At 46.8% G+C, this 72,089-nt stretch overlaps 1 long non-coding RNA gene across 2 annotated transcripts; it reads left to right on the forward strand.

Moving 5' to 3' along the window:
• Window positions 1-38,375: 38,375 nt before the first annotated feature.
• On the forward strand, window positions 38,376-59,522 carry LOC146789918 (uncharacterized). Of its 2 annotated transcripts, XR_014969495.1 has the most exons (5): window positions 38,376-38,466; window positions 38,556-38,628; window positions 38,718-38,787; window positions 51,141-51,351; window positions 56,170-59,522. It is a non-coding gene; the product is annotated as an uncharacterized LOC146789918 (long non-coding RNA). The 2 variants fall into 2 exon arrangements; XR_014969496.1 differs by lacking the exon at window positions 51,141-51,351.
• Window positions 59,523-72,089: the final 12,567 nt, after the last annotated feature.

Here is a 72,089-nt window from a genome sequence, read left to right on the forward strand (position 1 = left end):
TTAACAGAAAGAATACACATGGGAATGCATTTTGCATGGCTAAAATAATAAGTGTACTAAGCCTGTACGCATAGTGATATAATAAACGTTGCTTGAAGTGATGTTATTGTGATTTGTGCCTAAATAATCAAGTATTAATGGTTTTGGACGTTGCATATGGCTAGATAAATGCACACACATATGGGTTTTAGCAGGGAAAAACACTGTTATAATCATTTCAATGTATTAATTACGTTTTTGTGTTTTCTTTGCTTAAGTTGACCATTTGGGCCTGCCATAAAATGGCTGCCGACTGAAGCCTGACTAAATTTATGACATCATTACTGGAACAATGGAGAAAGGCGCCTGTACTGACTTCAGCAACCGTGTCCCCTGTGTGACCGGAGAGTCTGTGCCCATGAAGGCCACCTGGGCAAGGCGCCAATGCCCCTGAATGCGGAAGAAAAAGATACTTTTAAAACTTATTAATCCAAATGGATCATGAATGGACGATACTTTTCCAATATGGGAAAATATTCCGATGTTGCCTGATGAACTAAGATGCATTTGGATGAGCCAATCAGAACACCGTGAAATGTCAAATGTAACATTGTGTATGTAAAATTTAGTATAAATAATGGTAGACTAGAGAGGTGAAAGTTAGAGTTCGAGAGCATGACAGTTGAGCAGTTCTGATGAAGGTTCGTCGTGACGTCGTTGTTTCCAGTATCCTGATGTTATGCTGACGGAGAGGACGGTGACTTTAACGAATTAACTGAGGACCAGATTCTGACTTAGAAAACGACAAATAGCCAGAATAGGTAAATATGACAAAAGATTATATTGATTTATTAGGATTTAACCTGCTTTTGATTTAGATAAAAAGAAAAACATTAATTGAATTCATGTGTCGGGTTGTTATTTCATTGAAATGTTTTTTTTGAATATTTTAGAGTGTTAAGGTTTCACTAAACTCAATCCAACTCAAATGATTCATCGACCTTTATAGATGGAAGTGACATTAGGGTGATTTAGGGAAGTGGTACTTCCATCTGAAGGAAACAGTCTGGATCGGAGAAACCGGAAAATCTCCCTCTGGTTAGGTGCGGATAGTTTGATAGAATGAATGTTGGTATTATGGGCCCCACCAGCGTATGATGTGTGTGTGTGCGTGTGACTGAGAAATCATCCTGTCCGTAGAAGCATAGGGAGATTGAGTAACCCGATCTGGATCATAGGCATCAGAAGCACATATAGGGGATGGCATGGCTCCACATACCACATACCATACTGGAGACAAAAATGGGTCAAGTGACAGTAATGCATGAGAAAACTCACAAATAATGTCAGTGTGGCTGAGCAGATCTGCACAGTGAGCCCAAACAGTAACAAGACAGATCAGCAAAACTCAACCCAGACTTGGCAATCACACACTCTGCATACTCACAACTGGCAGCAACAACAAGTAGGTGTCCCCCAGAAGTGCAAGGACACAGCAACACACTGCAAAGTGCCCAACCTACAACTCCTACATGTGCCCACAATCTGAGGCACATGGCAGACAATTGAAACAAACAGGCACTCATTACCTGGAACATACATGTGTGCAGTTGGCATTGCAGGGGCACACACACATCAACACTACTGACAATGACAGCCCATTCACATTGTATGACCAATCAAGCTTACATATTCTAATGTACCCATGTGACTAGGAAGACAGGCCTACAAAAGATGACCACACATCAACACTGCTGTTCACACATCAAGAAATAACACACAGATATGATGGACCCTGGCCAACCCGCAATTAATCCTGTGGATAGAATTCACCTCTGTTGTGATATTGCATCCTAACATGACATGTGTACAATTTAGCAAACCTGAGCATAGAATGATTAGGATAAGAGTAGATCATCACAAGCAACCATCATTGCACCCTCTAGCCTCAGAGTCAAGAAGAACTAAAGTGCCTGTCACTTCTGGCAAACTCTGAAAAAGTAAAATAAGACATTGGCAATGTTAAAGTGGCATACAGAGCATGTGTCATATGAAACCATACCCATACATAAAACCCTTTATTTAGCAAGTCCATTGACAAAGCAGACAACAGGAGTAACTATCTTTATTACATAATACACAGATAGGCATCAAAAGTAGAAAGCAGCAAGGCCATTGGCCTGTACAAAATCAAAGTATGTACATGTGTGCATGAGAAACTGTACAGGGAATGGTCATCCAAAGTGGCAAACAGCAGAGCCATTGGCCAGTCCATAGTTCAAAGTATGTACATGTGTGCATGATAAACTGCACAGGGAATGAGCATCCAAAGTGACAAACAGCAAGGCCATTGGCCAGTCCATTGTTCAAAGTAAGTACATCTGTGCATGAGAAACTGCACAGGGAATGGGTAACACCATACACTGCCATGGGAATCACCACAGCTCTGGGGATACCAATGGGCAGTCCAGGCACCGCTGTGGGAGGGATGGGTTTGGGAGGGGGACTTTGTCTCAGACTTGGCTGTCAGCTGAACTGGGAGGTGGCTGATTGTCGGGGACAGTTGGAGGACTGGACCTGGGAGAGAGTGGACCAGCTGAGGTAGAGGCATCAGTGGCTGTGGGAGCCTGAGGGCTGCATAGACCGGGTGGCATGGTGGCACGGGGACGCAGAGACATGCTGCAATGAGACACAGTGTGTGAGGGTGAATGTGGACGGTGGTGTCTCCACTTCTTAGGGATTCGATAGGCAAGAATTGTCTTGGCAGGAGAGGGAAGTGGGGCGGGCACAACAGCCTCACTCTCCACTAAAGGTGCAGGTGGCTCTCCCTGTTGGGATTAGCTAGATCTGATGGTATGCTTGGGGTGGCCTTGCCTTTTCCCCTCTATCCCCTGCTGTCCAGGTGAACCCCCCAATTTGCTCTCCTGTCTCAGCTTCACAGGGTTGTGGGTGGGAGTTGACGTTGTGGGTGAATCTGCCTTAGAGAGCTGTTTGCGCTGACTCTTTACAGGCACCAGCTTCATGGCAGGCAGGGCAACTGTTTGTTTGTCTTTGAGAGCAGGTGTGGGGATGGGCGTGTCCTTGGATGGGGGTGATTTGCATACATGTGAGCTTGAGGCCTGCTTCTTGGCCTGATGCACATGAGTGCCACACGAAGGGCTTTTGCCTTTGCACTCCTGTGTTTCTTTTTTGTGTTGGGGATGGTGTCTGTGCTATGGGCCGCTTGGAGTGCTGCTGTTGTGTGCTGCGTGTGCAGTACTTGGCGCCTGAGGGCTATGGTGTGTGGTCACTCTATTCAGGTGGTGCCACTGGCAGGGTGGTTGCTGAAGGGACTGGAGCTGGACTTAGAGCCTGTGACAGCTGAATGTCTGCCATCAATGTGGAGGACCAAGACTGGACAGTTCTGTGTAGCCCACCCACGTCAGAATGAATGCCCTCCATGAAGGCAACTACCTGTGCCAGCTTCTTGTCGTGATCCTAGAACTCATTCAGGAGAGTAGTCTGACCCACACACAGCTGGCGCAAAAGGTCCACCGCCTCCACACTGAGGGCAGCAGGGGAGACAGGGGCAGGGGAAGGGGTAGCGGTGCCTGGGGGAAGGACACTCTACCCTTCCTAGGGCTGCGGGCATGGCCAGCACTAGTGGTAGTAGCCGGGAGGGTGGGCACTGGATGATGTGTGATGGAAGAAGAGGCAGTTTTCGCACTCCCTGTGCCCACCAACATCTAGGAGTCACCGCTGGAGTCAGATGATGTTGAGGTTGGTGTTTCTGGGCGTGATTCTTCAAGGGCACTCCTGTCCCTCTCCGAGGCGCTGGTCACATCAGTGTCAGTGAGCTCATGTGTAGCAGTTGTGCAAGAAGCTTCACCACTGGTGTCTGTCCCCTATCCTTCTGTGCCCTTGGTAGATGATGCAATAGACAGAGAAGTAGGTTTAATATAGTGCCATAGTCACACACATCATATGAAAGCAAAGTACAAAACTAGAATATGATACCCCCATGTTGCTCACCACCCTGTGCAGTCTGCATGTGCAACCTTAATGCAAAACTCAGAAGATTCAAGGAAACATGCATAGTTGACATTAACCCCTTCTGGGACCATGACGAGCTGGACTCGTCATGGAGCACAGTCGCACCGTGCCCATGACAAGTCCAGCTCGTCATGAGGCATTCCCTGGGGAATCCCTCTGGTGCGGGCACCAGAGGGATTCCCTTTCACTAAAAATAGCCTCGGGAGCTGGGGAAGAGCTTCCCAAGCTCCTGAGGACCCCCCTGCTTTCAGTGTAATGACGATCGGAGCGCACGTCGCGCCGACGTCATTACACTGAAACTGAAACTGAAATGAGCTAAGAGGCTCATTTCAGTTTCACTTTCTACGTGCTCAGGGGGCTATCTCAGCCCCCTGAGCACGTAGAAAGACGGGAGAGGTATCGTTGGAAAGGGGAGAATCTCCCCAGTGGATCCCTGCTTGGGGATCGCCACAGGAGAGCGATCCCCAAGCAGGGAACCACCCACTAGACACTAGGGAGGGGGGAGCTGCCCCTTGGGCAAGGGTCTTTGCTCCCCCCTAATTATTTTGGCACCATGGAGTCTTTTTGCCCCCCCGCGGGGGCAAAAAGCCCACTAGACACCAAGGAATTTGAAAAAAAATAAAAATAGGGGTGGGGACTGCCCATTCCCCCACCCCACCCCCCAATTATCCCAGTCTTTCTGCCCCCCCGGGGGGCAGATGGGGCATTGGCCCCTAATCTGCCCCTTCGGGGGGGGGGCAGAAAGCCCACTATACACCAGGGATTTGTTTTCAGTTTTTTTTTAGGGTGGGGGCTGCCCGAAACGAGCACGCCAATGGTCCCACTCACCCTCAATCTGCCCCCCCGGGAGGGCAAAAAGACCACTAGACACCAGGGAATGAAAAAAAAAAAATAGGGGTGGGTGCTGCCCAAAACGGGCAGGCCCATGCCCCCACCCCACCCGCCATCATTACAGCCTTTCTACCCCCCTGGGGGGCAGATGGGGCATTGGCCTCTAATCTGCCCCTTCGGGGGGTCACAAAGCCCACTTGACGCCAGGGATTCTTTTCGCGCAATTTTATTTAGGGTGATGGATTTTATTTAGGGTGGAGGCACCCTGAAACGGGCACGCCAATGCCCCCACCCCCACCACCATTACAGCCTTTCTGCCCCCTGGGGAGCAGATGGGGCAGTAGCCCCCAATCTGCCCCCCCCCAGAGAGGCAGAAAGCCCACTTTCCACCAGGGATTTTTTTTGCGCAATTGTTTTTAGGGTGTGGGCTGCCCGAAACGGGCACACCAATGCCCCCACCCTCCCCCCACAAAAATGACAGTCTTTCTACCCCCCAGGAGGCAGATGGGAGCTGTAGCCCCCAATCTGGCCCCCCCTGGGGGGCGCAGAATGCCCACTAGAAACCATGGATTTTTTTGTTTTATTAGTGTAGGGGTAGGGGCTCCCCAAAATGGGCATGACAATACCCTACCCCACCCCCAGAGAAATTCCAGTCTTTCTGCCCCCCCCCCGGGAGAGCAGATGGTGGCAGTGGCCCCTGATCTGCCCCCTGGGAGGGCAGAAATCCCACTAGGCGTCAGCAAGTACGCAGGCTTTTTTATGCGTGGGGGTGGGGGCTGCCCAAAATGGTCATACCAATGCCCCCACCCCCACAAAAAATAGCCACAGTCTTTCTGCCCCTTTAGGGGCATATCGGGATGAAACCCCCTTCCCCGATTCCCCCCCAGGGCGGCAGAAAGCCCAATAGGCTCCGAATTTTTTTTAGCAATGTGCATACCTGTGGATTTTGGGCCCTAGCGCAGGTGGCACGTAGGCAAACCTAGCAAACCTGTACATTTTTTTAAACTAGACACCGAGGGGAATCCAGGATGGGGTGACTTCACTGGCTCTCACCAGGTTCTGTTACCAAGAATCCATTGCAAACCTAAAAATGTGTCCAAAATAACACATTTTCCTCACATTTCTGTGGTGGAAAGTTCTGGAATCTGTGTGGGTCCACAAAATTCCACCCACCCTGCATTCCCCAAAGTCTTTAGAGAAAAATGGTACCTCACTTGCGGTGGCGGGTCCTTAGGCCTCCCACACGAGTGAGGCATCTTTTTTATCGGGAGACCCGGGGGAACGCTGGGTGGTAGGAAATTTGTGTCAGCCCGGTGATGCCACAACTTTCCCACACAAAAATGTGTGAAAAAGGTGATTTTTTTCAGCTAAATTTGAGGTTTGCAGGGCATTCTGGGTAAGGAAACGTTGGGGGATCCACGCAAGCCATACCTCCCTGGAATCCCCCGGGTGTCTAGATTTCAGAAATTTGTGGGTTTGGTAGGTTTCCCTAGGTGGCCGCCGAGCACTGGGCCAAAAACCCAAGTGACCCCCCTTGCAAAACCAGGTTGTTTTGAGATAGGCAAATTTCATGTCGCCTCACTACATTTTGGGCCCTTGCCTGTCACGGGTACTTGGGCCTCCCACATGAGTGAGGCACCGTTTTTATCGGGAGACCCGGGGGAACGCTGGGTGTTAGGAAATTTGTGTCAGCCCGGTGATGCCACAACTTTCCCCCACAAAAATGTGTGAAAAAGGTGATTTTTTCAGCTACATTTGAGGTTTGCAGGGCATTCTGGGTAAGGAAACTTTGGGGGATCCAAGCAAGCCATACCTCCCTGGAATCCCCCGGGTGTCTAGTTTTCAGTAATGTGTCGCTTTGGAAGGTTCCCCTAGGTGGCCACCAAGCACCGGGCCAAAAACCCAGGTGACCCCCCTTGCAAAACCAGGTCGTTATGAGGTAGGCAATTTTCATGTCGCCTCACTACGTTGTGGGCCCTTGCCTGTCGCGGGTACTTGGGCCTCCCACACAAGTGAGGCACCGTTTTTATCAGGAGACCCAGGGGAAGGCTGGGTGGTAGGAAATTTGTGTCAGCCCGGTGATGCCACAACTTTCCCACACGAAAATATGTGAAAAAGGTGATTTTTTAAGCTAAATTTGAGGTTTGCAGGGCATTCTGGGTAAGGAAACGTTGGGGGATCCACGCAAGCCAAACCTCCCTGGAATCCCCGGGTGATTAGCTTTCAGAAATGTGTGGGTTTGGTAGGTTTTCCTAGGTGGCCGCAGAGCACCGGGCCAAAAACCCATGTGACCCCCCTTGCAAAACGAGGTCGTTTTGAGGTAGGCAATATTCATGTCGCCTCACTACGTTGTGGGCCCTTGCCTGTCGCGGGTACTTGGGCCTCCCACACAAGTGAGGCACCGTTTTTATCAGGAGACCCGGGGGAAGGCTGGGTGGTAGGAAATTTGTGTCAGCCCGGTGATGCCACAACTTTCCCACACGAAAATGTGTGAAAAAGGTGATTTTTTCAGCTAAATTTGAGGTTTGCAGGGCATTCTGGGTAAGGAAACGTTGGGGGATCCATGCAAGCCATACCTCCCTGGAATCCCCCGGGTGTTTAGTTTTCAGAAATGTGTGGGTTTGGTTGGTTCCCCTAGGTGGCCGCCGAGCACCGGGCCAAAAACCCAGGTGACCCCCCCTTGCAAATCCAGGTCGTTTTGAGGTAGGCAATTTTCATGTTGCCTCACTACGTTGTGGGCCCTTGCCTGTCGCGGGTACTTGGGCCTCCCACACGAGTGAGGCACCATTTTTATCAGGAGACCCGGGGGAACGCTGGGTAGTAGCAAATTTGTGTCAGCCCGGTGATGCCACAACTTTCCCCCACAAAAATGTGTGAAAAAGGTGATTTTTTCAGCTAAATTTGAGGTTTGCAGGGAATTCTGGGTAAGGAAACGTTGGGGAATCCACGCAAGCCATACCTCCCTGGAATCCCCCGGGTGTCTAGTTTTCAGAAATGTGTGGGTTTGGTAGGTTTCACTAGGTGGCCGCCAAGCACCGGGCCAAAAATCCAAGTGATCCCCTTGCATAACCAGGTAGTTTTGAGATAGGCAATTTTTTATGTCGCCTCACTACGTTGTGGGCCCTTGCCTGTTGCGGGTACTTTGGCCTCCCACACGAGTGAGGCACCGTTTTTATCGGGAGACCCGGGGTAACGCTGGGTGGTAGGAAATTTGTGTCAGCCCAGTGATACCACAACTTTCCCACACAAAAATGAGCTAAATTTGAGGTTTGCAGGGCATTCTGGGTAAGGATACGTTGGGGGATCCACGCAAGCCATACCTCCCTGGAATCCCCCGGATGTCTAGTTTTCAGAAATGTGTGGCTGTGAAATTGAGGTGTGTCCACGTTACGTTTTGCGCCGCTTCCTGTCGCAGGCACTAGGCCGACCCACACAAGTGAGGTACCATTTTTCTCTGAAGACTTTGGGGAACGCGGGGTGGGTGGAAATTTGTGGATCCACGCAGATTCCAGAACTTTCCACCAGAGAAATGTGGGGAAAAAATGTTTTGTTTGGTAATTTGTTAGGTTTGCAAGGGATTCTGGGTAACAGAACCTGGTGGGAGGCAGTCAAGTCACCCCATCCTGGATTCCCCTGGGTGTCTAGTTTTCAAAAATGTATAGGTTTGCTAGGTTTCCCTAGGTGCCGGCAGAGCTATGGTTCAAAAACTACAGCTAGGCACTTTGCCAAAAAAGGGTAATTTTTCGCTACAAAATTGAGGTATGTCCACATTATGTGGTCAAAAAGTACAGGGGCCTCAGCGCGCACTACCCCAAATAGCCAAAAAAGGGCATGGCACAGGAGGGGGAAAAGGCCTGGCAGCGAAGGGGTTAATGACCCATGTGACGTTCAAACAGCTAAAAAGCTGGCCTGTGCCTCCTTGTAACCTAACATACTGATCTCTATAAGCATACCTACGTGCCTGTAGATGAGAAAGATATACATCTCAACATGTTGTCTCTGTCACATATGAAGTCACTTTAAGGGAACAACACAGATACTGACTCAAAAATGTCTCTTTATAATGGCGTTGAGTTACTGATGTCCGCCATGTTGTGCTTTGAAGCACAACAACTGTTGCTCATTGATGTCAGATGTGTAGTTCTCACAATTTCCAAGTCAGGCACTGCACACATCGACAAAAACACACTAAGATGATGCACACTGCTGTTCACTGCCCAGTGATGTCTGTGACACCCATAATGCAGCAGATGCTATTAGGCCACTTCTCATCTTGCAATGTCAAGGACCATTGTATTAAACACATGACCCTTGACCCTGCCTGCCTGGACTGCGCCCAGCGCCAGGACCCCTGGCCCCCGCAAGAGCCACGACACCCACCTCTGCTACGATCTCAGCGCCCAACGCCGGACGATCACACACCTGCTGCCTTCCCGCCCCTAAACGCACCGAAGGACCCTTCTCCTGCCGGGAATGCAGCTTCACCAGCATCCGGTCCGCCAAACCACCTACCAAAGAACCCAACCACCTCAGATGCATCCTGCTCAACACCCGCTCTGCCCGCAAAACATGCCGTGGAACTCTGGGACCTACTCGATACCGAGCCCCAGACGTTGCCTTCCTGACAGAGACCCGGCTGAAACCCTCCTGGGCACCCGACATCGCCATAGCTATCCCGGAAGGCTACAAGATCACCCGCAAGGACCGCACCAACGGAGTTGGAGGAGGAATTGCCATCATGCACAGGAACACTCTTAAGATCTCGACAAACACCGACAACACCCTCAGCACCGCCAAACACCTGCACTTCCAGATCTACACCGATCCCAACACCACCCTCAGAGGAACCCTCATTTACAGACCCCCGGACCCCGTCCACAGTTCAGCGACTCCATCACCGACTTCGTCAGCACACACGCCCTCGCCTCCATGGACTACATCCTCCTCGGGGACCTGAACTTCCACCTCGAGAACAACAACGATCCCAACTCTTCCACCCTGATCGACAACTTTGCCAACCTCGGACTCAGACAACTCGTCACAACACCCAACCACTCCACTGGCCACACGCTTGACCCCATCTTCTCAGCAAGCGCCCACGTCTCCTTCAACCACACCACCGAACTCCACTGGACCGATCACCGCTGCATCCACTTCACCTTCTGGAAACCCACCACGTACCACTGCCCCCAACAGATGCTGCACTGCTGCTGGAGCAAAGTCACCAAAGACCAGCTGTCCACCACCCTCGCCCGGAAACCACCCGCAGACCCGACCGACCCAGACACCGCTGCTCACAATCTCAGAAAGTGGATCAACGACTGCGCCAACAGCCTCGCCCCGCTCAAGAAGCCCTCCAACACCGGCACCAGCAAGAAAACCAGCTGGTTCACTGAAGACCTCCAGGCCTCCAAGTGAACCTGCCGATAAGTCGAAAAAAACTGGATCCGCGAACAAACACCGGAAAGCTACATAGCCCACAAGAACGCCACCCGCAGACACCACCACCTCATCAGATCCGCCAAAAAGACCTCCTTCAAAGACCGCCTAGTCAACAACGCACACAACAGCAAAGAGCTCTTCAGCATCGTGAAGGAACTCTCCAACCCCAGCTCCAACACCAACGACATCCCACCTTCACAAGACCTGTGCGACTCGCTGGCCACCTTCTTCCATCTCAAGATTGCAGACATCTATGACAGCTTCAACGCCGTGACCACCCCGGCAACCACTGAGACCCCTGCTCCCACAACCACCACCCACACCAACCGCCTTCTCTCCTGGACCAACATCAACGATGACGACAACATCAAAAATCATGAACACCGTCCACTCCGGATCCCCAACATACCCTTGCCCACACCACATCTTCAACAAAGCCAGCTGCACCATCGCACCCCATCTCCGGAAAACCATCAACATCTCCTTTGAGACAGCGACCTTCCCGGAGAGCTGGAAGCATGCAGAGATCAACGCCTTACTCAAGAAACCCAAGGCGGACCCCAAAGACCTCAAGAACGTTCGGCCCATCTCCCTGCTCCCATTCCCAGGGAAGGTCATCAAAAGACCGTCAACAAACAACTGACCTGCTTCTTCGAGGTGAACAGCATCCTGGACCCATCCTAGTCCAGGTTCCGCAGCAACTACAGCACGAAACTGCCCTCATTGCTGCCACCGACGACATCAGGACCCTACTAGACAACGGAGAAACCACCGCCCTCATCCTCCTGGACCTGTCAGCCGCCTTCGACACGGTCTGCCACCACACACTACGAACATGCCCCTATGACGCCGGAATCCAAAAGAGAGCCCTAGACTGGACATCCTCCTTCCTCTCTGGCAGAACACAGAGCGTTCGCCTCCCCCCTTCTGCTCCGAAGCCACCGAGATCATCTGCAGCATACCCCAAGGCTCATCCCTCAGCCCAACGCTGTTCAACGTCTACATGGCACCGCTCGCCCACGTCGCACAACAGCACGACCTCAACATCATCTCCTACGCCGATGACTCCCAGCGGATCCTCTCCCTTACCAAGGACCCCCAGACTGCCAAAACCAACCTCCACGAAGGAATGAAGGCCATCGCCGACTGGATGAGGAACAGCCGACTGAAGCAGAACTCGGACAAGACGGAGGTCCTCATCCTTGGATCCACCTCCTCGGCCTGGGACGACTCCTGGTGGCCGAGTGCACTAGCAACACCTCCAACACCCACCAACCACACACGCAACCTAGGAGTCATCCTCAACTCTACCCTCTCCATGATGAAGCAGGTCAACACAGTCTCCTCCTCCTGCTTCAACACCCTCCGCATGCACCGCAGGATCTTCAAGTGGTTCCCCACCAAAACAAGAAGGACGGTCACCCAGGCCCTTGTCAGCAGTAGACTGAACTACGGGAACGCCCTCTATGCAGGAGCCTAGGCCAAGCTCCTGAGATGGCTCCAACGCATCCAGAATGCCTCCGCGCGCCTGATCCTTGACATCCCTCACCGCAGCCACATCACACCCCACCTGAGAGACCTGCACTGGCTCCCTGTCCCTGGATAACCTTCAAACTCCTCACCCACGCACACAAGACACTCCACAACACCAGACCAGCATTCCTCAATAACCGACTCAGCCTCTACACCCCCACCCGCCAGCTCCACTCCGCAGACCATGCCCTCGCCACCGTCTCCCGCATCCAAAGAGTGACCGGCGGCAGCAAATCATTCTCCCACCTCGCCGGCAAGACATGGAACACCCTGCTCATCCGCCTACGGCAGACCGAAGACCTTCTGACCTTCAGAAAATTCTCAAGACCTGGCTCTTCAAACAGTAGCAGCTCCCCCCCACACCCAGTGCCTTGAGACCCTCACGGGTATGTAGTGTGCTTTACAAATGCTTTGATTGATTGATTGATTGATTGATTGATTGATACAATACATTGGAAATGATGTGTCGGGACAGACTTACTGTGTCCAAAACTGCACACTCCTCAATGTCCTTGGCCTGTGAATGACTCACTGTGGCATGGAGGTCACATTTTGGGACATGATCCTACATTTCACACTCTTCTCACAAGGTCTGTCTTGTGCAATCCTCAGGCCTAAGATAGCTGATTGAGAAATAGGGTGGCAGACAACACATATGTTTCACTCTGTCCATTTACGGATGGGTCCTTGTCAAATTGGGCAGTATCTGTGCAGGCCAGGGGGACTCACACTGATGTTAAATGTGGGCCATCAGAACATTCACATGCATGTACAATATGAGATGGCAAACAGTGCCTACACATGCGAGTCACAACACATACTGAAAACAATGGAAGGATGGCATTTCAGAAGTACATTAATGAGATGTGTCATAGGTGAATTTCCACCAAGAGTGTTACCCACAGACATTTCAATCTTGTGCATGATGCATACATATCCGTGGTGGCAATATGAAGATTGCACACACATCCTTCAGTACCCTCTGGACGAAACACATTTGTAATGTCACAAATGAGCATGTGAAAACCTCACGGACTGTGACATCCATTAGCACAGGCAATGTTTTTCAGACTTCCACTTTCCAAACCAGCAGTGTTACTGTATGGCTGCAAAAACACTGCATGTCCCTCCCATCCTTCAATGCAGCCATGGATCTGTGGAAATAAAGCTACACACCTCAGTTACCTGAAGTCAGCATGCTAGGTAGTGTATCACACAATTACATTACCCAGTCTCAGACCAATGTTTGTATTGTTATTGCTGAAGAAGAGCTGTAGAAATGTCCATGTTGCCATCCTCCCCAAAAACTCAAGTGCAGTAGCAGTATTTACTAGGCCATGTATGGAGCATGGTGTATCAAACATGAGGATGCATGCACATTAACTTTCACTCACAGGCACATACTACAGCAGAGCAACATCATGTGAGCACTCTTTGCACTCTCAAACTTTCACTCTGAAACACCATTACATCAGGAGCACTATATAGCCTCCCATACTGTGAAAGCACCTCGTCCACCAGGACCTCCAGCTCCTCTGTGGTGAAGGTACGGGTCCTGATGTTCTCAGTTCTCACCATCACTGGGTCCAGGAGACAGGAACAGCAGCAGTTGGGGATAAAGAATGGCAGGCAGCAGTGTCTGGATGCAGTGGAAATGTATGGCTCTCTCCCAGACATATATAGCCCCCTGGGGTTGTTTCAGTGGTACTCAGCACTGCAATTAGAGTTCCAGGTCAGCTACTTTCAAATGTAACCAATGATCAGAACCGCGGTGGCGGTGCACACCAACGTGATTTTCAAAAGTGTATTTCATTACTGCGATCGTGGTTCCCATTGACTGAAAGGGCATGGGCATTGATGGTGTCACACCGTGGGGCCCAGGCGGTCGGTACAGCAATCGTGCATTTTTCAATTGTATCCAATGACATGCCAAGCGGCAGCAGAGCACGCCTACTGCGATTTAAAATAGTGTATTTCACTACCGCGATTGCAGTTCCCATTGGCTGAAGGGACATGGGCATTGGCGGTTTCACACTGCGGGGCCCAGGCAGTCACTACCGCAATCGTGCATCTTTCAATTGTACCCAATGACTGGCCCAGCAGTAGCGGAGCACGCTACTGTGATTTTCAAATGTGTATTTCACTACCGCGATTGCGGTTCTAATTGGCTGAAGGGGCATGGGCATTGGCGGTGTCACACTGCGGGGGCCAGGCGGTCACTGCCATGAATTGGCATTTTTAATTTTGTGCCAATTACCATGATTGCGGTGGCGGAGCATGCCTACCATGATTTTTAAATGTGTATTTCACTATCGCGATTGCGGTTCCCATTGGTTGAAGGGACATGGGCATTGGCGGTGTCACACTGCGGGGGCCAGGCAGACGCTACTGCAAACAGGCATTTTTAAATTGGTGCCAATGACCGTGATTGCGGTGGCGGTGCACGCTTACGGCACCTATGGACACATCATGCTGTAGCAATGGCAATGGCCAGTTCTCAACATTAAACAGTAGACACTTACTATGAATCATGCCACCAGATAGTTAAATTCAATGCTAGTGTGACAGTTAACTCACTGATGACTATTGACTACATGTGCCATGTCAGTGCACTGGATTACATGCATTGGCATGTACTCCCTCACATGTCACTTATGATGTTGTTGTGCATGTATACAGATCTGTTGTGTGATGGACTCTCAATTATGTAAACATGTCAATGTGTGAGATGGCTAAGCAACCCACAGTAATGATGGACTGACTACATAATGTGTCTATTTCACTGTGTAGATTGATGAAATCATGTTAATACTTGGTCTTTATGCACACACTGTGCTCATTGTGTTGTTAATGTATGCCCTGTCTGACTCAGGCAAAAAGGTGTGGGAGGTACAGCAGCTACGTAGAAGTCAGCAGTGTTGCTGTTTCAGACATGTGCTGTGTCAACTACTCTCAGGGCTGGTGACACAAGATGTCGGAATGTACCATTTTATATTCACATAGTCTGAATCTCTTTTGTGGGTACTCACTATGTACATGCTGACCACGTGTACAACTACTTTAATTCAAGGTGTCTCTGCAGGTGACTTGTGCTGTAAGCTGTTGTTTCAGGCCAGTCATTGTTGGCACTGTGTCAGTCAAAACGTAACGTGTTGGACACATCTCATAGTGGAATTGAATTGACGTGTCCCCTTTTATCATATGTAAGAGATGACCAAATGTGCATCGTCCATTCACATTGCTGATGGACATGGAGGATGAGGACATCATACGTAAATTATGTTTGGATCGACCTACCCTTCAAGACCTATGTGCTCAGTTGAAGCCCCATCTGAGACCTCACAGAACATATCCGACTGCTTTGACACCAACATGTAAGGTGATGGCGGCCCTGCATTTTTTTGCTACCGGTTCGTTGCAGTACACGATAGCCAGTGCAGGTGGGATGTCTCAACCAATGATCAGCATGGTGCTACGTGATGTTCTGTTCGCAGTGATGACATACAAGGACCGCTACATCCATTTTCCCAGGAGACATGAATTGGCAGCTGTGAAGGGTGATTTTATGACAATGCCCACATCCCTAATGTTGTTGGCACCATTGACTGCACACCTGTTGGCCTGGTCCCACCACAGGCACGTGAGCACATATACAGGAACAGAAAGCATTTCCACTCCATTAATGTGCAAGTGGTATGCCAAGCGGATATGATAATCTCCTATGTCTGTGCCAGATTTCCTGGATCAGCACATGACTACTACATACTACGTAACAGCATCGTACCACAGCTGATGGCAAATCTGCATCCGCAGCGTGCGTGGATTGTGGTTGAGTACGCAGAGTCAAGTAGTGTGCTGTATGTGTTGCATGCTGTCCTCAGCTACAGTTATATTACAAAATTGGTCTGTGTATCTCACACCTAGGTGACTCTGCATATCCCATCCGGCCTTGGTTGCTGAGCCCACTGAGGAATCCCAGGACCCCGGGTGAAGTCCGCTACAATGATGCATATGGGAGGACACGTTGTGTGGTGGAGCGTACTTTTGGTCTTCTGAAGTCTAGATTCCGGTGACTGGACAAGAGCGGAGGTGCACTACTCTACTCTCCCCAAAAGGTGTGTCAGATCGTAGTTGCATGCTCCACAACCTGGCCTTGTGCAAATAGGTCTCCCTGCTCCTGGACGATGATGAGGAGCAGATGCCCCCCCTGCAAGCCCACACATATCCAGTGATGAGGATCCTGGAGAGGAGGAAGGTGTTGACCTGCGCCAACATCTCATCAACCGCTACTTCCCTTGAGTGTGAGTGACATTGTACAACAGTGCCATTGTGTGCTATCTTTGATGGTAGTGAAAAGGCCTAGAGGAGCTTTTTGACTGCTGCCTGTTGTTTGCTCTGTGCTGATAGCTGCTTTTGTGGCACAGTGTAGTCATGACCAGCTACATGATGTCTATGTTGATATTGTTTCTCATTGTAATGTGTGCTGGTTTGTGTACCTTGATGACTAGTGTTGTGTACTGGCTGTGATGCCCTCACATGACAAGTAATTGTCGTTCTCTTGTGTCTATCTTGGTCCCTTCAGCCTCATGGCTGGCTCTTTGACTTGCGTTTGGCTGGTGCTTTGCCACGTGATCCTCCCGTGGTGTTTCTCGGACGGCCCCTTGCGTTTTCCAGGGGGGGCCCTGCTGCAGGCTCAGCTGTGTCTGAGGAGTCATCCTGTTGCAGCTCACCCCTCTCTGTGGCCGCAGCTGAGGTGGTGGGAGTATCATCCTGCGGGCCACCGGGGGAGGTTGAGCTGTCCTTTGGCCTGTATGACTGTCCCTCAGAACACCCACAAGCTGGCCCATGAGGTCCACAATTTGGCCCATACGCGTGTCCATGGACCTCAGCAGGAGGCGGAGCTCACGTACTACTTCCAGAACCTGGCCCGTGTGTCCCTGGGTTTGTTCGTATGCCCCAAGGACTCTGGTGATGTTGGCCAGGGCTTACGTCCCAGTGTCCTCTCGATTTTGTCTCCCAGTTGCCCTCCAACCTGCCCTGCTGTCCCGGACCTGTGGCGTTGCCACTCGACGCACCCGCAGACTCTCCCTGCCCTCCTCTGATTGTGTGATGGTGTTGGTAACCACAGAGGCAGGGAGAGTGTTGCAGGCAGCACTGGTGCTGGTGGTGGTTGAGGCCGCACAGGTTGTTGCAGCAGGGGTCAGCACGGTTGTTCTTGCTGAGGTGATGGTGGTGGGGACAGTGGGGGCCTGGGACATGGTGCGCCCTGGCAGTCCGGACGGGCCAGGTTCAGGCTCCTCATCCGAGAAAATAGAGTCAGCATCCGAGAGTCCATGTTCCAAGGGTGGAGACTGACTCTGCAGGTCGGTGTTGTCTTCTGCAGCAGTCAATTGTTGCTCTCCTGTTGAAAAGAGGTGAAATGGTCATTGAAGTGCACCCCACAAGCTTGATGTTAGACGTTTGGATGTTGCATGTGATACACCACACAGTTTACATTGATCTCACTTTGTATGGATGCAAGGTATTGCGCATCATGACATGATGTGTAGGTACCTACATTACTTGTCCATGGTGTGACATGTAAATATATAACATGTTCCACATACAGATTGTGTGATTACAAGGACGTCATCAGCTAATGATTTGCAGCTCATCAACTTTATGTGATGCTTCTTTTTGGTTTGCTCTGCATGGAAAACGTTACATCTGAGCAAGAACTAGCCATTATAATCTTATGCATACCTTTGTCATATCATGTACTTTACTTTCTTTTACCAACTGACCATGAATGTTTTGTGTTCATATGGACCTTCATGCTCTGCCATCATGGCACTTACACATAGCATTAAGTGCTGTGCACGATTGTGCCCTGAATTTGTTCAACATGTGACTTTGAGGTTCTAACTTTAATTTCTGTGACAGTTACGTACGCTTAGCTGTCTGCACACTGGAAGTGGCTATTGGATCTATGCCAACTTGGGGACATGTGAGGGCTGGTGTGGTCATATGGCTGCATGCTTTTTTAGAGGAAATGCCAGAAACCGGTCCTAGGAAGCTTGTCTCCGGTCCAGGGAAGGCATGTCTTGGCAGTTCGGGCTGGACTGTTCCCATGAGGCACAGGGTCAGACTGATTTGCATATGGCCATGTCTGAACTGGGGTGGCAGAGTGGGCTAAAGAACGGTGATGGATCAAACCCAGATCTGTTGACTGGGTGTGAGTGTTTGATTGGTTCTGATGCTCCGTCCATCACCACCCCCTTTTGTACCGCTTTTTAGAGGAATGGCAGGGTGCATGCACTGTCTACCTACCTGTTCTGTGACATAGTTGAGGAGAATTGCTTCCACATGGTTCTTTGTTTTGGTTACTGTACCATCCTGCTGAGCTGTGGGACAAGGGGGACCGGTGGGAGTTGTACTATAGGCTTCCTACCCACAAACACCCCTCCCTGTTAAGATGGCTTTACCTGTTAGGTGAAGGTGAACAATGCAATGGCTGACACATGGTTGTGGGTGTGGGGTGGAGTGTTCCATCCTGCTGAGCTTTGGGACACGGGTGCCTGGTGGGAGTTGTAGTGCAGGCTTCCCAACCACTAACATTCCTTCCTGTTAAGATCGCTACATACCTTGTTAGGTGAAGGTGAACAATACAATGGCTGACACATGCTTCTGGCTGGGGGGGATTCCATCCTGCTTAGCTTTGGAACAAGGGGGCCTGGTGGGAGTTGGACTAAAGGCTTCCTACCCATAAACACCCCTCCCTGTTAAGATGGCTACCTACCTGTTAGATGAAGGTGAACAATGCAATGGCTGACACATGGTTGTGGGTGTGGGGTGGAGTGTTCCATCCTGCTGAGCTTTGGGACACGGGTGCCTGGTGGGAGTTGTAGTGCAGGCTTCCCAACCACTAATACTCCTCCCTGTTAAGATGGCTACATACCTGTTATGTGAAGGTGAACAATGCAATGGCTGACACATGCTTCTGGCTGGGGGGAGTGTTCCATCCTGCTCAGCTTTGGGGCAAGGGGGCCTGGTGAGAGTTGTAGTGCAGGCTTCCCACCCACAAACACCCCTCCCTGTTAAGATGGCTACCTACCTGTTAGGTGAAGGTGAACAATGCAATGGCTGACACATGGTTGTGGGTGTGGGGCGGAGTGTTCCATCCTGCTGAGCTTTGGGACACGGGTGCCTGGTGGGAGTTGTAGTGCAGGCTGCCCAACCACAGGCACCCCTCCCTGTTAAGATGGCTACCTACCTGTTAGGTGAAGGTGAGTAATGGAATGGCTGACACATGCTTCTGGCTGGGGGGTATTCCATCCTGCTCAGCTTTGGAACAAGGGTGCCTGGTGGGAGTTGTACTACAGGCTTCCTACCCACAAACACCCCTCCCTGTTAAGATGGCTACCTACCTGTTAGGTGAAGGTGAACAATGCAATGGCTGACACATGGTTGTGGGTGTGGGGCGGAGTGTTCCATCCTGCTGAGCTTTGGGACACGGGTGCCTGGTGGGAGTTTTAGTACAGGCTTCCCAACCACTAACACTCCTCCCTGTTAAGATGGCTACATACCTGTTAGGTGAAGGTGAACAATGCAATGGGTGACACATGCTTCTGGCTGGGGGGAGTGTTCCATCCTGCTGAGCTTTGGGACAAGGGGGCCTGGTGGGAGTTGTGGTGCTGGCTTCCCACCCATAAACACCCCTCCCTGTTACGATGGCTACCTTCCTGTAAGTTTGTGGAGAGCAATGCAATGGCTGACACATGGTTGTGGGTCTGGGGTGGAGTGTTACATCCTGCTCAGCTTTGGGACTAGGGTGCCTGGTGGGAGTTGTAGTGCTGGCTGCCTGTACACATGCCCCCATGGAAATATTGCTAGCTACCTTTGGGGTGAATCAGAGGGATTACATGTTGGATCTGTGAGCCATGTGTTTGGGAGAGTGTGGTGCACATGAGTGCATTTGGGCCTAGGAGGTGTCACTTTGTAGTTGTGCAAGACAGTACATAGCAGTGCAATGTATACATTTGTTGGTACTTACCAGCCCCCACTCCCCCGGGTATTCCTGTGAGACTCTCTGGATGCAGTATGGCAAGCGCCTTCTCCTCCCATTCGGTGAATGTTCGTAGTTGAATGGGAGGGCCACCGCCAGTCATCTGAGCCAGATTACGGTTCTTGTTGTCAATCTCTTTCACCTTGGTCTTGAGGTCATTCTACCTCTTCCTGATCTCCTTCTGGGAGTGCGGGATGGTCCCTACTGCATTGACCTTATTGACTATCCTTGCCCACATTTGATTTTTGGTGGCTAATGGTGTCTTTTGGACCAGGTTTCCAACCAAATGTGGGTCTACTCTGATTACCTCATCTGCCATCACTGACAACTCATTGTCAGTGAATTTGGGCATTTTCATCTATGACATGGTGTGTGATGTGCAAATGGGTTGAAGGTGCAGGTGTGAAGGTGGTGGTGGTGATGTGTGTGGGGTGTGTGTGGTTGCGATGGTGTGATCTGAGCAGATTTGCCTCTCCTTAGTGCCGTGAGGTTGGGCCCTTCAATTGTGGAGTAGTGCAAAGGATTCTGATCAGGGAAGGGGCTGGTTTTATACTCAGCTATGTGGGAGGGTCCAAATGGAGTTTTCCTGTCAGGTGTGTTGTGTGGTTTGACCTGGGATTTGTATTTTTTAGTTGCCATGGGGATGTTTCATTGGGGTGTGTTAGGTGTTTTTTGAGGCTGAGCCAGATTAATGGCCACACTTGGTAGCCTTGTTGTGTGTTTGCTTTCGACCGCCATTACTCTTCCGGAGCTACCGCGGCGGTCAGAATACAACAGCTCTTCTGCCAGAACTCCCATTCATCACTAGTTTCGATCGCAGTGGTCGAAAACAGCTGATCATTCTGCTGTCACCGCAATCGTATCCTAATTTCACGTGCGGTCAACCCGCTGGCCGTGCAGCGGCTTTGGGTCTTTCCGCATCAAATCCGACCGACGAGGATGAATTTTCACCTGCTCCGCATGCTGCCAGCGGACTTTCGTGGCATCCGCCCGCCGCGTTCGGATTAATCTGGTGGTTCATCCTAATCTGAACGCCTGTTGCCGCGGTACATGCGGACGGTTAATTTCCGCTACCACGGCGGTTGGAATGGTTTTCCGATCGCCATCCTAATCGACCCCATGGTTTGTGTTTGTTGTCGACATACTCACTACAGAAGTCAAACTAGGAATGTTGATGTATATTTAAAAAGGGAAAAGGAAAACAATGAAAAGTGCGAGCAATTTGGTGCTTATTTGTTGGTGGAAGGTAGTTTTGAGTTGGCTACTGATCAACGTATTTGTAAATATTGTTACAACAAATTAGAAGAGAACAAACTGCCAGTTAGAGCTGTACATAACAACTTAGAGTTGGTAGCTATTCCTCTGGAACTGGCAGATTTAAATACATATGAGTCCATTATTTTTCAATCTCTGCACCCATTTTGGGCTATAGTTCGTATGGAGCCTAAAACAGGTAACCTGCCCCCAACAGATTTACAAAGAGGTCTGAAAGGAAGAGTAGTGTACTTACCATTAGATTTTAAGACAAATATTTAAAATGTTGGTGTACATAGAGAGAAAAGTGAGCCTGTAGTTATTCTAATGGTGTACCAACAAAGAGTCAAAAAATATGGCAAGAGTTAGTAGATGTTACAAAACTTAAAAAGGCTACATTATATCTTGCACACAATTATATTTATTATAAAAATGTAAATGTGGAAGAACAGGAAATATGTTTAGAGGATGAAACAGAAATTCAAAGTGGACAAATAGAAAAAGTGGACAAGTCCAGGACTGAAGAGATTTATGAACATTACAATATACATCCTCTACATTCAAAAGAAGTTATTGGAAACAGTATTGGATTATTTCAAATGAAGAAAGCAAAGGGAACCCCCATGAGTGTATGGTAAAAAAGTTTAGAAGCTCGTTGTTTTCCACAGCTGATCTCCACTGAAAAAAGTGGACGATATGATGAACAAACAGTCCAGATTCCAGCTTCATAATACCGCTCAACAAAATTGTACTCAGAAGATCCAAGATTTCGACAGTGCATTCCATATATATTTAATCTTCTGTTTGAAAGTGACTTGTCTGCACTTTCATACCGTGAACCACATATTAAAAACAGAAGTTCATCTTACACATGTTTCTGCAAAGGAATTCAAGGACAAAGTTGAACAAAGAGATGATGATTTAGAAACTCAGTTATTTACTTTGATGGCGTGTCAATGTGGTTCCAATGAGTATTGGTATTGATGCCACTGAGAACTTAAATTTATGTTAAGAAACTTAGGTACCCCTATGTGGGTTGTAACACTTAGCGGTGCTGAATATGCATGGGATGATTTACTTGAATTTCTATGAGAAGTAAATTCAAATGTAAAAAATATTGAATTGAAGACAGCTGGAGAACTCTGTTCCTTGGATCGTGTAAATGTGTGTAGATATTTTAATCATAGGTTTCAAGCTATGATGTCTTTTATCTGCAAAAAAAATCCACCTCTTGGAGAAGTTACTGATTTCTTTTGGAGAAAGGAGTACAAATCCAGATGTGCTTCTCATATACACATGCTACTATGGCTCAAGAATACACGGAAATTTGGAACTGATACTTATGAAAGTGTTTTGTCTTTCATTGAAGAGTATGTTACCTATGCTGTTCCAAGAGAAAGAGGAGAAAACACCTTGAGACAGAAAGTTTCACAGTTTCAAAGTCATTGATGTGGCAAATACTGTAGACAAAAATACAAGTCTAAGGGAACATTTTATACAAAGTGTCGTTTTGGATTCCCACATCTAATAATTTCAAAATGAAGTGTAAATAGTTTGATGTCAGCAGTAAGGCATACAATAACTTGGAAATCTCCAAAGAATACATGCGACTTGAAAAAGAACTAAAGATTCAAAGTATATTAATGACTACAATCCAGTGATTTTGACAATGTGGAATGCAAACATGGATATTCAATATGTTGCAGATAATTCAATTGCTGTTGCTTGGTATGTTACTTTTTCTCAACAAAAAGATTCTACCGTTTTATTGCTTAATGCCCTTCAAACCTTGAAGGTTCTAGTCATAACAATGGTGTAGAAAAGATGTTATTTTCAAGGCACCTTCTAGTTGTTTTCAGAAGGGAACCACTTTGGGTTTGTAAAATACCCCTCACACACTGAAACCTAATTCAGTGTTGTGCTTCATCATTGGGGTCTTCCCGTCCCTCTACGGGGCGGGGCGTGCTACGACCTACGTAGACGTGGGAGCACTTGAGTTTGTGATAACAAGTTATGTGTAGTGCATTGTGTGGTAGGGTCGTGAATAAAGGTGGTGCAAGAATTTAAAAGTTCCCTGGCTAGTGGAAAAAGTAATTTTATTGCCTTCCCTAGCTGAAAACAGTAAAAAAAATGGGGAGGTGTAGATGGTGTACCGTAATGCGTCACCTTCTACGGGGTCAACATGTTTCAAAAGCCATCTCCCTGGCTTTCTTCGTCAGGACTAAGAACGATCCCTACATCACTGTTTTAAGTGAAAGATTCCAAATGAACATATGCCTACTGGTCATTAGTACATGTATAAGATGCCCTAGTATGGCATTCAAGTGAAAACCTATTGGTATTCTGTCAATGTTATAGGCTCAATGAAGATATCGCCCCATGAGCTGGCATGGAAGGTGAGGGCACCTGTGATCAGACAATGCTGGAGGCTGCACTCTCAAGCGGGTATTACCTTCCTGTGGCTCTCAGTTCAGATGAATTTTGTTAGTTGGGTTATGACGGTCTTTTTTGGAGACTTTGGCCATGAAGAGGAGAAGGGAACATGGTCGGTAGTTCTTGAGGTCTGTGGGATCTGCTGAGGGCTTCTTGAGCAGGGATCTGACTTCTGCGCTTTTCCAGTCTTCAGGAAAGATGCTGGTTTTGAAGACTGCATTGATGGTGCATCGTAGTTCCGGAGCAATGGCGGTGGCAGCTCTGTGGGGATCCGTGGGGACACCTGAGTGGATGCCTTTCATGGTCAAAGTGGTGTCTTTGGTGGTGACTGGGGTCCATGAGGAGATGGTGGGCTGTCTGGCATTGCTGGAGTACAAAGTGTTTTCAGATTCAGATGTCCAGTCATTGAAGTTGTCGTAGAGGCCCTTCATTTTCAGATGGAAGTAGGGGCCAAGCTTGTTGCAGAGGTCCTGGGATCGGGTGATGTCCTAGGTTTCGCTGGGGGGGCTTGATTAAATTCCTGGATGACACTAAAGAGTTTCTTGGAGTTTCTGGAGTTGGCGAGGATCTTCTTCTGGATGAAGGTCCTTTTGGTGACTCTGATGCGTTGGTGGTATTCTGTTTTGGCGTTCTTGTAGGTGGTGTAATCTTATGATGTTTTTCTGTTTCTCCAGTTCTTCTTGAGACGTCTGCAGGTGCGTCTGGATTCTTGGAGGTCAGTGGTGAACGAGGTTGCCTTCCTGGGGCGCTGTCTGTCAGGGTTACGTAGGGATGCAAGCTCGTCTGCGCAGTTGGAGATCCATCTGTGGAGTTCTTTGGCTGTGAGGTTGGCGTAGGTTGAGGTGGTGGGAGCGTCGTGGTTGAGGGTGGAGTTGATCTGCTCCTCAGTGACTTTGCTCCAGTTTCTTCGTGGAGGGCAGTGTGCGTGTTCAGGCAGTGTGGGTTTGTTGATGAGGAAGTGTACTCAGTGGTGGTCTTTCCCTGGTGGTTGCATGGTGTGGCTAAAGCGGATGTTGTTGCCACCTGTGAAGATGGGGTCAAGGGTGTGTCCTGCCTTGTGGGTAGGCGTGGTGACGAGCTGTTTCAGTCCTATGTTGGCGAGGTTGTCCAGGAGAGTGGTAGATTGGGGTCGCTGGAGTTGTCGAGGTGGAAGTTCAGGTCTCTGATGAGTATTTAGTTCATGGAGATGATGGTGTGGTGTGCGATGAGTTCAGCAATGGTAGTGGCGAACGAAGCGTGGGGTCCATGGGGTCTGTAGGTGACGGTGCCGTGAAGTGTGGTTCTAGGGCTGGTTTGGACCTGGAAATGAAGGTGGTCGTGGGGGAGAAGGAGTCACTCATGGTGGAGATTCGGAGGGATCTCTTGTGTGCGATGGCGAGTCCTCCTCCTGGGTGGTTGGGGCAGTCCTTCCGCTGGATCTTGTATCTGTCAGGGATGGCAGTGGCGATGTCGGAGGCAGTGGAGGTGTTAGTTCAGGTTTCTGTGAAGAAGGCGACGTCTGGTGAGACGGTGGTGAGGAGGTCCCAGATCTCCACGTGTGTCTGTGCAGGGAGCGCACGTTGAGGAGGATGCACTTCAGGGCTTCGGTGGTGTTGGAGTGCGGCGTGGGGGCGGCGGCCATGGTGGTGCAGTGGGTGGGGAAGTTTCATGGCAGTGGCAGCAGGAGAATTGGTCATGGGTGATGTTCGGCATGGATGGATGGCAGTTGTCAGTGTTTATCAGATATATGGGCTAGTAATTCTTCTAAGCTGATGACTGTTGCTTTATTTTTGTGAAGTGATTGAACAGCAAAAGGAGAATTTGGTACAGGTCTTCTATGAGGCGTGTTTAGAATTCACATCAAATGCATTTTTTGCCTAGAGCTTTCCTTTTTCTGAGTGGCTGCATGCTGTTGTAGATCCTTGATTCAACATTTCGGCTTCAGGTCTGAAAGGTCTATGGCAGGGATCTCCAACAGGTTGATCGCAAAGTACCAGTAGCTTGCAGGCTGTCTCTGAATTGCTCATAGATGCTCCGGCTTGAAAATATATAGCTGCTCACTTGATAAGGCAACTTTTTAAAAACAGAATAGGTTTTTGTGAGGGTTCGAAAACTTATTGTGGAGGATGATGCAGCCTAGCCTCTTGAAAAGATGTTTACTCGTTTTCACATTTCTTTTTGTCTCCCCTTCATTCTCTTTTCTTTTTCCTTGCTTTCATGTCCCTTTATTCCCTCTTTCTTATCATCTTTGTACACTACTGCTTTCTTTTCTTACTTTGTCTTACCATCCTTTGTTGTCCATTCTTTTCAGTTTCTTTATTTATTTTTCTTTATTTTACTCTTGCCATTTTTCTCAACTTTTTTATTTGATTCTCCTTACTAGCTCAATGTTTCTCCTTTTCATCCAATTCCCAAATTTCTGTTTCTTTCTTTTTCTCTCCAATTCTTCTTTACCTTTCCTTAAATAATTTGCTCATTTGTTCCTTCATTCTTTATTTCCCTCCTTTTCATTATCCAATAATTTTTAATTTCACCCCTCTTTCTTGATTTCTCTCCTTCCCTCCTTCCTTTCTTTGTTACTGTCTTTCTTTCTCTACTTTTCTCAGCATTTTCCTCTTTTCCTCCTTTTTTCAGCCTTATCTTTTCTTTGATCTTTCCTTCTCTCTATTAGTTTTTCTGTCTTTCTCTTAGTTTTAAAATTACTTACTATACTTTTTCCTTTGTTTCTTTCTTAATTTCTTTTTTCTTATTTCTATCTTTTTTCTCTCATTTTTCCATTTACCTACATTGCATCCTTTGCTAATTCATTTTTCTTTCACTTTCTCTCCCTTCTCTTTTTATGCTCTTCCTTCTTTCTTTTTCTACGAATTGCTTTGTCATTTTATTCTTCTCTAATTTCCTTCATTCCTTTCACTGCTTTCTTTTTCTTTCACGTTCTCCTTAATTTCTATCTTCCTTCATCTCCGTTCATTCTTTTGCTCCTTACTCTGTTTAGTTTTTCCTGATTCCTTATATTCCTTTTCTTGTTTTCATCTCTCTGCTTCTTTCCTTCTTAGTTTGCTTTCTTTCTCTCTACTCTTTATTCTTTCACATTCTCTCTCCATTTCTCCATTTTGCTGGTTCAACAACAAATTGACTAAACTCACCCTTAAGGACCCCAAATGTGACCCTTTTGTGATGAAGCTCCCGTGTCATTATTGCTTTATACTCTCATTGTTTACGTTATTTGATGTGTCTGTACATTTAGTGTATTCTTACAACTAAGCAGTAGCTCACAATGGTTTTCCATGATCAGAAGTACCTCTCCCTATAGGAAAGATTGGAGACCCCTGCTCTATGGTGTGTGGTAGCTTTCTGGAGGGGAAAAAGGAGTCAAGTTCATTTATTGTTGCCATTTTTTATTTACTGGATTTTGTAAAGAGTAGTAGGGATGTACAGAATGTCAGTATTTAATTTTGTTTCCTGTTAGAAATACAAAACCACAACAATAAAAAAAAGCTCATTCGTTGCTTTGGGATATGTGTGTGAGGTTTTGCATTCTTTGCCTGATATGTTTGGCCGTAATGATTAGAAGATTGTGATGTACTACAAAGATATATTTTGTAATAATTGATTTATGTTTTAAGTATCTTGTGTTTGAACATAATTTGCAATGGAGATAGACCTATTGTTGGAGAGGAGAATTGGCCACATTCCTGTCAGATATATGCTTGAGTGCCTTTTTGGTGGTGAAGAGATAAGTTCTCAATTGTAACTTATAGAGGTTCAAATTATGTATTCCTGCATATCTAGGTGTGCTGTATGTCAGAGGCTGAATAGATATTCATCTACCATTCCTTTATTGAATGCATTTTTGAATTTGTTCCACATTAATTTTGCATTGAATATTTTGTCTGTGATGATATCCAGGTAAGTATTGTAGTCCATGCTAAGGATCACACTTCCCTAATGACATTTAAATCTCTTTGAAGAAAACGGCATCAATACAGAACAAGGTGTAATGTCATATTTTCTAAAATATTGTCTAATGAGCTGTAGGAAATTAAGTTTGTAATTGAGGGGCGAATACCCTTCTCAAGCAACAACCTCAATCCCTGTCAGGATGAATCACAAAAGTCACTAAATCAAACTTAGTTTAATCCTCTGATAGCTTGGCACACAAGAAGTCAGACTTAACTTCGAGACAATGTGTAAAGTATTTATGCAACACTTAGAACAGCAATGATGTAAAAACTCAGCACAAGAGAAATTCCACAACAATTTAGAAAAATAGAGTCAACTTTAATAAATAATTAGAGACCAAAATGATAAAAATCTAACTTATCGAACCTGAGATATGCAATTTAAAAGATTTTGGTAGGTATAGCACCTAAAACATCAATGAGCCACTTGCGATCATCTCGTTTTGCAAGACCAGGTGAAAGTTACAACTGCAGGTTGACTGAGGTGGAGCACAGTTGCATACAAGGACCAGGTTAGTCCCACTGAAAAGTTACCTTCTCAAAAGTCCAGCGCTGTATCGTGAAGAGTAGGTTTGGTGGGGAAACAGCATTTACAGCGCTGGTATTACATTGCGTTACACTAACTATGCGGTCATTACAATGACCGGGTTGTTAGCACGTGACACCTTTACATCCCAAGTCATTAGATCGACTTGCTGTAGGGGGCTCTCCAACCTAAGGAATAGTATTATTTACTATTCCAACACCTTCCCTACTGTTGCGCACAGTGGAGTTGGAATAGTAAATTATACTATACCTAAGTCCAGCACGCCCCCTACAGCAAGTCGATCTAAAGGTAACGGTATCACGTTCTAACAACGCAGTAGTTTTAACAACCGCATTGTAATAGAACGCTATGTAATAGCATGCGATGTAACATGCTATATTCGTCTGGTGTTCCAGATGGTCATCGCTGTAGCAAGAAGATCCTGTTGGATGTTGGGGACTGTCGTTGCTGGAGCTTCGAGTTAGTGGTCACTGCGGGCTGTCATTGCTGTAGCACATAATGTGCTTCTAGTTCTGCTGATTGTAGCTGGTGGCCACTGTAGCACAAAGAGTCTGGTTCTCCTGGGCTTTGTATTGACGGCCATTGTGGGTGGCTTCTTCTCGGCGCAAATGGGACTGGTAGTGAAGAGCCCAAAACTTCAGGCTTCTTCCCTTCACAGGAGGGGCTCAATATATGCCAATCAAGGGTACACGATCTGGGAAGGCATCTCTTGGGGCACAGGAACTGACTCCAACAGGGCTCAGGCAGGACCAACTGCAGGTGTAGTGCAGCAGGGCAGCTGGGCAGTTGCACAGAGGCCTCTGAAGTTTGTTGTGTCCCTGTAGCTCAGAATAGGGATCAGCCACCTGACCCTTGGAGTCACTCAGATTAGCCTGGTGTTAGAAATTGGGTTTCTGATTGGCTAGGGTTTGCACCTAAGCCAGGCAGGACCCACCACTCTAGTCAGGGCAAGTAAGATACTCAGCAAAGATAACCTCTGTTCATCATCCTTTGAGGTCTCCACATCAGAACTGTGGCAGAAGGTCAAGTGTCTCTAGGTATGGTCAATCAGGGAGGGACACCTGCACTTCAGAACCTAGCAGGGAGACCTCGCTGGATCCCCGACATGAAGTAGGGCCAAGTAGGGCAACCTAGTGCTGGTACTAAAATACATACAGTACCAGGGAAGTGCCTGGGATCCTCTTCGGAGATAGGGGCTGCCCGTGAAAAAAATGGGGGTTGGGGTATCTAAGCTAAGACTTCCCACAATACTACACCTCGTCAGAGGCTGTGTCAGCGCCTACAGGTGACGCACCAATAGTGGCAACAGACGTTCTCCTTCCTTGCACAAGGGATAGGCTGCCTGCGTTGGAATCCTGTGGCAGTCTCTGTCCTGGGGCCTCGCTGCACAGCTGGCAAGCACACTGATCCTCCAGCACCTTTGGGATACCAATGACAGGACCCACACCGTGCAGAAGTTTCACAGAATTCATGGCGCGATGCCCTGGAATAAGCACTAACCATGTATTGATTAAAACAACAGTGCCCATAGAATGCAGATCAGAGCACCAGCATGTGCTGAGTTTTTTTGTAGAACACTTGGGAAGTACAAAGTTCATGCTGGAAGCAAAATTAAGCTGGCAACCGCAGGGAGGGAGCAACCTACCCAGACATGAAGAACAAGGGGTGTGGAATACAGAGGGGACTAGCAAGCAGCAGACCAGCACTAGGGCAGGGAGTGCTAATGGCAGTTCCTCCTAATAGAAACAGTCCTCTGGCAAACCAGAGTTAGGGAGCTGCTAGCAGAAGAGCAAAAACAGAAAAGCAATCCAGTGAGACCTTTCGGCCACCCAGCCAGTAGCAGGCAGCAGGGCAACAACAGAATAGCAGTATAGATGAGTCCTTTGTGCAGCACAGTGATTCTTCTGACAGAAGTTCAGTCCCAGTTTCCAAAAGTGCTCCAAAAACATAGGGTAGGAATCCCTGCACTTATACTCGAAATGTCTTTTGTCTGGGGGGCACCGCCAAAGAATATCAACAAGTGCACTACAGTCTCTTTACATTCCAGCCCAGGCTCCAAATGTACAGTAGGGGTAAACAAGCCCTTGGTGTGAGGGCAGGACATAGCCTCTGCAAATATAAATGTGCCCTGCCTCCCTCTCTTCCAGCTCAGGAAGACTATCAGTATGTAGATGGATGCATATGCTTCTCCTGTCACACCCAGCCCTTCCTGTATTGAGGCTGTCTGGAAAGTATGCACAAGGTGTAGTTGTCAACCAGGCCCAGACGTGGTTTGGAATGAGGCTGCAAAGCACATAGAGTTAGAAGAAAAAAGAAATGCCCACTTTCTAAAAGTGACATTTCTAAAATAGTAATACAAATTCCACCTACAGCAGTAAGCATGGTTTATCACTACCATTCTAAACATACCAAACAGGGCAGCGCTACTCCTTTCATATCAGGAATTACCACTTACACAGATATAAGGGAATTCCCAATGCTAGCCTATGAGGTAGGGAGAAGCAAAATAGGCTGTTTGTCACGACCAGGACCTGACACACAATAAAGGTACGTCCTTCCCTTTACCTATACAGCACCCTGCCCATAAAGTGACCTAGGGCCTACCTTAGGAGTGACCTATATGCAGTAAAAGGGGAGTTTAAGGCTTGGCAAATAGTATTAAATGTCAAATTAACTTGGCAGTAAACTGTGAACACAGGCACTGAAGTTTGAAATGCCACTTCTGTGGTTGGTACAATCTGCACTGCAGGCCCACTAGTAGCAATTAATTTACAGGTCCTGGGTATATGGGATCCCACTTTACAAGGGGCTTATAAGTAAACTAAATATGTCAAACAGGTGTAAACCAATCATACCATGTTTTAGGGGTGCGAGCATATTCACTGTGGCACTGTTTAGCAGAAATAAATTGTCCAGAGTCCTGAAGCCAACAAAAGGAGAGTCATAAAAATAGGAGGTAGAAGGCAAAATGTTTGGGGATAACCCTGCAAAAAGGGCCAGTTTCAACACTTGGGATAAAGGGACAGGTCCAGTCTTAGTTCTCAGAGATCAGGACAGGCCTCGGACAGGATGGCAGCCTTCTATCAGCAGGGAAGTCCTTATTTTGTATCGTCCACAGGTAAAAGAAGTGTACTGAAGAGTTGGCCTTAGGGTCCAATATTTATACCCGTTATCAGCTTTGAAGTGGGAGAAACTTCTAGGTTAACCCCCACCCCCCAGAAAAAGGTGGTTCTGATGTCATCAAGGTATCGCAGCCATTGCTGCAATTTGAAATAGTTTTTCTTTAGGGCAATTTAAATTAGCTGTAAGATAAATCCAGTAGGGACCCTATAATCTCTTTATCTTTTTTTAAAAAAAGACTAAGACCTCAAAGGGTCCCTACTGGATTTATCTTACAGCTAGCTGAAATTGCCCTAAAGAAAAACTATTTCATCATCATCATTATAAACTTTATTTCGGCCACTAGGGCCATAAAAGCAACAACATTTTGCATACAGTGTTGATAAAGAAAAAGAATCACATCGAAGTCAGATCACAAATATAAGACCAGCAAAATCAAATAAAGGATAAATAACTGGAATTAAACTTAGTCGATTGATTAGAAGTTAGTGCAGAATTTCCTACGTTGCAACCACATAGTATTTAAAAAGCGTGAAACTGCAAAAACAATTGAAGGATGGGTGTCAAATTTCAAAACTCGCAGTACTTTTTCACACTCTCTGAAGCCAAGGTTTCTGCAAATAGGTATTACCCAGCGTTTTCTTTGCAGATGGTATGTTGGGCAAAAAAAGAACACATGATTTTCATCCTCTATTTTATAACCACATGCAGGACATGAAATGCTTTTGTTAGAATCCCATCTTGAAGTGAAGGACCTAAGCGGTAGAGTGCCCATTCTCAACTGAAGATACAACTTCCTAGCAGCAGGAGGGAAAATCAAATCTAAAAATAACTCCCTCCTGTAATTCGGTTTGATCTGAAGAAACTGGGCAGTCAACCTACCAACATTCAGGTTCATGTGCAAACGTAATAGATAAAAATATCTAAACTGTTCAACCAAGTTGGTTTTAGGAACAGCCAGGCATGAACTTTCCGGAGTGCCCCATAATTCCGGAAAGCCAATCTTAGCACAGGTGTCCCTAACATACATTAACCAAGGGATGTTCTTGTTTTTAATTGTAGGCCAGACCCCCATAAATTCATTTTTATAGGATTCCAAGTCCGGGTTGGACCAAAGTCTCTTCCAGTAGTAGACAGGCCGCACGGCCATCACCTCTTTCATGGGGAGCAGACCCAAGTCGAACCTGATAGGGACCAACGGGGAACTAGATGGTAAGCTCAACAAGTTCCTTATAAAGGAATTTTCAACCCTCGATAAACTGTCAGTTTTAGAATGGCCCCATAGTTCCGCTCCATAGGTAGTAGCAGCTCTTGCCTGTGTTTTGAAAATTTCTATCACTGGTGCAGCTGGTTTAAAAACCGAACCTTTGAACAATCTAGCCATACCACCTGTAGTTTGGGTCAACTTTAGAGTGGAATTGGCAACTTGACCCCCCCATCCCAGATCTTCTTGAAGTGTAATCCCCAAGTATCCAAACGTCATGACCCGTTCGAGGAGGATACCATTCAATACTGGGTTGGGGCGAGTATGTTTGGGAGGATTAACTAATTTCAAATTTGAAGGCCAGTTTTACATCCAAGTGAAGGGTACTGCCATGGGTTTTCCATTTGCTCCAGAAATGGCAGTTCTTTTCATGGCACAGTATGAAGAAAGATTCATCCATGGCAACAATCTGTTTAAAGAAAATGTGCAGCAATGGCTGCGATACATTGATGACATCTGGTGTTTGTGGCAAGGGTCCTTAGAAGAGCTAATAAGGTTCCATCAGTGGATTAACATGCGACATGAAGATATCAAATTCTCCCTCTCGTACAGTCAAACTGAGCTGACCTTTTTGGATGTCCAAGTACAGGTAAAGAAGAACAAATTAATCATGTCTCTCTATCGAAAAAGCACAGATAGGAACACAATTCTACATCATAAGAGTGCGCATCCGAGAAGTTTAAATGAGAATCTCCCTTATGGTCAGCTACTCAGGATAAGGAGAAATTGTACTAACAGACCAGATTTTGAGAACCATGCTGCAGTTTTTGTTAAGGAAATGGTAGAAAGAGGGTATCCGAAGAAGCTGCTTAGGCATTCAACGAAAAGAGCGTGGAATACACCTCGAGAAGTCCTGTTACAAATTGAGGAGAAACCTCCATTGGACAGGCTTGTCTGCATCTCTACATGTTATGTTATGTTATGTTACTGATTTTTGTACCGCGCACAGCTGCCCCAGCAAAGGGGCGTCCTGGCGCCTAAAAAGGTGAACACAACAACACAGAATGCAGCGGGGTTACTTAATTTTATTAAAAAGAAACATTTTAATGACACCTCTAAACCTGGTTAAATCTTCCACAGCACGGATGTCGTAGGGAAGAGCGTTCCAGAGCTTGGCAGCTACGACTCGGAAGGAGCGGCCACCCGTCCTGTTCAACAGAAAACGGGGAACAACAGCTAAGTTCTGGCCCAAGGATCTCAAAGAGCGAGAAGGGATGTACGGAGTAAGGAGATTCGTAAGAATAGGAGGGGCCAAGCCTTTCAAAATTTTGAAGGCCAGGCAAAGCACCTTAAACTCAATACGCCGCGCAACAGGCAGCCAGTGGAGAGTATGCAGTACTCCGGACACTGAGCAACGTTTGGGCAACCCAAATATTGCTCTTGCGGCGGCATTCTGCACTCGTTGTAGCCGCAAGAGTTCGGCCTTGTTCGTGCCTGCAAGCAGCGCACTAGCATAGTCTATCCTGGATAAGACCGAGGCCTGGACCACCAGCTGTCTCGTGCTGGCGTCCAAAAATTTGAGCACCGGCCTAATGCTCCTGATAATGCCGAAACAAGAGGCAGCTACCTTCTTCGTATGGCAGGTGAAACTAAGTGCAGGGTCCAGCCAGACCCCGAGGTTCTTTAACTCCATTGCAGGAGAAGGGGTCATACCTAACTCGGGGGGCCACCAACTATCATTCCAACATCCAGGAAGCTTACCAAACACCATCACCTCTGTCTTCTTAGTGTTCAATTGGAGACAGTTCTGATTCATCCAATTGGCCACCGAGCGCAACCCCTCACAGAAGTTGAGGGCATCCATAGCTGAGTCCCCACTTAGTGTGACCGCCAGCTGCGTGTCATCCGCATAGGAAACCATTGCCAGGCCCCAGCTTTTGACTACAGCAGCCAGCGGCCTCACATAAAGATTAAAAAGAGTGGGGCTCAGAGATGAGCCCTGAGGAACCCCCAACGTGAGCGGGTGAGAGGTGGACTTACCGGGTGGTATCGCAACCTGGAAGGATCTGTTGGAAAGAAAGGAGCGAAACCAGCCTAATGCCAAACCCCTAACCCCAGCTTCCTCTAGCCGCCGCATCAAGATGTCATGGGACACCGTATCAAAGGCGGCACTCAGGTCTAACAAAAGGAGTGCCGCTGTTTGTCCGGTGTCCAGCACGGAGCGCAGGTGTTCAGCCATATATAGCAGGGCAGTCTCCGTGCTGTGGGCTTTACGGAAACCATTTTGCGTGGGGTCCAAGATGTTAGCTTTATCAAGATGGTCCGCCAGGATCCCATTCACGTGGGTTTCGATGACTTTAGCAGCCCACGGCAGCAAGGAGATGGGGCGGTAGTTCTCAGGTTTAGTGGGGTCGAGGGTAGGCTTTTTCAGGATGGGAGTGACTACCGCTTGCTTCCACTTGGAAGGTACAGTCCCTGAACCAAGGGACATATTGATAAGGAAAAGCAAGGGAGCACAACATGTATCCTGCATGTTTTTAAATAAGGCCGGTTTGAGGGGGTCTGCCGGGGAGCCAGATTTAATTTTTTGGCTCAAGAGATCAAAGCCCTCCTCCGATAGGGGGGCTAGACAGTCCAGGATCCTATCCTTGAACTCAGGGCAGTCAACTGGCTTCGAGCAGTGCATGGCAGTAGGGAAGGTTTGATAGATAGCTTGCACCTTCTGAACAAAGAACAAGGCCAGGCGCTCACAATGGGAGTCTGTGCATATTTCAGCCGCAGGGGTCCTCTTAGTTATGAGGTCCTTTAGGACCTTGAAGATTAATTTGGAGGGGTTCGGGCTGTTCCGAAACTCCTGCGCATAGAAAGCGGCACGTGTCCGACACACCGCTCTGTGATATGACTTGGATATAGTGCGGTAGCAGATCTTAAGCGCGGGATCATAGGCTTTCCTCCATCGCCTTTCCGCTTGCCTACATTCTCTCTTGAGAGACGCCAGTGTCTCATCATACCACGGGCTATGAGCCTTGGTCCGGCATTTGGAACGTACACAGGGAATAAGAGAGTCCAAGGCCGTGCCAATCCAAGTGCAGAATGCATCATACCCACCGTCCACGTCAGCAAAGAGGGGTAGGGGTATTTTTCCTAATAAACGGTAAAAATCATCAAGCTTTAATTTACACCACTGGCGGGACAGAGATGTTTTATTCAGTGCCACGAAAAGAGGATCTGCCACAGGGAGAACTGCTTTCACCAACATATGATCTGTCCAAGCCAGCTGGACAGGGTGGCATAAAGTAATCTCCTCTAAGGAGGTAAAAAACGGGTCCAGTATGTGACCACCAGAATGGGAGGGGGACATCACTCTCTGTGTGAGCTGCAAAGCTTCCAGATCTGCTAGACAGCTCCTAATGGAAGATTGGGAAGGACAGTCAAAATGCAAATTGAGGTCACCGACCACATTAAAATTAGCACAGCCGAGAGCTTCTATACTAATGACGTCCGGGAGAGCAGCCCTAAATGCCGCATCGCAGCCCGGAGGCCGATATATTAAAAGACCTGAGAAGCTAAAGCAATGAGACAGAGAGATTCTGAAACGAGCACATTCACAACCTGGAAGTTTTAATTCTTTCCATTCACATGGAAATCGCCGTTTCACCGCCATTGCAATCCCACCACCTCTCGAACCGCGATTGAGCGTTACCACGGTATACTCAGGGGGGAAGGCAAGGTTTAAAATCGCAGTGTCATCGTCTTGTAGCCAAGTCTCAGTCATAAACAGCACATCAGTGGAGTCATTGGTGACCATGTCAAAGATCTCCGCCTGATGTTTAACCAGAGATCTGACATTTAGGCTATATATGCTGGCCGCATTCCCCTCCAACGCGCTGATCTGCCGAGATGAAATGTGGCTGGAGCGAATGCGAGATGGGGGCGGCAGGTGCCAGCAGCAACAAGTGCACCGATAAGGACCCCTTAGTGGTGCTACAGGCGGAAGTGGACAGACGAAGCAAAGGTCACGTACGGCCAGTAAATCAGCTCTACCGTACCTGAAAGACGGAGGGGCCATAGTGAAGATGTAAGAGTCTGCCGCACCCCGCACTTCCTTAGCGCTGACGAGCGCAGACGGGCAGGACTCTGGCTTGACTCAGGCGCGAGTCAGGCGCTACCGCTGCGCGTCACCGCTGCGCGCCAATGCAAGCTTTAAATAGGCAAAGAGGCGGAACAGCGGCGCTGGAGCGCTAACCCCAGAGCCCAGGATGTGCAATTAGCCCTCAGCAAGATGGCGGCGGCGCGTCACGTGACCCCGTGAGCCCGGACCCGCAAAGTGCGGTGTTAAAAACAATTATGGTGCGAGCAAGGGCCAGGGGGGGCGCAGCTTTCCTAAAAGCAGGGACAACAAACCAAAATGAAATCAAATCCAAAACCAGGGATGTTTAAAAGTTCCTTAAGCAGGCCACGACAATGCGCGCAGCGTGAAGCCCTCACACAACGTGGTGGTTACCTTTACAAGGCTGACCCACCTGCCCACTCACCTTAAATAGGCAAAGAGGCGGAACAGCGGCGCTGGAGCGCTAACCCCAGAGCCCAGGATGTGCAATTAGCCCTCAGCAAGATGGCGGCGGCGCGTCACGTGACCCCGTGAGCCCGGACCCGCAAAGTGCGGTGTTAAAAACAATTATGGTGCGAGCAAGGGCCAGGGGGGGCGCAGCTTTCCTAAAAGCAAGGGACAACAAACCAAAATGAAATCAAATCCAAAACCAGGGATGTTTAAAAGTTCCTTAAGCAGGCCACGACAATGCGCGCAGCGCGAAGCCCTCACACAACGTGGTGGTTACCTTTACAAGGCTGACCCACCTGCCCACTCACCTTAAATAGGCAAAGAGGCGGAACAGCGGCGCTGGAGCGCTAACCCCAGAGCCCAGGATGTGCAATTAGCCCTCAGCAAGATGGCAGCGGCGCGTCACGTGACCCCGTGAGCCCGGACCCGCAAAGTGCGGTGTTAAAAACAATTATGGTGCGAGCAAGGGCCAGGGGGGGCGCAGCTTTCCTAAAAGCAGGGACAACAAACCAAAATGAAATCAAATCCAAAACCAGGGATGTTTAAAAGTTCCTTAAGCAGGCCACGACAATGCGCGCAGCGCGAAGCCCTCACACAACGTGGTGGTTACCTTTACAAGCCCGGCATTTACATTTGGCCCGGCCACTAATAAATTCAAACAGATAATTTTTAAAAACTGGCACTTGTTGCAAAACTTTGATTGCACTTACAATAGACCACTGTTTGCCATGAAGAGGAATCAAAGTATTGGGCAGAAAATTGTGAGGGCTGATATCATTCCCAAAAAGGCTAAAAGCGATTTGTGCACACAGTGGCAACTCAAACCTATCGAGGGCCAAAAGAAATGCGGCAATTGTGCTGCTTGCAATACATCCGTAGAAGGTATTGCATTTGTTCATAATTCCATAAAATGGAAACATATGGCGTTTGCAAATTGTAAAAGCAAGAATGTGGTTTATGCTATTGTGTGCCCATGTAATAAGGTATACATAGGCCAAATGAATCAACAAGTCAATCAGAGGATCGCTGCCACATTAAAAAAAAGGTGCTAACTGCACCGATGGTTGAGCACTTTATTGCTAAATCTCATAGCGAGAACGACTTTAAGTGGACAGTCCTCTTTTCCCTCAATGTATCAAAACATGTGATGGATGTGGATAGTCTCTTACTCCAGAATGAGTCGTATTTGATTTTGAAATTTGATAGTGCTTTAACAGGTCTTAACACAGTGACTGAGCTCTTGAGAGTGTGAAATGTTGTAAGATTTTTTGTATTTACATGAACATGTACTGATAAGTAATCTTGTTCCAAACTGCGGTCGTTACATGACATCCGAGCAAATTAAAGACTACGTGTCCCAGAATGCACTATGAAAATCAGTTCCTTTCAATGACTCACGATTGGTTCTTTACTATAATAGCACAATACCCAAGTGCCTCAGCTTCTCACAATAAGTAATGGTGGTTGTGTAAACGCTAACTGCCTGCCTCTCAGAACGAATGCACCAGTGGAATACGTACCATTCAAGTCAGCTCCTAACTTTTGGTAAGCCCCCTGCACATCAATTTTTACATTTTAAAACGTGTCATGCTTGCCAGCGGTTTGACTAAATTCGAAAAAACCTCTGCTTTCAGTAATACGCTACACGACGTGGGCGGTCAGTTGCAGTGAATTTGCGGGCTACTTCTGTGGGAGGTTTCTCCAGAGGTAAGCCGATACTGACATTCCGTCCAGCTTGTGTATTAGTATGTACCACAATAGGGTAGAAAATTAATCCCGTGAATTTTTGTCTGCAGTAGTAACAAGCGTTAGGAAGAAACAGAGGGGAGGCAGAGAATGGCTTGAGATCGGCAGCTGTTTTTTCAGGTACGCACACTGGCAGCCAGTATGCTGTCCCCAAAATTAAAGTAGGAATTCTGTTAGAACAACATTGATGGTTTTGTTTTACAGAAACCCTGAAGGGCACTGAGTATTAACGGTGGCACATCAAGGCAGAGGGCACACAGCTCAGGTCTCCAACAAATGATTCACAATCGGGAGATGACAAGATAACTTAACGCCAGTTATTTTTTTGCGGGAGTCTAGGCAATAACGATTGGTGCTTACGTTTAAAGGAGAAAGTATGGAGCACGAATAATAGCAATATTGTGTTTATGTTTAAAACGTTTTTATTGAGACAAAACAAACCATGGGGGAGGGGGACAGGAGGCAGGATACATGGAATACAGTCAAAGAAGAAGGGATGCATCTCCAGAGGGTTGGCAATAGGTGAAGCGTTGGCTCAGAGGGAAGAACACAGTAGATGAACGCTAAAATTACAAGCTGTGGAATCCCACGCGCGTATCCGACCCCCAAAAGCGGAGCAATAAAACCCCCCCCAGTCAACACCTCAACAGAACACAATCCCCCCCCTCCCATCCCCCATCCTCCCAGTAACAAAAACAACAACACTCCCCCCTCCCCCCCGTCCTATGGTCCCGCAGCAAAGTAGCCCTAACCAGGAAGCCCCGCACCCCCCCCCCCCCCCGGGGGTCCCCATCTCACATGTAAGCTAGTCCGCCGGGGTCACCGGCGGCCGCAGCCTGAGAAGCCTAAGATACCTCGGGCAGGTGAGCTCCCGGAATTCAGTGGACAGCAGCGCTAGAAAGGGTTGCCATAGCTCTTCAAATTGGTCTATCTCCCCCGCAGCCGTAAGCGACAGCTTCTCCATCCCCAGCACATGCCAGAGTCTGTGCAACCAACCGGTGATGGAGGGGACGGTGGATGTGCGCCAGTGGATCAGAATGTTCTGAACCGCAGACCCCAGCGCTATCGCAATCTGCCTACCCCTGCGGGACTTCAGTGGGTACATTAGGTCATTGGGGAGGCCCAGCAGGACATACGCCGGGAGGCGCGGCAGCTCTATCCCAAAGTGCTCATCCACCTCGTCCAGGACTTCCTTCCAGTAGGCGGTCAGCACTGGGCAATCCCACAGGATGTGTGTAAGGGTACCTTCCTGCCCGCAGCTCCGCCAGCACCCCTTGTCAGTGTGTCTATGCATTTCATACAGTCTCTCCGGGGTGTAGTACCAGTATGTGGACACTTTAGTGAAGGTCTCCGTAAGGCCCGTGTGGTATGCAGAGTGCCGCGCCCGATACGCAATTTTGTCCCATTCCTTGTGGCTGAGTGTCCTACCCAATTCCCTGTGCCAACGCTCCCTCCCCGGATTGTAGTAGTGAAACGGCGGGGGTTGTAGGTGTTTGTACAGATCAGTGATCAGTTTGGCGTCGGAGGTCCGAGTAGCCAACCACCGCTCATACGGTGTAATTGGACGGGCAGCGGCGGCATGCACCTGAGGCTGGAGGGCCCAATGCCGAACTTGCATGTAGCGCAATCTGTCCAGCTCCGTCAGGCCGAACTCCTGGCGGAGTTGCTGAAAAGGAACCACTCCTTCCGGGCCATAGATCTGGAAGAGTGCCCTGCAGCCCGCCTGCACCCAGTGGGAGAAAACCCCCGGCTCCATCCCAGGGGAGAAGTCCGGGTTGCCCGCAATGGGCGTGAGCGGCGAAGGGAAGGTGGTAAGGCCCCGGGCCTCACAGACCGCGTCCCACACACGCAGGGGGACCCGCGTAACAAAGGAAGCGTAAAGATTAGCGGGGCGGTGCGCGCGGCGCAGGAATGGAACCTCTTGTAAGGTGCGGCCCGCCACTGCCTGGTCTTGGAAGAGCCAATGTTTGTCGGACTCCCACCTGCTCCACTCCACCAGATAGCGTAGCTGTGCCGCCTGGAAGTACTTACGGAGGTCCGGAATGCCAAGACCCCCCGCCTCCGGAGCAAGCGTGGAGAGGACCCTCTTCATGCGTGGCCTGCGGCCCTGCCAGACAAAGCGGGAGATGTCAGCCTGCATTTGTCGTAGCCAGCCCGCCGGGGGTTGGAGCGGAAGGGCTCGGAAAAGATATAGTATCTGGGGCAGCACCGTCATTTTGACCGCCGCGGTTCGCCCCAGCCAGGACAGCAGGCCTTTATTCCAGCGGCCAAGCTCGTCCTTGATCTTCCTGCTGAGGGAGGCATAATTGGCCGTAACCATCTCCGACAATGTAGGCGCCAGCAGAATCCCCAGATACGGCACCGTGGACGAGGACCACTGCATGGGGAAGAGCCGTTGTAGATCCCTCCTGGTTTCCGCAGCCAGGGACACGTCCAGTGCCATCGACTTGCTCATATTCATTTTGAAGCCGGCCACCCCCGCGAAGGCGTCCAACTCTCGGAGGCAAGCAGGCAGCGACCTCCTAGGGTCGTCCAAAGTCAGCAGGACATCGTCCGCGTAGAGACTGACGGTGTGGACGTACTGGCCCATCCGGACCCCGACAGCATCCGGATTGTCACGAATCCTCTGAGCAAACGGCTCCATGTAGAGGGCAAACAGGAGCGGCGAGAGAGGGCAGCCCTGCCGCGTGCCGCGCTCGATGGCAAAGCCACCAGAGCTACACCCGTTTACCCGCACCGACGCTGAAGGATGCTTATAGCAATTAAATACCATGGTGCGGAACTTATCGCCAATTCCCAGTTTCTTGAGGACCCGCTCAAGATACGGCCAGTGAACTCTGTCGAAGGCCTTCTCTGCATCAACGGACAACAACATCCGCTCCCCCGAGATCCTTGAGGCCTTCTCCAGAACATGTGTCACCCTCTTGGTGTTGTCAACCGTCTGTCTACCGGGCACAAAACCAGCCTGGTCCGCCTCCACCAGGTCGGGGAGGTGTGGACCCAGCCTGGCTGCGAGAATCCCCGTGTACAACTTGAGGTCGACATTTAGGAGCGAGATGGGCCGGTATGAGCCGCAAAGGGCCCGGTCCTTCCCAGGCTTCGGGATTACCGCGACCGTCGCCCTCAGGAGATCCGGAGGGATGGCTCCCGGTTCGGAGAAAGAGTTAAACAGCCGCGTAAGGACAGGGGCCACGGCCGTGCAAAAAGTCTTGTAGAATAGCGACGTGTACCCGTCCGGGCCCGGGGCCTTGCCATGTTTCAGCCGCGCAATAGCTGAAATCACCTCCTCCACATGGATGTCCCGCTCCAGGTGGTCAGCCTGAGCCGGGTCCAGTACCGGGAGGGTCACCGACTCCAAATAGCTATCGGCCTCCCGTGGCGGGGAGGGCTCCTCAGCATACAGCGCCTCGTAGAAGCCGCGGAAAGACTCCGCTACCTCCGCGTCCCCGGAGACAACCCCCCCGTCCGCGCCCACCAATTCTTTCACGACGCTGCGCTGTTGCGCGACCCGGAGCCGGTGTGCTAGGAGCTTGCCACATCTGTCCCCCCCAGTGTAGTAGGCATGTTTCAAACGTAAGGCGGCGTACTCCGCCCTATCAAGATCCAGAGCCGAGAGGAGCTTCCTCGCTGCCTTCAACTGCCTCCAGACCCTCGGCGCTCCCGTACGGCGGTGGACCTGCTCAAGCTCCCGAACTTGAGCCGTCAACTCATCCCTCTTCAGTTGTCGTTCCTTATTCTCGGCTGCAGAGATAGAGATGAATTCCCCCCGTAGGACGGCCTTCAATGCCGCCCACTGTGTCGCCTGCGAGGTGTCAGTGTTGCTATTGTGAGTGAGATAGTCCTGTATGACCTCCCCGATGCGTTGCACCACCGATTTTTTGTGTAGAAGTGTGTCCCGGAGGCGCCACACCCCCCGAGAGGGGGAGGCCGCCGGCCACTGGAAAACGCCGATAACTGGAGAGTGGTCAGACAGGGTCAGGACCCCGATGTCCGCCGCCGTGGCAGCGGCACGCATCGGTCCACTCACCAGGAGGTAGTCCAGCCGTGAGTAGGTGCGGTGTGCGTGCGAGAAGAAAGAGTAGTCCCTGTCCGTGGGGTGCAGGGAGCGCCAGAGATCGTGCAAGTCCATATCCGCAATCCGGGCCTTCCCAGCTTGGGACAGTTCCCCCGTCTGCGGGAAGCGCTGCGCCGATCTGTCCATCCCAGAGTCAAAGACAATGTTGAGGTCTCCGCCCAAGATAACGTGTCGGTCCGGGGAAGCAGTGACATCCACCAGCGCGGAGTCTAGGAAGCGCTCCTGGTGCTCGTTTGGGCTATAAACGGAGCCAACCGTAAATGCTATGCCTCCCAGGCTCATGCGATACGCAAGGAGCCTCCCCTTCTGTTCAGCACACTTATGCAACACCTCCCCCCGAAAGGAGCTCGCTAGGAGAATGGCTACCCCTGCCGTCTTGTTCGCTGCCGAGGAAAAGAACTGGGTGGGGAACTTAGCAGAGCGCATCCTATGGCAGTCTCGGGGCAATAAGTGTGTCTCCTGCAAAAGGCAAATGTCCGCCTGCGTCCCCTCCAGCAACGACAGGATCGCTCTGCGCTTCACCGGGTTATTCAGACCCTGAACATTAAGGGTCACTACCTTTAGGCCCGGCATTCCTCGCAGGGATCGGGAGCGCCATGCAATGGGTAGGGAATCAGCGGGTGGGGCGCGCGGGGCCGCAGCGCGGGACAAGCCAAGACAAAGCGGGCAAAGACAACATCGGACGGGACCTTCCCAACCCCAAAACAACCCCCTCCCCCACCCAAAACACAACCCTGGCAACTAGCCATCCCCAAACTCAAACACCCCATAGTCTCAGTCAAGCCCCAAAACGGGCAAGTCCGTAGAAAATAGCAAAGTGGACGTCCAGCCACTCACCTCCACCCGCTCCCCCCCAACCCCCCCGCCCCGTGCCAAGCATGTTAAGAAGCTAAAGACATCTCCCCCCGGAGATTGTGTTAGGCCGTCAAGGCCACGCTAGAGGAGCCGATCGAGTCCCCGGCCGCCGCCCTCAGGGCGTCGGCCCTGTCCGCCCTAATGGTAGGGGAGTCCGGGCGCCCTGCACTGGTCGCTGAGCGCCGCCTCGATGACCTCCGCCGATTCCGTCCCTCCGAGGACCTCCACGACGGCGTAGCTCCCTCTTCCTCCGCTGCCGTGAGCCCCAGGACACCACAAATGTCTTGCAAGGAGCGTAACTGATGCAATACTCCGTTCCACCGAAAAATCAAGCGGAAGGGGTGACCCCAAGAGTACGGCGTCTCATGCTCGCGCAAAAAGTCAGTGGCAATCCTAAAGGACCTGCGTTTCTGTAGAGTGATGGCAGAGAGGTCCTGGTACAGCGCCACCGGCCGATCCCGAAAGGTCAGGGGCTGTTTCCTGCGGGCTTCAGCCATGATACGCTCCTTTAGTGGAAAGTCGGGCAGGAAGGCCAGAATGTCCGGTGGGGGTGCCGATGGCTGGCGCTGACGGCCAACCCTATGCGCCCTGTCGATGCTGATGGGAAAGTCCGCGGCCTCCCCCAGGATTTCTCGGAACAGGGCCCGCAGATAGCCCCCCAGATCGGACCCCTCATCCGCAGTCGGCACGCCACGCACTCGGATGTTGTTCCTCCGAGATCTGTTCTCGAGGTCCTCAGAGTGGGCCTGGAGCTCCACACACTGTTCCCGGAGGCGAAGAACGTCCTGCTGGAGGTGGACTATCTCCTCCGCTCGCTGTTGGCCCTCCGTCTCCACCGCCTCCACACGCTCACCTAGGCCCTCCACCTCTCTGCGCACTTCTCGGACCTCGCTGGCCACCTCCCGCTTCAGTGTCTGGAAGTCCTCCCTGAGGGAGCTAAACAGTTCCTCCATGAAGGCCCTCGTGACGGGTGGCTCCCCTCCAGTCACATCCGCCGGAGCCCGGGAGGGCCCCGGCGAGGGCTGTGTCCTGTCCCGCAAGTGCTGGGCCCTGCCAAGCATGTCCGGCAGAGTACGGTCCCCTTTCTTCGGGCCTCCTTTTCCAGCCATCGTCAGCTCCGCAGTCGGGCCCCGATCCAGGCGCCCCAGAGATGCTCAGCCGCCGGCAAGCACTCGGGCCGGGGAATCCCCCACAAGTGAGGTCGCTGCGTCACAGGTGACAAAATGGCGGCCTAGCCCGGTCACCGTCAGCCGCAAGAGCTAGCGTGAGACAGCCAAGGGGGCCGCAGCGAAGGGGTCCCAACAGCTCATCCCTCCGGTAGTCAAGACAGCAATATCGGGAGGTCGTGTGCAGCCAGCATCCAGGGCTCAGCGGAGGTCGCCACCACTGCTCCTTCGGGGACAAAATGGCGGCCGGGCGGAGCAAGCCACAACGACTAGGCCCGGCAACACCCCCGGGGCCTCCGAGGCGCCCCGCAGTGAAATAAGTTCCACCACCGGCCCCCGTTAGTCACGCACAGGGGGCCAGATGAGCCGACCCCAACAAAGAGTCCGCCGTACCTCGGCTAGGGGTCAGGGCCTCCGCAGTGCAAGGTGTCGCCGTCACCAGTCCGAGTGCCGGGGCACCCGTCCCAAGCCTTCCACACCGTCGGGCCCCTTCCCGCCAGACTCCTTCAGTCACCGTCGAGCGGCGGGCCAGATCCCCTCCAGACCGCAGCTTTCAGCACCAGGCCCAACCGAGGCGCCCGGACAGCTCTCCAATACGCTCCGCCCCTCGGGCTCACCGCCGTCGTCCCTTGATCTCGGACGAACTTTTGGGGGGGTTCCCCCGGGGCGATCCGGACCAAAACAGCACCGATGTGTGCCCCTGATGTTCCGCCCCGCTCCTCTCCCGCGCTGAGCCTCAGCGGGGGGAGAAAAGCATAAGAAAAGGGCTTTAGCTTGGCCGGGCCGGAGGAGCTACGGGAGGAAGCGTCCACTCACCCCGCCATCTTGGCCACGCCCCCTCGCAATATTGTGTTTAATATTGTTTTAGATAAACCAACATTGCAAGTAGGAATGAAGTCCAGAGCAAATCTAGAAATTCAGAAGCCCTGATGAGAGTCCTTGTATCGTGAGGACCAGGATTCGAAACGCGTTGGCATTTTTTCACAGAGGAACTGAAATCAAATATTCGCAGACACTGAGGGAGTTTAATTGTTTTCCCCTACCTGGAAAATATCGTTCCCTTTGATCGCAAAAGATGATTATGACGTTCTGATGAATTATATACTGTGAAGATTAATTGTGAAATCGTGCAAAGATAATAAGTTGCTTAATGTACTTTTTCGTTGTTTTAGTATGTTTTTAGCTTGTCATTTTGTGTAATGTTAAATGTGTATTGTTTACTATGTGAATTAAGTGGTTGAATGTTCTTTTGAATATTGTATGTAATTTTCTTGATATGACAACATGTCTTTCTCTATGAATTTTCAGAAAACAAATGAATTATATCGAAAATAACACGAGTTAATAAAAACCTGATCAAACAAAAGTTTAGTTTATTGATCATTTCAGCCTAACAACATATGCTGAAAGTAATTTGAGGGCTCAGGTAATCACGTTTTTCTTGTCAAACTTTTAGAAAGTTGGCATTTTCCTGCTATAACTATTTCGGTGCCTGCAACCTGTTACTGGTTCATGTGACTGGGTGTAGTTGGCAGTTTGGCTTTGTTTATTTCTCTCAGATAGCCACACAATAGAGGGATTAGATGAGACTGGATTAAGCATCAACTGCCAGAATGGGTGTGGAACTGTATACAGCCTCACTTGCAACTGAATTGGCTGTGCTCTGCCTTCTCATAAAGAGCTTGTCACCCCATCATTGTTAATGCAACCAGCTTGGCATCAAGAGAGGGGAGTCAGGAAACTTCAAGCATTTCAAACGGAATTATCTAGAAACTTCTCCTTCAAAGAAGACACCAGGTATAAAAATAGACCCCTCAGACTGACTCTTCAGTTAACATTCTGGACCTGCAGAAGTACTCCCAGAGGACTGCCTGCTGCTGTGGCCTGGTGTATACCCCATAAGACTTCATTGATGTACCTTGAAGGACTGCTATACTGCCTGGAGCCTATCTGGAACCCTCAGAGGCCTGCCCTGCGGCTTGAACCCTGTTTCATCACTTGAACCCACTGCTACCAGACTGACTCCAAGGGCTAGTTGGCTTGCCTGATCAGAGCCATAGAGCCAAAAAGGCTCCAAATATCTTTAACCCACCTGAGTGAATTCTATTACCCCAGTGGTGCCCCTCTAGTCCTGGACCCTTGGTGGTGGTGCTAAAGGTTCCCAGATAACCAAATCTGAAACTTAAGACTTAAAAAACATGGGGGTACAAATTGCTCTGAGAACCGAGGGGAGTCTCGGACTAACCTACTACTCTATCCACCCAAAGTACATCGCAGGTTGGCCTGACTTCATGGCAGCTCCCACCACATTATTCTCCACAACTGCAAATCCTGTTAAGCAGCCCTTCACAAAAGGAGTACTTGACCTTGTGGAACTCTTGCTGTCTGCCTACAACCTCGTCCTGATGGAGATTTTCGACTTCCAAAATAGTGATTAAGTCCAAATGAAGAAGTTTTCACTGTAACTTCATCCAGTTGCTCCCTAATGACAACACTCCTTCCTCGGACACCACTTACAGCCGTGCCTCTCTTAACTTTACCTCCCCAGAACACTTTTCTTGGAAATTTCTTCAAAGTCCAAAGGTACTTGCTGCCCAGGCCCAACCCACTTCTTGTATTTGACTCACATGCCATCGCGGTTGACCATATTTATTGACTTTGAGCCGGTCTCACGCAACTAGTCTTTACCTAAAATTCCTAACGCCAGTTCTACAAATTGGATTTTTGTTGTTTGTCAAATAATTTATTAAAATGTACTCTATATTTCTAAATTGGTGGTTTTTCTTATTGTGTTGTTTTCACTTTATTACTGTTGTGTGCAGCATAAATACTTAATCATAAATACTTTACACATTGCCTCTAAGTTAAGACTGACTGTTTATCTGCCAAGCTACCACTCAACTAACAACCCAATTTCTCGCACTAAGACATTTAAAAACAACTGTTTCCAAAGGCTCAAAAGCATGACTTTAGAATGCTTTGAGTACTAACATCATATTTCATTCTGGAACTACTGAGCAAGCAATAGGGCAAACAAATCCAAAGCTCCTCAGAAATCTATTTATCACATCTTAACCATCTTTCAGATTGTCCTATGGATCTCTGAAATCATTTATTGCCAACTATTGAGCTTCCAATGTGAGGGTACTCGTGCTTATGCAACACTCCCTGGAACCACTCTAGAATAGACAATATTGGAAATTGACTGGACACATAGAATGATCATTACACCATTTCTGAGTTCCCACAATTTTGAATTACTTCTACACTGTGAAAAGTAAAACTCTTCCTCTCTTACCCTCTCCTCTCAACTGGCTGGTAAAGGACTCTCTGCTGGAACAGAATAATGTAAAACAGAAGGGATAGTTGGAATCCTTCAGTGCTGAAAAACAAACTGACAACCTCTGTAACACAGGATATCACAATCACCTGAGCCAGAAGGACACTATCAAAATGGTTACTCTGTTGATCTCTTTCAATTATAGCAATAAATTCAAAATCAGAGATATTGGTGCAAAAGCATAAGATAACTCCTGACGCTATTGCATTGACATTGCATCTACGTCCATTCTCCCGTCTTCCATGGCCTTGAGCAATAGATCATTAAATGGCTTCCTGAATCTGATGAATCTTCAGAAACATCTCCTTAATTAAAGGCAGATTGAGAATTAAGACACAGTCCTGCGTAATGAGTCTTCTCAAGCGTTTCCCTTTCCATTCACATAAGAATCTTATGATAAGATGTGCTTAAAGATAACAGGTGATTGTGTGCCCAGATTCATATTTGTGCTCCCAAAGTAGTCAGAGAAGGGCACCTCGTTCCCCCTGATGATTTAAATATGTAACTCCTACAACATTGTCTGATCTCAACATAACATGCAACCCTTTATCTGTGGGAGAAAAGGTTTAGGGTTCTGGAAATAGCCATCGACTCCAATTTGAGGATTTTTGGCTGTTCTCGAACAACCGTTGAGCCTGAGCAGACAAATTGTCTATCCAAGCTTCCCAGCCTATGAAGCTGGCATCTGTTGTTATAACTTTTTGTGCTACCACCTGAAAAGCCATCCCATTCTCAAATGAATGCTAACAAATCCACTACTTTATCTCCTCTTGAATCTTCTCTGTTGCTGCAATCATTTTTTGGAAATGTTGAGACGCCAGGCTTCAAAACCTCTGCAGCTAACTCACTAGTGGCTACACATGGAGCAGTGCCCATGTTACAGTGAAGATGCACACTGTCATATGGCCCTGAACCTTCAACAAAGTCATGCAAGAGCCTCTTTCTTTTTGTGTAGATCTGATACCAGGCTCATGAGTTCAAGGCTGTTTCTTGTGGAAAAAGTATTTTATGAATATCTGTTTTTAAGTGGACTCCCATAAAAATGCAGTCTTGTGACAGATCCAGCTGAAATTGTTGAACTAAACCCCGTGTCTTTCAGGCAAGACTCTGCCAAGCTCAGTTCTCACTGATTCCTGGACTGATGGAGCATGCAGGTGACAATTGTCCAGATACGGGTAGATTGCCAAGCTATGAAGATGTAAAAAAAGCTGTTCGTGGTGCCATTAGTTTTTTGACCATCCAGGGAGCTATTTCAATTCACATGGTAGAGCCTGGAATTCAGAATATCCATCTTTCACACAAAATCTGAGATATAGATGGGTTTTTGAGATAGGTATGTGAAGACATGCATCCTACACATCCATTGTTATCATGCAGTCTCCTGCTTGAGCCAAAGTAATTATTTGTTGAAAAATCTAATTTTTAAATTTCTTGTCCATAATCCATTGATTCAGGTCATTCACAGTTCAGAAACCCCTCAAGCCTTTAGTACTAGGAAGAAGATCGAATAGAAACATTGACCTGTATCTTACTCCGGTATCAGAATTAAGGTCTTCATCTGAAGCGTTGTGTGGATGGCCTCTGACAATGCTTGTTTCTGGTGACATTTCAGCCATTTGGTGATCTGATCACTGAAACTAGAGGGCGGCTCTTGAACTCTATCATATACCAATGTTTCACAATCTGAAGAACTCAAATAACTGAAGGTATTCTTCCCAGTATTGGTGAAAATGGCAAATCCGATATCCTGTCAGAAATTCTTATTCTTTCCAGGCGTAGTCAGGATTTTTGTTTTTCTGTGGTTGCCTGTTTCTGCTTTTGTAATCTTTTCATAATATGTTCTCCTTTCTGAGTTTTTAGATCATGAAGAACATTGTTGTCTTCTGGAAGGCTGCAAAATTGTTTTCTTCCCAAAATGTGACTGCTAATGAAAGGAAGAATACTCTTTTGTGTTTCTCTCAAATATTTTGTGCATTTTCTATATTAAACTGCCTATTATACGGGAAAGGCATTTTCAACACTGTGGCTTTATGTTTGGAATCTGTGTGACAATCCTTTAATGATAGATTTGTTCTTGCTGATATTTTAGCTCCACTGGCAAGCACTGAGGCCCTTACTACTTGAAATGATAGTTCCAATACAAATTCTGTCTGCTTCTCCATCATTTCCAGAGTAGAACATTCGGCTCCACTTCCCACTTCCTTAAACAACTATTTAAAGTCTGAGATTAATGATTGTCAGCATAAGCACCATAAATTCCAGCCCTAATTGCCACATGTATACTTCTGTATGCTTCCTTCAATGAGGGATCTATCTTCTTATCTGTGGGGTCCACTAGAAAGGATTATATCTTCTTTGAAGTAGTCCCCACCTAGCTAGAAGCCATTAAATCCACTTCTACCACATCTGGTAGCATTCTATCCATTTTTTTCTAATGAATACAATTTTATCATGACCAAGCCATTGATATTTCTTCAGGATTCTTCCATCTTCAAAGCATAATATCCAACACAAGCACACAAATGGGTAAATAACACTGAAGGGATTTCTAAAATTGCCGTGGGAATGTTTTTGAAGAAGTACATGGTTCTTCTGGAACAGCAAAACCCATATTAATCATGATATGTCGGAATAACTTGATGTGTGAGATCATATTTTCACTTTGATCCTTCGACAATATTTCACCCTCTTTGCCCCTACAGCTTGATAACTTGTGGAGTTAAAATCTGCATTGAGCAGTTGCCTTTTTGGACTTTGTTACGGGAGCCCTTTATTAATCCAAAGACAAGTCAAAACAGCACCAATCTTTCTGACTCTTCTCACTGAAATAAGGTCTTGTCCTCTTCCTCACTGTAGAAGATGATCTTATTTATTAGCTTATTAACTTGTGACGGGGCATTTGTGAGTGGATAGAAGAGATTGTATTGCAATGGTCCAAGTTGAGGTCTGGCTTTTTCCAAGTCTATGTTAAGCAGCATCTTAATGTGAGATACGTCTTTAAGCTCTGCTCATTTTCACACTTTGTCTTTGTCCCCAGTTGGGATGAACCTGTAAGGTGAGCGTTTCTTAGAGGTGTGTCCTCTTTCCAATGAGGCAGTCTTTTGGAAGAGCATGTTAACCCCGGTCGCTGACTGATTAAAAAAATTGAGATGAAAGTGCCATAAGAGCTAGAAAGCAGGCGAAGGGGACTGCAGAACCACCAGACTGACTGGACTTTTGGAATGCGATTATTGGCTTACATGTTGCAGGTAAAAATCACAATTTCAAGACACCCTTCTCAAAATTGTTCATGGAACTTTTAGAATACTATTTTTTTTTCGTTTTGCCAAGTTTAAAAGTGAGCTATGGAAAATTTTAAATTCATGCACTATAGAAACTCACTACTCACTACACCTTCTTGTACTACAGTTGAAACTGGTGAATAGGCAACAATGCATTAACATAAACTTCCTTTAGACCTGAAGATAATTGATGAAAATGCACATCCACTTTGAAATAAAATTCACAATGATTGTGGAGGTTGAGAAGAGGGGGTGGTTAAATGCTAGCATCAATTGCAGTTGGGTTTGCTCCGGGGCTCTAGCTTTAGTGAATGTTGTGAGTAGGATGTGGACGGGGGTGGCTGAAGTATGATCTGGCGTGCCATGAGGCCCTTCTTCCACATAGTAACTGCCAGGATTACTGGGCGTTTGAAGGAGAAAGGATGTGGCATTCATCTGTCCCTTTCTCCTGCGCCGCCGCGGCTTCCTCTAATCCCCCAGCGGTAAGTGAAAAGGTAAAGTAATCTAATTTACAAACAATCACTCTCAAAACGTTGTTTTTATATGCTACAAACTTCACACCAATTGCTGTGTAAAGCCCCCAAGTGACGGCAATCTTCAATACATTTGCAGAGCTGTTAGTGTAAAAAAATCAAATTTTAACACATGATTTTACAGTACTGTTTTCACGTTTCTAGTTTGACGGTCTCTCGACTTGCGTTTTGGCCTAACATCTTCATGTATGCCTTAGCTCCCCTCACCCCCACTTTTACTCTTCACTTGTGGTCACTTCTCCATAACCACTTCTTGAGTTTAAAGAGAAGTTTATTGGATATAAAAAGGAAATATAACAATTCGAAATACATCATATAATGTAATATAAATCCAAAATTGATTATAAAACAAGAGAGGTGAAAGAAAGGAAGGGAAAGAAAGAAAGGAAGGGAGAGGCGGGAAAAAGGGGGAGATCATATGATAAACACTGGTATATCCATAACCACTTCTAGTCCGGGTGCGCTTAACATCTTTGTTTTAGATTTTTCTCAGAGTTGTTTTCTCCATAGCACGAAGCTCCCCCTAGGGCATTAGAGCGCTTTCCAAAGGAACTAGGCTGTTAAACTTTTTTTTAAGACACTGGGAGATTAATTGATGTAACGAGAGGCTGAGTCGAGGCCGGAAATAAAATCATTCTCCAAAGTTTTGAGCTCTAGAACTAGGCCACACTACCTCCCAGGAAAGGCAATCAATTATTGCAAAACTAGAGATTTGATATCACGCTGCAGCCAACTGCATTTAGCCATGAAATTTGCCAGGTATTTAACATCATAAAAAAGGAATGGGATATGAACCCCCATACTTATTGTGTAATTTATATGGTTTTAATTATGGGTTTTGTGGAATACGGTGTAATATTTAACGCACTCAAAACCCAGTAGTGCGGGCAGGAGGTATTTTCCTGGTCTTCTAAATTACCATACAGTCCAATTTGTGCTACATGTCTCTAATTAAAGTGCAATGCAACTTTCCTGAAAACAGGTAAACTATTCAGAAATGGTAATGACACAATTTTGTAGACAGAAAGTAAAACTGCTCACAGGAGAATATGATGACATTTCCAAATCATTTCTGTTATGACTGCAGGGTTCCAGGCCCGGTGTTCCTGGCTATGTATGAAGGTTTTTACAACACAATAAATATGTTCAGCAATCTGTCACTCTAGCATACAACAATGAGCTGAAATGTGATGCCTGAAATAAAGTCAAACAGACTATGAACTTTTACTGAACACATTTTAACAGTTTGCAATCTGTCATACGATTTTAATGTTTCTGGCAAGCAAAGCAAGTGTTTTGTTTTATTTGTTTTTTTACACTTGCTTTAATTAGCCTGACAAAATGGTTCTGCACATTTATCATCGCTGCAGGAGAAAACAGCGCAGGCACTGTTTATCAGTATTCCCAGCAAGAACTGTTTACTCTCCGATTCTACGAATGTGGCACTTTTTCGCTCCTTTTGAAAGCGACTGTTTCATAATTTAGCATTCTAATGAATATCCTAGGAGGTGTTTTTAATTCACTTACAATTAAATATTCTGCAAAAAATCTCTCTTAACTTGTTAGAAAATAAAGATTTTAGATCAACTTCTTTCAAATCTATGAACAAACATTACGTCCTCATTTCTTAAGAAAAATGAATTTATCATAGATAATAATAAATGATGAATTTCATATGCCTGATTGCTCCATCTTGATGCTTACATAAGGCCTAAGGAAGACACCTGCAAAAACCACAACGAAGCACATAGCATCATTTTCCGGTGCATTCTATTATATAATTATTTATTTTAGAATTAGAGCACATGGTTGTTTTCATTCTTTGGATGAAGCCACTGTCTTTCATTAAGCTTTATTCCTCACATTTTGTTTTCGACAAGAGTGTCCAGTGTAGGTCACTCTGATCCAGGGTAAGGCCATATTATCAGGACATCTACATAAAACACAGTTACATAATATAAATATAAATGGAAACCATGTACATAGTAGTTATCCTGAAAATTCTGCATTGATCTGGTTCTCTCATATCAAGGCTGGACTCAGATGACATAGAAAATATCAGTGCATGTCATTTAACTTGATGTACACTTATGGGTCATCAGATTTCATTGAGTGCTAAGAAAATATGCATGTAAACCATGCTCTTATTACCTTATTCCTTCTCAAACCTCTTCTGCTAGAGACACAAAACAGATGTATATGCTATCAGTAGCACTGCCGAAGGTCTGAAACATGTAAATGTATTGCTATCAGGTTCATAACCAACAACTGGTTTGAAATATTACAATGGAAGAAATTTTACTTTTAAACAGGGGCTTAGAGGCTGATTACAAGTTTGGAGGTCCAACTGCCCTACCACAGCCATGGTGGTCCTCCATCTGCATGATTACGATGAATGAAGGTTGAGCAGGAGACCACCATGACGGAGTGCTCATCGCCAGCAATGCGGCAGACTAAAATGCTGGATATTAGTTTGCCAACGCCATCACTATGGTGGTCTCCTGACTGCCCAATTATGAGAATACTGCAGTTCTGGCAGATCCCTCACGGCTGTGCTCTAGCACCGGGAACCCATCAAGGTTCACGCGTAGCAAAGAACAGAACAGTGGCCTTTAGATGGACACAAAAACAACACACCTGGTGTTCCTTGGTTAATTGGATACACCTGCATAGCACACTATAAACCACATCCCATTTCAGACCATGACCCTTTGCCACTCCACAGCCACAGAGCAGTCTCAAAGGTAAATTGCGGACAGAAAGAAGGCTGGCTATATCTACCTCTTACTGGTCATACTCCACATACTTTTCTAGCTCCATCATTTTTTCTGTCTCCGGTGTCTCTTTTAATTTTGTAGTGTTAGACCCTTCACAATTTCATTATGTCACGTAAAAAAAGAAACCTACATTTTCTGAGCAAGAGTTGTCAGTCCTGGTGGATGAAATTATTAGAGTAGAACCAAGTCCAACATTACTCCTCTTAATAGGAAAAGGGAAATGTGGGACAGAATAATCTGCAAAGTGAACGCGGTAGGCACCATTCAATGCAGACAGTTGGATATAAGGAACCGCTGGGACGACCTCAGGATGAAGGTGTGTAACTTGATTTCTAGGCAACACCTGAATGCCCCGAGGACTGGCGGTGGCACTCCAAGCACACTATTGCATTTACTACCCTAGAAGGAGAAGGTCTTGTCCATCATCCACACTGAAGGCATGCATGGAATACATGGGGGAGGAGAGTCTGGTAAGTGATACTTTACAAACTAACACGAAACCTAACTAGCTGCTTTAGTCACAAATCAGATCTCAACAATGAGTGCAGCAAATATTTCCCTAACTTACAAACTGGAAACAATTAGTCTCAGGGGTGAAATTTTTCCTATTTGAATGTGTTGTGTCACATGTAGGCTATGTTACAACAGTTTTCACACCATGCCATTAATCCTGTAAGCGTATGAGAAATAAAAATATACCCTGATACATCTGATCTCACCCAATTTAAAGGTATAGCTCATACCAAGAGATCAATGTCTATAGGTATGACACCAACCATCTAGATATGGCAGGAAATATGGTATTTAAATGACTACAACTACCATGATGCCCTGTGTTAGTCATCCAAAACAAGACTGAAGTTTCTATCTGCACAATGTTAAATGTTACACTATAAGCAACTGAGCCACAACTCCCATGGAGTGAGCAGACGACATCCAATGCGGTTCTCAGATACACAGCACTATACTGTCCTGTATGTAGCCCTGGTCACATCAACTGTATTATAACATTGCATGATGTATGACACAAAAAGTGTGTTGGGCCAACAGAGAAAGCCAGTAACAAAATCTAAAGATGTGAAGTGTCAGGTGACTCTTTGACTCAGCACTGCTCACATGAGCACAAATGGCAAAGACAAAATGAAATTGTATCAACTACTGTCTTGTACTCAGCTAGGCCTTGGAAAGTGTAACATTACGAAACCAATCTCTTATGTTGTGGATAGAATGGATGTTAAATATCATGTATACTACAATAACAAGCACCCCACAAATCTGGACATGCTATGAGCTACATATCCGAAGTACAAGTATTTAATCTCTAATTGTCAGAATATGATGTGCATGAAAACTGAAATATCAACAAATTAGTCCCTAGTTATGGTTTTCTCCCTCTAATGTCACTAACTGTGTTGCAAGATCAGAAGATACATATCACACATCAAACCATAACAATGTTCTCCATTACCCAACAGGTCATGTGGCCAGAGCTCTGCCAATGAAGAGACCACCACTGGACCCCAGGAGCGATGCCGAGAGTGAGGACGACAGTGCAGGACAGGCTTACATGCTGGTCCATTTGGGCTGACTGGGCAGACCCCAACAGTGATTCTCATTGTGCCCACAACACTACCCCCCGCAATTGGTCAGCCACCGGTTGTTGCCACAACCTGTGCCCCTAGCACAGTGGCTCCCATCTTGTGCCCACCCTAGCCAAGGCACCTGAGGTCACCAGCACCACCCCTGCAGCTGAAGAGCCAGGAACCAGTGGGGCACCCCAAACTCGGCACAGGGCACAGGTTTATCGGGGCAGGGGTAGAAGGAGGTTATCTGTGGGCCAGCAGAGTGAAGCCACTGGGGACAGTCAGGCCCAGTCAAACATCAGATAGTAACCAAACTCACAGAGATGAAGCAGGCGCAGAGGGATACACACACAGAGTTAGCAGCCCACAATACCAACATAGGCTTCCTCATTAGGGTGCTGGTGGACATAAACTACACTCTGGCCAGGACTTTTCCACCACCATCCACCTCTTCCTGTGGTGCTAACCATTAGGACCCTCAACATCAGCATTAGCCACAGGAAGGGAGGCCCTGCCAGAGGTGCAAACCACAGCCAGCACCCCAGTTACTGCATCTGCGGATCCCCCCTTGCTGGCAAGCCAGAGTGTCCATGGAAACCTCCAGCTTCTTCGGTTGGTCAGACCAAGACCACACCAGCAAGAAGTGTTGAACCTAATATCCCCCTATGTATGACAACCATTAACTTTGTGGACTATTTCTGGACCCATTTCCCTTTCAGATGGATGGAGCCTGTTGGGCATTGTACTCCAAGCAATTTGCTCTCTGAAATAATACCTTCATGCACCTTGACTGACTCCTTCACTGTTCTCTTTCATTATTCCCCATATCACATATTGTTTAATTCCATAACTACCACACATCCATGCATTCCCATCTGAGGTTTACAAATGCACACATTTTTGCTTGTGTAGGAATGGATATTTAGCATGTACACAATTTTTACCATAGATTCACAACCATGTTTCACAAAAATGCCAACAAAATAATTTGAAAAATACCTTCTTTCTTCCATCTGAAATACAATGGGCTATCATGATGTCAAAAGATAACAGTACACCAAAATTAAATGGTAGAAACCATTTTTAAATCACTGACATTACATATGTGGAAAAAAGAAACATGTTAGATATTTTGGAGGTGTTGAGGCCAATCGTCATGGACCAGTGTCATCACTTGGTGCCATATCTCTTGCCTGACAACACAGATCTAAGAAGTATCACACCAATAGTCAAAGTAAGGGCTGCACTGCATTTGTTTTCCACTGGTTCTGTCCAGTGCACAGGGACAATATCTGGTGGTATCTCACAAACAATGTTCAGTTATGTGCTAAGAATAACTCCTCTTGTATTTGAAGAGACACATTCACAGCTGCATCCAGTTCACCAGACATTATGATTAAGCCAATGTGAGGTGTGCTTTGCATAAGTATGCTACACACCCACATGCAATCGGAGTCCATGATGGCACCCATATTGTATCAAGACCAACACACAACAGGGAACAAGTCCATAGTGCAAGTTCAACCTCCCATTCAATCACTCTGCAAGTTGTCTTGCTGCCGGATTGGTACTCCCAAACTCTGTGTCTGTCAGTTCCAGGAGCCAGCCATGTCACATTTGTGCTCCCAAACAGCAACATACAGCCGCAGATGTCACAACTTTCAAATTTTCAAATCAACATGACAAGGTGTATGTACCTAGAACAGGACAGCATATAAAGAGTGCATTAGAATTCAAACATATAGAAAAGTCAACATAGTCAATATCTGGAGAACAGAGTCGTGACCTACAATGTAACTTGAACACTGCAACAGAAACAAGACTCATGTGTCATAATCTTGTTCCAAATACACCTTTGACCACAACTTGCCCAGGTCTGGTTTTACTTATAAATCTGCTTAAAATACTTATGTCATCATCACAACATGAGGTGCTGTAGCAATCCTAGTAATGTACGGTCATAAAAATACTTACATTCAGGAGAAGTTGTTGATGAGATCCTGACAAATGTCCTCTCCCTCTTCTCCATCACTATCATCTTCAGTTGGAATTTCATGGTCTTCATCTGGTGGGTTGATGTGGTCGTCATCCTCTGCGATGATAGGGATGTTCCATCTCAGGGCGAAGTTGGGCAGCATGAAGCAGGCTACAGCGATTTGGCACATCCACTGGGTGAGTAGAGGAGATCTTCCCCTGTCTTGTCCAGATATCTGAATCTGGTCTTCAGGAGCCAAACATCCTGCTCCACAGGACACCGTGTTCTCCCCTGCACATCATCGAAGTGGACTTCCCTTGGCATTGTTAGGTTCCTCAGTCGTGTCAACAACCAAGGTTGATTGAGATATGCTGAGTTGCCTACACGTAAGTCAGACATAAGTGCAAAAATGAGTCTCACAGTCAGTGTTGACCTACCTTGACATTACCATATAGAGTTTGGACAGTTCTTACTCACCAACAAGCCAAGTCCTCTCTTTTGGAGTTGGGACATTAGCTGGGGTATGGTGCTGTTTCTCAGTACGAAGGAGTCCCGTGCTGATCCTGGGAAACAGGCACAGACGCTTGAGATATACAAATCCGCAAGGCAGACAACTTGCATATTGATTGAATAGAAGTGTTTGCGGTTTCGGTAAGCTTGTTCCTTGTTGTACGGTGGTACCAAGGCAATATGAGTGCCATCTATCGATCCAATCACATGTGGCATGCAAGCTTTAAATCGAATTCTGCCTTCAAATTTGCCAAATCTTGCCATCTGGGGAACTGGATGTAGGTGTCAAAGTGTCTCATTAAAGAAGAAAGCACTTCTCCTATCACACGACTGAACATTCATAGAGACATACCACCAGAAATTGCCACTGTGTACTGGAAGGAATCTGTGGTAAAAAACTGCAGTTCTGCCACCAGTTTAACTATCATAATACACATATAGATTGTGTACAGTCCAACACGCACCTCCAATCACTATTATGATCTTCACGTGTGTCTGTCATGGAAATTTGCCACTCATACCTTCGAACATGTATAATGATCACTCCTATGATGCTAAATGGGAGGTTCCCAGAATTAGGTTACTCACCACTGGTGTACAGGGCATGGCAGTAAGATCGAGTTTCTACACAGTAATGCAACACACTGTCCTTTTGCTGCAAATAAAAGTGCAGAGACAAAGTTTTACTACCCTATCAATGATTGTGAAGTTATTTCCACTGATGCCGACACAATTAGCATCACCAATTTTGTACTTGCAACTACTAAGATGGCGGATGCCTGACCGCAATTGTAGGACATGCTGAAGCTAAGACCGCCAGTGGAAGTCAACTGTGTGTTAGAAGGTACCATCCAAGTGCACACAGCCATAGGCTAACGGTGTTGTTTTGATGGTCAAGGTCCAATGGCTGTGACCGCCAACGGCGATGACAGCATAGGTGGAATACATGTATGCGGAAATTTGATAATTGATTTATTTGTCTCCTCACATTGCTGTGAACAACACCTCCTCTACTTTAGCTGCTGTTTTCCATGTCTGGGGCCAGTTATGCCAGGCCGAACAAGTGAGACGGCGTGTGCCTTATCTCCAGAAGAGTTGGCGATAATGGTGGATGGAGTTCTTCCCCTGTATGGTTGTCCCTATGGCTCACCAGAGGAACAAGTAAATGTCTGACATACAAATGTTACTCTGTTTAACTGCCTCATTTCTCTCCCCAAGCTACAATGTGCCTCGCAGTTCCAGAGTGTTGTGAGATTCCTGTAGTAATAAATCATTGTTCCCATGTAGGGTAAATATATGATGGATTGTGGAGTACTATACTGTATGAAGTTTACATCACCAATGTGATGTGTGATGGTTGAGAAGCCTTATGTACGACTTGAGTTGAATGCACATATTAATGCATGTGTCCTATTCATGATACCTATCCTACATGTGCCAATGGGAACAGGGAAATGAGCAAAACTGGTGTCAGGGTCTAAGTATGGCTCACAGACCCCTCAGAGTGTTACACACACATATGGTACCTTATTTGATAGCCACAATGTGCACTGGTATGTATTGATTAACTGGACTTGTGAGTTTCATGTGAGATCTGTGTAATTGGCCTGCAGAGAACAAGCCCTGACAATGAGTTGTGGCCAGTCTGATCCATGGTGTGCTCAGTCTAGTGAATGGACCAGGCTGGGACAGAGGCATAGTGGCAATACTACAAATGCGCTGAGTATTCTCCCTGTAGACCTAAAGATACTTGCTTGTGCAAAAAATCTGAAATATGAACGAATAGAGGCCCTTATTCCTCACGCATTGACTACATATTGATTAGTGGTTAAGAGAACCCCGGACTAGCTATCTCTTTACATTGGACCACATTGTCAAGGTGTTAAATGTTTCTCATCATTGTCCACTTCATTACACAGGTTTGTGGTCACTTTCTCATGTGTCACGCTTGAACTTCACAGCCCTATTCCACATGTGACACATTCAGTGCAGCTTGTTATTTGAACCTGATTTAATCTTGTTTTCTGAATCACCAGTTTGCTCAAATCCACCATATTCCACACAACATTTGATGAGATGTTGATTACCATTCCTGTAACAATGCCACATGTGGTTAATAGTGTGTCTGCTGCTGGCTTCATACCACAGCAAGTCAATCATATATAGTCAGATATCACATTATGTAAGTGACATGTCCACACATTCCAAGAGATGTGATTCTCAATGATAGAAATGCCTACCCCTTCTATGTTACCTGAATGTTAGGCTATAGTTTATACTATGTTACCTACCTGTATTGTCCCTACACATGTAGTAAATGGGCCGGTCACTAAAGGCAACTTGGCCTTCATAAGGATACAATGGTGTTGTGTTTTCCACAGATCATCACCTGACATTAATGTTAGAATGTCTCTGGTCTTCTTAAGTGTAGTGGGCAGAATTAGTCAGTTCAGGACCTGACTATGGTTGAGCACAGTCAACATGTGCATAAGAACTTGCTAGTGTCTTAATAGTGTGTAGTTTCTGGAAATGACACATGTAGTGTGTTAAGTGGTAATGAATGTATGTTGTAGCTACCTACAAGATATATTTCGACCAAGAAGTCATCCATACACCAGCTGTCTAGATCTGTTTCATCATCTTTCTCATTTATGTAGGTCAACACCCATCAAAAGCAAGTTTTGTAGAATGCCATTGCCCAGTAGGTACGGACCCTAGGGGTCTATAACTGGTGAAGTATCCACTGCAAGAGTGCCAAAGGACAGCTTGGCTAATCCTTCCAATCATCCAAGCATGTGCACAGGACCCGGACCTCCTCTAGTGGCCCGTATACTGGCGGTGGCATATACGTAGCTAGATGAGCAGTTGCATGATAGCCAGATTCCTTAATGTCACATTGGCTAATTTGTGTGTTACAGGCAGGCATTTGCCCATAAATATTGAGAGTTGCCCATGCATTATGTACGTACAATCATTTTGGTATTATAGATCTGGTAGTAGGTGCATGCTGATGAGCTCTGCCTTTTGTGCTTATGACCAGTAATATAACAGAGTCCAGCCCACTACCAATTTGCAGTTTTTTCATAAACATGACTGAGTTTAGTGTTCACTCATATAATTTTTTATGTAGTAGTGAATGATAATTGTCCCAACAAGGACAGTAGTGTACATTGTGTCAGGCATGATCCTCACTAGTACTGTGTCTCATTTGATGTGGGCCCTCTGACGTGTGTGATAGCATATATTGCACTTTTGATGCAAACACTGAGCATTGCTTCTCCTTGGTAAGTGGTGAATATAAAGTGAACCAGGATACCAAACATCACTGGTGCCATAAATATTAGGGAGTACACATTGTCATTTGCACCTTTCCCTGTAGTATTGTCTTGTGCACTACAGTTGCATACCTGGTCTACATGTCTCCATTTGTTCATTACTGATTCCATCTCAATTGTGTGTGTAGGTCAATCTGTTTTAGCAACTATGCTACTGTACATATTGCATAAGCAATATGATTTTCCAACATTCCAACAAGATGTTGTATTAGATATATGACCATTTGCTTGCTGTAGGGCCTTGTGTGGAATTTGTACTACACATTTTCACTTTGAGGACCTAATTGAAGAACGAAGGTGTAGGAAGGTAAGATCCTTCTGCATGGTTCTCCCCACTTTTTGCCTGGTGCTCAGCTGTTTTTGACTAGTCTTACTGGCATCCTGCTAATCAGGACCCCAATCCATCTGCTTTTCACCCTTAAATGGTTATGTTCAGTACTTAGGTACATCCCAGATAGGATATTGGGTTACCCTTATCAGTCCCTAGCATATGTTACTAAGGTACCCAGGGCATAGGTACCCCAGAGGTAAAGCATGCATTTTGCCACCCATGGGAGACCATTCAAAATGGAACTACAGGCCTGCCATTGCAGCCTGGGTAAGCTGGTGTTAGCGCCACTTACTAAAGATATAAGTTTCCCATATCTTGGGCCACGACACTTAAAACCTATAAGTCACCCCTATAGCAGGCTTTATCAATCCTGAAGGCAGGGTTCTTAGTTCTAAGTGTGAGGGTGCACCTGCATGAGCAGGACACCCCTACAGCCTATGGAGTCCATTCTCCTGTGTTGTAAGTGAAGCAGCCATATACTATATCGAGAGGCACCACATAATTACGCGATGACCATCTTGAAGCTTGCTGCGACAAATTCTATCATGATTGGTATCAAACATGTTGGAATCATACCCCCACACCATAAATGGTGTGGGAGATATTATTCAAAGCACTGGAACAACCCTATGTTAGGCTCTCAGTGCCCCTGGTACCAGTCTTCTAGACCCGGACAGCACAAAATGGTTGCTGCCGACCAGAGACACGATTCTGCCCTCCTGCTGCTGAGCCAAGCTCAAGCAGGGGAAGGCAGAACAATAGGTATCCTGTCACAGGGAGGTGTGACCACCTTACAATATCACAAAAAAAGAGACTAGGGAAAAGAAAGCCTTCTCTGAATCCCCTATCATACATGAAAACTCACTCAACAGAGAAGAGCTACACCCATTAAGACTCCTTATACAGGACAAAAGAAAGTGACAGAGATATAATTATCCTTCACTATCCAAACTACAAAACAATTATAAGAGGATAAAGCAACCCTTGTTTTAATACTGCCCTCACACACTTTGCAGTGTCATGCTTCATCATAGGGCCGCATCTGACTATTTTGCATGGAGCCATTCTCACAGAATATTTAAGGGCGAATGCAGCCCCAGGGGGGCTCCTTGTGGTTAGCAAACCTTTAATATTTCTAGAGGATACTTCCTTCCGAAAGAACTGGTCATTAATCGCTTGGAGGTGCTCTAGAGATTGGCTGATTTTAATTAGAGATATGGCGAAGAACATTTCTGAGGACCTTTTGATACAAATTCAGACTAGTGAGGATAATTTGAAAACACAGATACAAATGTCTGTGTTTAAAAAGAAACTTGAGGAGACCAACAAAACAGTGAATGAATATAAGGAGTACCTAATGAATTCCAAGGTGAATAAGTTACAAAAGGATATGAAAACATTCGCGAGAGAGAAGGTGTACCCTTTTGTGAATGATGAGTATGTTAAGATGAAGGAAACTCAGAACATGCAAAAGAAACCATCAAGAACTCACACTGATACATCTAGTTCAGGAAGTGACAGTAGTGATGCGGATTATCGGCCTAAGTTTAGGGGGAGAGGTTGGTCTAGGGGTTATTCACGCCCTTACCACCCAGGACCTCAGATGGGGTATGGATGGCCTCCCATGTACCCACCGATGGGTCCGCCTCAATTCTTCCCAAAAGAGTACCCACCTTTTTTAGAGAGAGGCAGGGGGAGGGGGAGAGGGAGGCAGAGGACACAGAAAACCCAGAGAGTACAATGGGATGATATGAACCAGAGAATAACACGCAGCATGGCACGGGATGTGGAACCGAGTACCAGCAGGAAACACACCTAGTCATGAATTTAAGTGGTAGGACACTGACGAATATACAAGAAAATGTTCTGTCCAAAGGACTAGGCTTTGTCCCAACAAATCAGCTAGACTCCTTTAAATTAAAGTGTGAATTGGCCGGATTTTTCCGTAGTGTTCGTTTGAAAGTGTTTTTTGAAGATAAGGAGATGACAGAAAAAGATGATGACACAGCGCTGAGGAATCACTCGACTTTTGTCCCCAGTGTGGGACAGTTACCCCCAGAGGTGGGAGTTTTTGAACAGGCGGTGTTGAGGAATGGGGAACTATTGGGAACATCTGAGAGAGATAAGCCATTTTTCAATCTTTCTAAAATTGAAAGACAGGCTCTGAATGAACTGAGGGACGATCCTATGTTAATGATAAAACCTGCCGATAAGGGCGGTGCAATCGTGATTCAGGACAGAAATGTGTATAACATGGAATGTCTCCGTCTATTGAATGATAGAAGGAATTATGCAATCCTTCCTGGGGATCCCACGGAAGAACTGAGAGTCATGATTAGCACCTATGTCAAAGAGGCAGTTGGAAATGACTGGATCAGTCAGAAGGAAGCTTCCTTCCTTTGCAAACTCCATCCAACTGTTCCCTATTTTTACATTTTGCCTAAGGTGCACAAACCCACACGTCCACTGCCTGGGCGCCCCATAGTCTCCGGTACAAATTCGATTTTGGAACCGTTGTCCAAATTCTGTGATGTCTTTTTGCGCCCCCTCGTTCAGAAGATGCCAGCACATCTCAAGGATAGATGGAGGTTTTAAACCTGGTCAAAGACTTAGAGTTTGAGCCCAACAGAGACTTGATGATTGGACTAGATATAGAGTCACTCTATACAAATATTCCCCAGCAAGAAACCCTGAGGGTTATTGAGAATATACTCTTTTCGGAAGAATGGAAAAATAGAGCTCCTCGTGCCTTTATCCTTAGTCTCTTGGAGGTAGCACTGACAAAAAATGTTTTTAATTTGAAGATCGGTTCTATCTGCAAACCCATGGAACTTCCATGGGAAGTTCTTGTGCTCCTAGCCTGGCATGCCTGTATGTTTCTAAATTTGAGGAGGAAATTGTATTTGCAGCGACCAACCCTTATTTAGATCATATTAGGGTTTGGCGCAGGTATATTGATGATGTTTTCATCATTTGGAGAGGGAGTAGAAACTCGGCAGAAACTTTTTTGGATTGGCTGAATCAAAAAAATCCTTTCCTGTTTGTTACAAGCACGATGACAAATGTCTCACTGCCTTTCCTTGATCTCAACATCAGAGCAGAGAACGGAGTACTAGTGAGCAGTGTCTATCACAAACCAACTGATAGGAATAACTTGCTATCCTTTCAGAGTTTTCATCCTCGCTCCTTGAAAGAAAATCTTCCATATGGGCAGTTCCTACGACTTCGTAGGAACTGTTCTTCGATCATGGATTATAAAAAAGAGGCGAAAGACCTGAGTGAGAAATTGAGACACTGAGACTATCCGGAACACGTTATTAAAAAGGCACAAAAAAGAGCAAGAAATTGTAATAGGGAGTCCCTATTGAAAACATATGATAAGGAAAGAGTTGAGAGCAGCATCTGTGTCACAACATTTCACACAGCATCGAACCATCTCAGAAAGATAATAAAAAAAACTGGAGAATTCTGAATTCCAATGGGCTGGAACAACCTTTTCTACTTTTCTCTTTCAAAAAAAGTGCAAGCATTAAAGATATGGTGATTAACACACGCCCGAGGCTAGTGAGGGACAACAAAAACGAATGTCACCATGAACACTTCTTACTTCCTGTGATGGGACACTATGCGTGTGGGTTTTGCAGGGCTTGCCCTCTCTCATTGAATGGCAAAATGGTGGATATAGGGACTAACCACCTCTGGGAGCAGAGGAAACATACGACATGTAATACTCAAAATGTTATTTATCTTATACGGTGTCCGTGCAGTGTGCTGTACGTTGGAATGACCACCTGTCAAGTGAAAATCCGCATCTTGGAACATATGAGTACAATAAGATGTGGTAAAACAAACACTAAATTAACAGCTCACTTCCAAGAGAAAAGACATAACGAACAAGATCTGAGGTGGACAGTATTAGACAAACCATTTATACCACCCAATACAGTTGATATTGCCAGCTTTCTTTTGGTCAGAGAACAACGTGGGGTAGATAGGCTAAAAAGTAGCATTGTGGGTTTAAATGACTCTATTCCGTGGTTCCATCTCTATGGGCTAGGCAAGAAATGAATTAAAACAGAGGAAATCAGTATGTATTTGTATGCATTTGATATTCAGATACTCTCTGTAGAGTGCACAACATCATAGTCGCATCATCTATTCCAGTATTAAAAGAAAGAATGATCCATAATGGCATTGCGAGGCTAAGAGATTTCAGCACTTTAAGAATTGTTGGGAAAGAGATTTGATTGTCGATCTGGTAAACAGTCCCCCAGTAAACCTTATGGGGCTCTGTTTAAATGCTCAGTGTGAGGGATATAAGAACAGATTTGGGGTCCTGCCGATGAGTTTTACATAGGGAGTGAAGAATAAAATCTGCAAGTGAGGTTAAGTTTACCAGCACTTTTAGGGATAGGATATAGATTGATTTCCGAGGAGGTTGCAACCTGACCTATGACTGCCAAATAAGTGAGTTTTTTAATATGAAAAAAAAGAACATTATTGACTAGAATATAAGAATTGTATAAATTTGAACTGCCATGACTTCTACACATTTGTCTGATGACATTAGGGACGCTATGTGCGCCTCTAAGATGTCTGCCGTTTTCGTTTTCCTATCGAGTGCTCTTTGTTGTCCTTTTTCTCTGTTGCTGGATGAGGCGAGTGAGCCCGCAACGTGAGAGACTTTGGACGTGTCCAATAGTGTGGAGTGGTTCGTAATTTTCTCTCACCAAGCAGCACCTGTTTCCCCTTTTAAATAGAAGGTGATGACGTGCTGTCATTATCGGCGGTGGACCGGCATGAGGAGTTGTAGTGGTATGAGTCTTTGGAGTAGTAAGTATACAACGAATGTGCTGCATGCCATTCGGATTTTGTAGATTGGGATTACGATCAGAGATCGGGCAGTTAACTTTGGGTGCCACACGGAGATTTGTACGAGCGCTATGAATTTGTGGCAAAGATTTGGGATTATTACTGGTAAATCGTAATATTTCTGCCTTAATATATGAAAAACAGTCAGATGAATGATTTCGTAATTAGTTCGAAGGAATATAAACTGGGTACAATGGAGTCATGTTTCTCCGCCTCTCCCGTATCTCTTTGATTTTTAGAGTGTGACAACAAGACCACGGTCCCACAATGGTCCCGGGTTTGGAAAATTGCTGATAAACCCTTGTAAGTTTCTGGATACATGTGATCTGCACCTTTTATTATTTAGTACGAGTATGAAAGAGGAGAGGTGTGTGTCTCTTAAAATCAAACCTCGGTTTTTGGCACACTTGAGTGAATAATGATTGTAAGAGCGTCCTTATGCTACCTCACTGTTGTATGGTGAGCCTTCGGTGTGTGTTCCAGGTGGTGGTGACACAGATAAGAGATAGTGGTGTGCCCCTCTGCTGGTTTGGGAGACATGATATGTCAATTGGTATGGTATTTAAGAGGAAGTGATAAGAATGCACTTTTGTGGAGTTTGAAAGAAGGGAGTAGAACGATAAACATATGTTCTACTTTTTTTCACAGAAATTTGTTCCCTCTCGGAAATTTCCCAGAGTACACAATTGCAGCGGCATTGGCCGCCTTGATGATACAAGGTAAAAAACTCCAAATAGGGGTATAGACCAGAGCACACGGGACCAACACCCTGACGAATGCCAGAACGACCCAGATGGGCCTGTAAAATTGGCTGAAACGTGTTGGTATACGCAATAGGGATTTAGGGGTCCTTACCTCCCCTGATTTTCCCGACTTTTGATTTTTAATCCTACCAAGGGGTCACATGAATAAAGAATGATGATAGTTCCCTCTTAGGTAGTTTTAACTGTTTGTGTCTGCACTTTTTGGTCCCTTCTTTAGGGAATACTTTTCCTGTAATTGTTTATTTTTTTCTTTTTCTTTCTGTTGGTTATGTCACTCTTTCTACACCCTCACCACTAAACTTCATATATTTCTAAAAAATTGCGCTCCGTCCAGTGTGTTGGTCTGCACCTGGGCGTCAGATGCGGCCCTATGATGAAGCATGACACTGCAAAGTGTGTGAGGGCAGTATTAAAACAAGGGTTGCTTTTTCCTCTTATAATTGTTTTGTAGTTTGGATAGGGAAGGATAATTATATCTCTGTCACTTTCTTTTGTCCTGTATAAGGAGTCTTAATGGGTATAGCTCTTCTCTGTTGAGTGAGTTTTCAGGTGTGACCACCTCCCAGACAAGATTTAGCGTATTGGAGCCAGGTGGGTGCGCTTACCAGCACCACTCAGTTTGCACGAGGGGCACAATCTGTAGCAGATGGTGACCTACCTGGAAGACACCCATGGTGCTCAGTCTGCCCTACAGAGATACTTTTATTCTATGTCCACCTCCCTCACGACAGCCTCCCACACACCTCAGTCTTCGACGCCCTCTCCTTACTCTGCCCTATCCCCATCCACATACCCAATTCCACATCCCAAGCACACTCATTCATTTGCATGCATCCACAAGCACCACACACAAATATAAATGCCACAAGGGACACAGGCATGCATCCACACATCACACACTCACTGTCCTCACCACCTGCCATCCCCCAGCATTTCCAGACAGCACACACACAGACCCATCCACCACACCCAGCATTCCCCCTGCTGCACACACAGTCCTCCCCACACACCCAACATTGCCACATACACCACTCCCGCACACACAGACCCACCCAACACACCTAGCATTGCCCTAAGCATCACAACTACATAGGCAGACCTATCCACAACAACTACCAGACCCTGCCCATCCACCTCACGCAGCAGACAAGAACACACACCCACACAACACAAACCTGCACCAACAACACTACCGCCCACACCTGACACTTTCCCACTGTGAAGAAGAAAAAAAGGCTTCCAATATAGAAAGTGATGGGCTCCTTTACTCTTTTTACTTTTTATATTGTATGAATTGTATTTTAGACTTTTACTGATATACATGTTTTGTATTTGTATGCTTTGATGGTACTTTGTAAACCGAATAAAGCTTATTTGATGACACTCCATCTACCTCCCATGGCTAATATGTTATGTTATGTTACAGCAATTTGCTAAGCACAAATAACCCTGAGGTTTCTTGGAGCTGACTACTACTGACCCAGAAAGGAGCCTGGTTGTTAAAGAGTCAAGTTTTGAACTCTTTTCTAAAGGAGATGAGTGTGATATGGGGGGAGGGGGTGAAGATCCCAACAACAAAACCTGTGCCTCACCAACTAGCTTTGTGAATTCTGGGAGTCATCATAAGATTATTCCCTAGTGAGCGCAGCCGTCTGCCAGGAGTGTAGAAGGAGTGAAGGCCAGTATTATGTAAAGCCTTGTAGGCTATGCACAGAGCCTTAAATTTGATACAGCTTCTTGCTGGGAGCCAGTACAACTGCCAAATGTCTTTGCCCACCAAATTGAATTTAGAGGTCCCAGAAAGAAGCCTGGCAGCCACACTCTGCACCATCTGTATCTTGTTGAGGTTTTGGTCCTGCATGTAGAAAACCAATTTGAAAGGACTAATGCTGCCGTTACTGTCTTTCCAGCCTCGGTTGAAATGAAATGGAATCATTTTTTGATAATTCTGAGCAGGTAGAAACAAGTGGAGATCAGAGAATTGACTTGCGATTTGACATTTTACTTTTCATCTATTAACACACCTACATTTATTTGCCTTGGTCTCTGGGATAGAGGGAGATCCCAGTTCTTCAGGCCACCAGCTAGGGGCCCAGAGAGGAGAGAGATTACTGAACAGAATCACCTCGGTTTTATTTGAGTTAAGTTTAAGACAGTGTCTGTTCATCCAAGAGCTAATTGCCTACATGCCATCATAAAAAGGGGCAGAGACCTTAGTACCATTTTTGAAGATGGACAGGACAATTTGTACGCATAGGAGGTTAATGTGAGGTCAAAATATTTGACCAGAAGAGACAACTCACTCACATAAATGTTAAACAGAGTTGGACTGAATGATGAGCCCTGCAGAACCCAGCAGGGGGGAGAAAAGGAAGCCGATTCAAAGTTACCCAATGCTAATGATTTTTTTTTTTTTTTTTTTTAATGTGTATGAATTATTGTGATGTACTTTTATGATTTTAATTAATCAATTAAAGTGGTTATGTCTGTCTGTCTGTCTGTCTAATGATTGTGATCTATCAGTAAAAAAAGAGGCCAAGAGGGGTTTATCCTTGTTCCTAATGCCCAGAGTACTGATATGGTTGATCAAGATCCCATGATAAACCGTATCAAATGCTGATTGTAGGTTCAGAAGAATAAGAGCCATGGCTCCACCTCTGTCCAGCATGACCCTAATCTCCTCTGTGTATTTAATCAGTGCTGAGTCAGTGCTATGTCTGGACCTGAAACCAAATTGCGTCTCATCCAACAGCTGATTATCTTGTTGTGTACTGTGTGAACTGAGAATTCATAACTTTTTCTACAAGTTTAGTGGAATTGGAAGGCACGAAATGGGCCGGTAGTTGTTGGGGTTGAATGGGTTCAGGTTAGGTTTTTTTGTAAGTGGGAAAATGGAGGCCCTTGCCCACTGAGTCGGGGAGACTCCTGAAATAAACATGGACTTGAAGATGGCTGCAACATTTGCACCTATCATATCTGGGATATGTTTTAGAACTGAGGGGGCAAGGGTCAAATAGCAAGTCAGACTTTGCCTTGCTCACCATGGTGTCTATCTGCTCTTTCGTAACGGGAGAAAAGTCAATAAAGGAGCAGACTTTGTGAGGCTCCTTCAATGACTCAGATACCATCATGAGTGAAGAAGAAGCCTCAAACTTGGAATACATTTGGTTTACTTTATTCTGGAAGCAATGCGCCAAAGTGTCACAAAAAGCTTCTGTGATGTTATTAGAATGGTTATTCGGATGTGAGGCAAGTTTAGATACCACCTGAAAAAGCTGTTTTGTGGAATCTTTGACTGTTTCTAATTTCTTTATAAAATATTCACTCTTTTCCTTGATTAGGAGATGTTTAAATTTAGCTAAAGCCTGCTTATAATGAGAATTCTCTTGTAGACCATAATGCAACCACCAATGTCTTTCCCGTCTCCTACATTGTTGCTTTTCAAGCCTAAGAACTTTTGAAAACCATGGAGCAGAGAGAGTTATGACTATCTTCAACCCAATTACAATGTTGTATACGTCTTTTCCCTTGGCCTTATGCCTGTGAGCCACAAAGTCCTCCTCCCAAAACGAAGTAACATACTCCCACACCCCAACCCATCTCTTCCATTTCTGAAAGAACCCCTCCCAAGAAAAAAGCCACCCCTTCCACCAAACAACAACCCCACCAACAGCTTAATCAACCACTCCCAAGAAAAGAACCAACCCCTCCTCAGTCCGAACCCACCACTTCCCCCCAAAGAACGACCCTACTAAAACCCAAACCACCACTTCTTAGAAAAAATGGACCCCTCAAAAAACCCAAACCCGCCACTCCCAAGAAATAATCAACCCCTCTGAAACACACCACTCCCAAAAAGAAACTGACCCCTCCTAAACTCAAACCCACCACTCCCAAGAAAAAAATTGACTACTCCTAAATTCGAACATACCACTACCAAGAAAAAACAGACCCCTCTGATATCCTAGACCACCACTCCTGCAACCCAATACAACCCCAACCCACATCCTCACCTAGTGAAACCA

Source organism: Triturus cristatus, chromosome 10, assembly GCF_964204655.1.
Source record: "Triturus cristatus chromosome 10, aTriCri1.1, whole genome shotgun sequence".
NCBI lineage: Eukaryota > Metazoa > Chordata > Amphibia > Caudata > Salamandridae > Triturus > Triturus cristatus.